The sequence below is a fragment of the Xenopus tropicalis genome, chromosome 1 (assembly GCF_000004195.4).
Source record: "Xenopus tropicalis strain Nigerian chromosome 1, UCB_Xtro_10.0, whole genome shotgun sequence".
Classification (NCBI taxonomy): domain Eukaryota; kingdom Metazoa; phylum Chordata; class Amphibia; order Anura; family Pipidae; genus Xenopus; species Xenopus tropicalis.
Window position 1 is genome coordinate 177,098,530 of NC_030677.2, and position 72,089 is coordinate 177,170,618.

The 72,089-nt window shown below is 41.2% G+C and overlaps 3 protein-coding genes across 6 annotated transcripts; 1 reads left to right on the forward strand and 2 right to left on the reverse strand.

Moving 5' to 3' along the window:
- Positions 1–5,404: 5,404 nt before the first annotated feature.
- On the reverse strand, positions 5,405–33,637 carry rhobtb3 (Rho-related BTB domain containing 3). Of its 2 annotated transcripts, none has more exons than XM_031893369.1 (12): positions 33,409–33,637; positions 28,828–29,023; positions 26,627–26,819; positions 25,369–25,523; positions 20,652–20,760; positions 19,462–19,809; positions 16,497–16,609; positions 14,045–14,153; positions 13,596–13,769; positions 9,141–9,307; positions 6,721–6,817; positions 5,405–6,083 (listed from the first exon to the last, which is right to left on the reverse strand). In XM_031893369.1, coding segments are annotated over exons 1-12 (1,776 nt in total). In that variant the 5' UTR covers positions 33,411–33,637; the 3' UTR covers positions 5,405–5,970. The 2 variants fall into 2 exon arrangements, with proteins under 2 accessions (XP_031749229.1, XP_031749224.1); XM_031893364.1 differs by having other exon boundaries at positions 5,405–6,086; positions 33,409–33,635.
- A 21,207-nt stretch (positions 33,638–54,844) lies between these two features.
- Positions 54,845–61,409, reverse strand: rfesd (Rieske (Fe-S) domain containing). 3 transcript variants are annotated; one of them, XM_002933425.5, is made up of 4 exons: positions 61,303–61,409; positions 58,525–58,707; positions 58,406–58,440; positions 54,845–55,378 (listed from the first exon to the last, which is right to left on the reverse strand). In XM_002933425.5, exons 1-4 carry the CDS (start codon positions 61,328–61,330, stop codon positions 55,106–55,108), a joined length of 519 nt encoding a protein of 172 aa, XP_002933471.2. In that variant the 5' UTR covers positions 61,331–61,409; the 3' UTR covers positions 54,845–55,105. The 3 variants fall into 3 exon arrangements, with proteins under 3 accessions (XP_002933471.2, XP_004910533.2, XP_002933472.1); XM_004910476.4 differs by having other exon boundaries at positions 61,288–61,374; XM_002933426.5 differs by lacking the exon at positions 61,303–61,409 and adding an exon at positions 58,829–58,863.
- Positions 61,410–64,594: 3,185 nt separating this feature from the next.
- gpr150 (G protein-coupled receptor 150) lies at positions 64,595–69,272 on the forward strand. Its single transcript, XM_004910478.4, has one exon. It carries the CDS (start codon positions 65,808–65,810, stop codon positions 67,083–67,085), a length of 1,278 nt encoding a protein of 425 aa, XP_004910535.2. The 5' UTR covers positions 64,595–65,807; the 3' UTR covers positions 67,086–69,272.
- Positions 69,273–72,089: the final 2,817 nt, after the last annotated feature.

A 72,089-nucleotide genomic window follows, 5' to 3' on the forward strand; every position in this document is an offset into this window, starting at 1 on the left:
TAGGTCCGTTCAATTTGCAGGTTCTGATGACGATGTCAGGGGGGTGGGATTGATCTCACCACCCTCACCTCCCTCCTCTTCCTCTTCTTTTTTGGTGTCGGATCCGGACCGCACAGGGAGCGATCTAGAGGACGGCCAAGGACCAGGGATGGCGCCGGATGCCAGAAGGAGGACCTTACGGCAGCGGAGGGATCCCGTAGGGTCCTACAGTACTCGAGAAATACGAGACGGCGGAGACGGAGGAATAAAACATCTTGGCCCGTCACGCGGGAGAGGGAGGAGGAGAGGTGGGTCAAGGAACCCCCAGAAGTGGTGAGTACATATGATCTTAAAAATGAAAGGCCCGGTACTGTATGGACTGATGAGCCCAGGAGTGGGCCTAAGGAGGGCTCTAATGTGATTAATCTTTCGACTTACTCCTTGACGGAAGATGAGACAAAGCTGCTTGCACGGGGCCTAAACTTTGTCCCAGACAGGCGATGTGATACTTTCTCGGCGATATTAGATCTAAATAGATTTGTAAGATCGATTACGCTACATAGACATTTTTCAGAAAAGAGTATGGATACATTGGAATTGGATCCTGTTATGACTGAGGCTTCGTCCACATCAGACTGTCTGGGTGATGATGTTCATACTCTCACTGCTGACCCCTCCACTACCCCCTGTACATTGGATTTCCAAGATCAGTGTGCTATTGTGACTTTGAATGATTTACAAAAGGAGAATAGTCCTATAGATTCACATGATTTGCCGGTTATTCACACTGATCTTAAAAGAAAATCTGACTTTTACCCCATTCATTCTAGATCCTACCATATTAATTTGTTCCAAAAATTGGTCCAACAGGACATTGAGAAATTAGCAATTAGATGGGATCAAGAGTATGGTGGGTCTATTATTAAGAATCTAACAGGGGGAGAAATTAAGGCACTCAAGTCATTGAGCGCCAATAAGGATATTGTGATCAAAGCTGCAGACAAAGGTGGGTCGGTGGTAATTTTGGATGCTGGTATGTATGAGGCCGAGGTGATGCGTCAGTTATTAGATTTGGACACCTATGTCCCATTGGATAAGGATCCAACGATCCGGTTCCAGAAATCATTGAATGAGCTATTACTAGAAGGGATGTCTATAGGTGTCTTAACTAAGAAAGAATATGAGTCTCTCAACTGTATCTCTCCCACCATACCCATTTTTCATGTTCTCCCGAAGGTCCATAAGTCTCTGCAAGATGTTAAAGGTCGACCTATAGTGGCCGGCATTGGGTCCTTGAATGAAGGTCTATCTGGCTATGTGGATAAGCTACTAATGCCTTTGGTGCTACAATTGCCAACCTTTTTAAAGGACACCACTATGTGTATCAATAAGCTAGTTGACCTGAAATGGAAGCCAACCTACAGGTGGTTTTCCATGGACGTTACAGCTTTATATTCGTCTATCGATCATGGGGCTGGCTTGCATGCTATCCAATTTTGGCTGGATCAGGAAGGGGGTTTTCCCCCAGAACAGAGGGATTTTATTTTACAATCAGTACATTTCCTTCTATACACCAACTATTTTCTTTTTGATGGGAAGTTCTTTCTCCAGAGACGTGGGGCCGCGATGGGAGCTTCATTTGCCCCCACTTATGCCAACCTATTCATGGGTTGGTGGGAGAGGCTCCACGTCTTTGGGGATCGAAACCCATTCCGCAGCCAGATCATGTGCTTTTATCGCTATATTGATGATTGTATAGGAATATGGGATGGAGATGCATTTTCATTGCTATCCTTCATTGATTATTGTAATAAAGCTGTACAGGGTATTACTTTTACTTATGAAACAGATCTGACAAGGATACCTTTTTTGGATGTGACTTTCTCCATTAAGGATGATGTAGTAACCACTGATCTGTATCGTAAGCCTATAACACGTAACACACTTTTACATGCTGATAGTGGCCACCCTAGGACATGTATAGAGGGCATCCCAGTGGGACAGTTCTTGCGCATTCGCCGAATTTGCTCCACATGGGATGCCTTCCAGGAACAGGCCATGTTGCTATGGGACAGATTTGTCCAGAGGGGCTATAAAACAATGGTTATTAAAAGGGCTTACGAGAGGGCTGTAGCCACTAACAGATCAGACCTTTTGAATCCCAGTAAAATAGGTAGAGATCCTAAACGGCATCCCAGAAATAATCTAAGATTTTGCACTACCTATGGACGGGGAGTGTATGACATCCAGAGGAGTGTCAATAAGCATTGGGGTATACTTTTACAGGATCCAGTGCTGCATGATATCCTGGCACATAAGCCCTTTTTCTCCTTTCGGAGAGCCAGGAACATCGCTTCGTGGGTATCCAAAAGTCTATACACCACAAGAGGGAGCGTACAAGGGACTGCATGGTTGTGCAATAAAGGCATGTATAGATGCGGTAGGAATAGGTGTAAGGCCTGCAGTAACATACAAGTGTCCAAAACCTTTACCTGCACTTATACGAGTAAAATATATCATATCCCACAGTATTTTAATTGTCGTTCAAAGGGCATCATATATCTGGCGACATGTGAGTGCGGTGCCCAATACGTGGGGAAGACGATTAGGAGTGCTGGTAAAAGGTTTTTGGAACACCTGTCAGCGATTGACAGATGTGATTTCAAGTCGGCGATAGCCAAACATGTGGTGGAAGAACATGACAAATGTGGTCGGATATTTTTCCAGATCATAGACAAACCTAGGAGTAGTGCTAGGATGGGTGATCTGGATAGAAAGTTATCGGAGAGGGAGGTGTTCTGGATCTACTCCCTTAAAACCACTGAACAATATGGGGGCCTAAATCGGGAATGGGAGGTCTCATGCTACTTCTAATCTCTGGCAGATACCATTACATATACCACTATCATGAGCATGGTAGCTTGATTGTTCCATGATGTTTACCACTAATGTACCATGATTAGGGCGAATTGTCTTTGCCCTGAAACAATTAAATTTTGTTTGTTTGACTTTCTCATTCCACTTTCATCTCTTTTATATGGCTAAGGTGCTTGGTGTGGGCTGTGGGTATAGCCTTCGCTGGGTGAGGCCTGGTTAAAGAGATTTTTTGTATTTATAAAGTATTTATTATATATTTTTTGTACTTTTTGTACTATTTACCTGCTGACCTATATATATGGTTTTATTACTGGGGGACCATGAAGGGGTTAACCCCTAATTGGATTAGTGGGTGTGATGCATGGTTCTATTTAAATATGGGTGCTTTAGATCATGTGTATGGCTTCTGAGGAAGTGACATGTAGTCACGAAACGCGTTAAGCTAGACCTCTTGTTCTGCTTTTAATCATGGAATCAATAAAGAATCATTTTTAATCTGAGAAGGCACAGTGCTCCGTCTTATATATTTTTTTCTGCTAACTAGAGGCATTAAGCCTAGGTATTATCCCGTTTTTGGGGTTCATTAAAGGTAATTGCTAATTGTGGAAGCCTGATGGATTGATCACAGGCAACGCTGTAACTGTTGGACCCTTGGTGACGGGTAGCTGGGGCCGAGCTATAGAACTTAAGGTAGTAGGCATAGGTATAATCCTGGCCCCGGAGTTTTGCTTTGGGTAATTATTAACTGCTCATACCTAGTGCCGGGATAGTGAGTACACCCTTTCCCGAACGATACCATAAGACATAATTGTTGGGTTAATGAGGTAATTGAGTTTCCCCGATGTAGAGGGAATATCAAGATAACGAACATAGGGTCCAGGTTGAAAGTATTGTTTACGTACACAGTACAATATACTTTATACTTACCTGGAGTTCCAGTACGAAGGATCTAATTAAGTGAATAAAGATCTTTGTTAAGTATTTCACGAACAAACCTTGAGATACAGCATTTAATTGATCTATTTGGAGAGTAACAGGGCCTAGTGAAATTTGTAATTACATTGGTAACACTAGGTAGATAAGTAAGGACTGCATGAATGGTGCTAGGTTAATTGTGATTGAAGCAAAATGATATCTAAACAAACAAATAAATGAGACACATGGAGGTTTATATTTTTATTGATATCATAAAAATCAGATTTAAACGATCTATAATAATACGTACCTTAAGATTGCTCCCCGTGCTAATAAAAGCCCTCTGCGAGCCATAGGTGAGAGGAGCAAGGATTTCCAACAATTGCTACATATGTTACTGAAAATATATTTGAGAGACGAGAGTAACATGTACATTTAAGCAACAAAGTTGCTAATCACTGGATAAGTATTGAAGTCCAGCATATGTTACAGATCTAGGGTGTGTTCTTTTATTTTAAATCTTTCCTTTTTCTTCTGCTCTATCTATTTTAATATAAAAAAAGTTTTATTTAAGTAACTGAATTAAAGGTTATATTTTAATTTTGTACAGGTGTGCCAAAAAATTGTGTCTCTTTTTTCTTTGTTGTATACTATATATATTACACAAGGTGCACCCTGTATTCTAAATTAAGGTAGTGCGAGGTTTTCTTTATTTATAGATAGATTAAATCACTGGTGATTTTATGCTTTTAGACAATGCTTGACTTCTAAAAAAACTCCCCAATGATGGCTGCAGGCCAGTGAGTTTTTCATTTACTATTACAGTTTAATTCCTGCTTTATTCCTTTCCATAGTACCCGGGAAATGCCAGGAATCCCGCTCCCCCCCAGTAGTTCCACCACTGACCTTATTTCACCATTTCGAGAGATAAAGAATTAGGTTTAGAAAAATCCAGGACTGGATCATTATTACTAAAACATCCTTTCCCCTGGTGTTTATATGGGAATCCGTCGTGGCTATATGCTGTGCAATATATAGATATTTTCTTTGGGTGGCAGGGGTAGGGCATGTGCTGTGAATCTTCCCCCCATCACAAACCCAGGAGCGTATGAAATACTGAGGCAAGCACATTCCCCCCCCATAACCAGCATTCTCCAGCAGATGGCACTGTAACTGTTTTATTCCAATTCCATCTCTCTGCACCAAAATGTTTCAGAACTTTCACATTCAAGTGCCCACTCTCTGGTACAATATTTAATTGCGACCCTGTTCCAGGACAGGCAATAAGTGTAAGCAAATAACTGGCCTACAATGTGTGCCTTTATGTATACACTACTTGAGTACAACGGCAGATTTTAGAGATATTTTTACCTATGTATTAAAAATGGATTATAAAGGTCACATTTATGATACTGAGGTGAATTGGATCAGCAATTGATCAAAAGTTCACCTGCTCCTCTCTTGTGCGTTCACCCCTGCAGTAAAGGGAATGTTAGTCAGGGAGCATTGCCTCAACCCAATCCCATGATCCCTGTCCCTAAATGTTTATTGTTATATATATGTTTTATATAACCCACGTCTGTTTCATAAAAGAAAGATCCATGAACCCAAATGACAACAGTCTTTGATGGTATTTGTTTTTATACATTAGCAAAGTTTAATTTTTTTTTCAATTTATTTTTTTCAGTAATAAAACCATAAAAATGTTAGGGCATTGAATATATTCAGCAATGCTGACATTTTTCTTACAATAGTAAATATAAGTTCTACATTACCCCCCTCCTGCCTGCCTCGGGAATCAGGACAGCTTGGGATTGAGTTTGGATCAGAAGGGAATGCCTCTGTATAGATTAAAGCAGGGCTGTCTAACTGGGGGTCCACAGGCTGTATGTGACCCTCCAAAGAATTATTATGGCCCTCAGTCTGCCTACAGGCTCCATGACATAACATCATCATTTAAATTCAATCTGGCCCTCCAGCATGCTGTATGACATATAACTGGCCCACTACATGTAATTAGTTGCAGAGCACTGGATAAAAGCATTCCACATGCATGTGGGAGTTACGGTACCCGTGCCATGCCCCTGTGCCTCTATCATACTTGTTATCTGCTTTGTAATTTCAAGTTTAATACTGCTTTCTACTATCATCAGTGCATTCTTATGCTATAGCATACGACTGGTTTAGTCAAATCCATTGTTACATCAAGGCACATCTGTACTTTTGGGAGTGGATGTATTGTCTGTATTCGGCAAGCTGCTTCAGATAAATGCTGGAGGGCCAACGATGCATCTCTATGAAATCCCGTTCCTCTGCTAGAAAAGAAATGCATATATTTAAGTCTAGGAAGGGTGTAACTATAATGTAATTATAAAGGTACCTACCTACTGCCAAGCAAGGCTATGCTTAGTTGCCATGGGGCCTCCTTGGGAGTTACTAACAGGTGCTAAATTGCCCCAATGCAATTGCTCATACCAACCAATCAGCAACCATCTGTATATACAAATAGTTCCCTTTCTTTTCCAGACAATCTACTGCTTGCTTATTATGTATTATTCTGGCAGACTAATTTGTTCCATTCCATTTCACAGGTTTAAATAGTCATGTTATTTTTTGTCCCATTAGGGGTCCTTATATATAGTTGTAAAAGTTGGTGCAGTGAGGGTAATTGACCCTAGATCGTGTCTTATGAGACCACTGGTAGATATCTAGAATCCCTGCCATGAAGGAGAAAACTATCACTGGCCTGTTGACTGCCCTGTACATGCAATATCCTATTCCCCACGTCCTCCCCGAAGGGCCAACACTGCCAACACTCTGACCTTCTTAAAAGCTCAATAACTCCTGTACCCTTCCAGCATGCCTGATAAAGCTTCTTTCTCTGAAATGCCACAATTACACAATCAATTCTCAATCTTCCAAAATGTAATATCCATAAATGAAGTATACCTGAAAGGTCCTGGAAGTCTGATTTCTGGCTGAAGATAAGGTAGTTTACAGCCATAAAATGAAGCAACCAGGTGGCAAGATGTTCCGAGTTATGAAACTATAGAACAGGAGAAAGAAAATGTTTGAACAGGGGTAAAACAGCTGCATAATAAGCTACTCAGGAAAAATTATGTAGGGTCTTGTAAGTCAGCTAGGATTCCATGGATTGCCCCAATGGGTCTAAATGCCAGTGGAAGTCTTTACAACTCTACTTCTGGCTGCCATGAACATAATTTGATTTACATGTGGATGGTTATTGGGCACTCAACTTGCAAACTGCAGGAGGTATCAACCTGAACCTAGGGGCACATTTACAAAAGCACGAACGCTCGAGTGTTCATGCGAACGCTCCGAGCGTGTTTTCGCCGACTTTTTCGTACGGCGCACAACTTTTTCGGACGTTTGCACGACTTTTTCGGACGTTTGCACAAAAAAATTGGAAAGGTTTTACCGCTGTTTACAATTGTTCGGTACAAAAATTTTGGGACTTTCGGATCGCCAAGACGATATTATTGTGATTTTTTCGTAAGCATTTTCATGATATTTGCAATCTTTCGAAATTTTCGTTTCCAATACGATTTTTTCCCATTCGTGATTCGGATTCGTGGATTAGTAAATGTGCCCCTAGTGTGCTATACAGCCTCAACCCACATTTTCCCCTTGATAACATGACCTGTAAAATGTGGGCCCCCCTGCACCTAACTTGGAGCATATCTTAATAGATTGTATCTCATCTGGGTATCTCTGTGTTGTGTCTGTTTGTCACAGGCTGTGTGTGCCATTGGCAAGAGCATGTAACATGCATTGCTATTGAAGGCTGTGATAGGTCATTACATTTCATTGACTCCAACTGTTCTCCACAACAGAGCAAAGGCATTGAAATCCCACCATGTGTCACTGATCAAAGATATAGTAGCCCAATGACCCGTAGGGAAACGTAGGAAAGCAGGGGCATGACGTAGCCATAGGGCAGACATAGCCACTCCCAGTTTTTATCTGATTGGTTGTTTTGTACAAGGGGTATAAATAATTGAAAACGTTCCCGCTCCTCATCCATTTTAGGCAGCATAGGAAAACACCCACCCTCCCTATAGAGGTGGAGGCAACGAGTGGTGTTGGCTGGGTTATTGAGTTGGGGGAAAACAATGGTTGGGTTAGGAAGGGAGTTTGATAATTGTTTGGGGATGGCATGCCTGGAACCTCAGGGGTAAGTAAGTGGATCAGGAGGTGAGTTTTGTTGGGTAGGGGGTTCCGGGCTGGAAGGGCAGCTGGCAGCGCCAGTTGCGCTGCGCAGTTATTGGCTTGTTATGGTGTATGTTATGGTGTATGTTTATTCAAAGTTGGTTGTTTGTTATACAAACATTTGTATTGTGTTCATGAGTTGTTTTGTATCTTATTTGTTCTTATGATATGATTTAAATTAAAACTTTGATTGTTATTAATAAATGTTCTGCGGCCATTTTTATCCCAAGAATTGGTGTCCGTGTGTTTATTGGGGTTGGTAAGTAAAAGTGGCAAAGGGGTTAAGGTTGGGAAAAAGGTGGGTCAAGATCCGACGTTGCTCACGTCAAGGGTTCCACTCAGTACAGGCCTTTAGTAGACCACTGTCTACACTATTGTGTGCAATCAGATAATGCAAAGCCAACACAGTGTGCACAAATGTTACCCCGTGCTGTATGTAGCTGTGGCATAAACAGTATCTCAGCAGTGACTACAATCCCTTTATTCACAATAGAGGGTATATAATTTCCAAGTCCTCTGTGGGTATGCCTCTGGATCACTGCATGGGTTCTAGAGCTGCTGATCACTCCACTGGAGAAACAGGTCAAGCACTATATTATTAGAAATGGGGCTGCAGGGTATATATAAATAATATAGTGCTTGACCTGTTTCTCCAGTGGAGTGATCAGCCGCTCTAGTACCCATGCAGTGATCCAGAGGCATACCCACAGAGGACTTGGAAATTATATTGTGAATATAGGGGTTGTAGTCACTGCTGAGATACTGTTTATGCCACAGCTGAACCAGGCCTGTGTTTGTGCAAAGCCTTTATATTACAGTATGCAAATAGGTATGGGAATCTGATTTACACAGCATTACTGTGTTGCCCAATGCCATTAGTAATCTGTACAGACATTATTAATAATACTACATACAGCACATTTGTGCACACTGTGTTGGCTTTGCAAGAACATCTAGTGGGTCAGCCTGACACTATACTTGAATGATCTTCAGGAGATGGCTAAAGTCCTGGGACTAAAATTCAGAGCACATTGTTCTTTATCTCCTCCCAAAAATTTGAATCATGGGGACTAAAAAAGGAGATTTCTGAAGGAGTCAGTTTTGTGTTCTGGTCATAGCAACAAACAGATTTATATTACCTTGGCTTTTCTAATGAGACTGACAAGACTCAAGCTTGTGGTGGCCAGCTCTCGGCTAGGCATGCTCTGGAGCTGACTGATAATGTAATGCTCACACAGACGCTGGAGCCTGTAGACCTGGTACATCTCAGAGCAAACAAGTAATGACATGGCTTGCAGGATACTTGCTGTGGGAACAAACAAGAACAATTCTTAATGCAATGGTATGAACAGAATTTGCAGGAAAAAAATGCCAGTTTCAAAGACACAGTACTTTACTAGAATAATTTAAAAAAGCACAATGTAGCATTCCTTGTTATTATAAACATCCCCATTACAGTAACCAGTCTCTTGCTAAATTAAATACAGAAGATACATACCAAATAGGTGCACCCCACAAGTTACATTTGTGCCAGTTTCCACAATTTTATATAAGCTTGAATTAGCTTTTTTAGATGTTAATTTAATGAAAGCTCAGCTTGGCAGATTCTGTATGTAACTGCCTGTGGCACTGCAGGACTAGCTCTATCTATATAAGTGGACTACTAACAGTTTCAAAGCTCATGTCCTAGGGTACATTAAGGCACGGAGCACTGCATTTTCAGTACAATAAATAAAGTTGTTTTGGAATTCTGATGGCCCAAACAAGCTGATCAATACCTCTATGCCCATCATGTGAATGAACAAGTCATACAATATCCAACTGTGGGCTGACTGAACCTATAAACTAATGTCAGACTTTCTCTGAAGCAAGAAACAAAGTACATAAGAGATAATTTTCTGTGGTACTCTGATCATTTCCATGTCAGTCAACCTATTATACCCAAGCTTTAAGTAAGCTATGATAATACAAATCCAAGAAAACAGAACAAATGTGCTATGCATGAAACACTCAACCTAGTGAGCAACACACATTACATAGTAGCTACCCACAGGTAACTACACAGGTAACAACTCTATATACAGGCATCTATTACTTCATAAGAATCAAAAAAGGAACATCCCATGAACAAGCTACTGTAGACAAAGCAAGACCCTAAAAACTTTTAACACAAGTTACACACTGACTGAGGCAGCATTTCTTCCCCTGGCCCGGCTGTGCTCTGCCCCTTACACCTCGCACAAAATACAGATTGCAGAGGTAGGGGGTGCCACCAGCCAGGGCTGTAACTAGGGGAAGACAGAAGAGGCACGTGCCTAGGATGCAACAGAGAGGGGGCACTGGGAACGTAACTTTTCTCCCTGGCTACTTCTAGGTCCAGTCCAGCTGTAAGTCCATTAGCAAGTGGTGGCCTCCAGTGCCAATGTATTTGGTCCACCATTGATGCCAGCCCTGTCCTTAAAGGACTATGCTGAAATTTGCATCTTCTGCCACTTCCTAACTTGCAGGTCTGAATGACCTATGAGCAGAGCCACACAGCAATTTAGGACCAGAGAAAACCAGTGTGCTATGCGCCATTACTCTAAGGAAAACATATGCACTTTCCTTGTGTATTAATGTAACACAGCTTTTGAGCACCCAGATAAGTATTTAGTGACCCACCTGCCTGTGAAACACAACATTAAAACTTCTCACTGAAAAAGTTATTATTTTTGCACCCAAAATAAACACCACATTTCAGCAGGTCTTGAAAAATGTGACATGTACAATTAACATTTGCATTTTTACAAGTGTTTGAAAATGAAAAAACTGACTGTACTACTGTGAAATGCACATTTTTTGTTCTTGTTTATGCAATTTTTGCCATTTCCAACTTTTATGACATTTTACCACAATCGTTCTAAAATCCACCCCTGGAACACACAAGAGTACAGTATAACTAACATACAGTACAGATGATTTCACTCTATTAAGGCACAAAGGGAATGTGAATCATTAAAATAAATGACTATGCGCTATACACATACAGTACTAAATTATACCTAATGGCAAGAAATATATTATTCATTGATGCAGTGTAGAATTACACATAATATGTCCAGATTAAATTGTAGTAGGATGTAGAACGGTAATGCTGTGCAATTATACTCCTTTCAGAGCTCATAATATGGAATCTGAGGCACAGAGCAACAAAACTGGACTATGATAAATCTAGGACCTTATTTATGTATGTGTAAATGGCAACCTTAAAGGCAAAACTGCTCTAGTATTAAAGATTAGCTTTCACCAACAATAAAATACATCCTGAAAACTATGAAACATGTCAGAAACATAGTTATATATACATTTATTGAACCTATACCTATGAACTTTATTCATTTTGATGTTACAATTTGTAATTGCTGCAAGTGAGAATTTCAGTGTTTATTTTAAAAATCACTCTGTCTTGTTCTGAAAGTGGCAATAATATATATATAGCAAACAAAATCACCATGCCACCAATTTAATGTTACTGCTGGATTACTGCAGCATCCATAGGTCCCTATGTGCCACAGCTTCCCATTGGAGCTCTCATTTTGCAACTGAAGTGGAGACAGTGGGGCAGGGCTGCCATCAGAAATCACGGGGCCCCTCACAACAAAATTTTCTGGGCCCCACCCACCCAAGCCCCCAAAGGGCCCTCCCACACCCCCAATGGCCCCTCCCATCAATACAAGGGACACACAGGCATTGGTAGTGAGGGCCCACTAAAACCTTGGTAGCCAGGGCCCCCCTAAAACATTTGTGGCCAAGGATTACGTTTTGCATTAGTGCCAGTGCCACTAAAACATTGCTAGCCTGCCCAGGGCCCCCTAAAACATTGGTGGTCCTCCCCCAGTGTCCCCATACAATGGCCCGCTCTCCGCTGCTTCTTGCCGCTCCCCCCCACCACCACCCCCCCCCCCACCCCACAGAATCCTCCTGCTTCTTCCAGGGTCCCCCAAGCATCCTGCTGCTTCCTTCAGGGGCACCCCCAAGCATCCTCCACCTTCCCCCAGGGCCCCCCCAAGCATCCTCCACCTTCCCCCAGGGCTCCCCCAAGCATCTTCCACCTTCCCCCAGGCCCCCCCAAACATCCTCCACCTTCCCCCCAGGCCCCCCCCAAACATCCTCCGCCTTCCCCCAGGGCCCCCCCAAGCATCTTCCGCCTTCCCCCAGGGCCCCCCCAAGCATCTTCCACATTCCCCCAGGCCCCCCAAAACATCCTCCACCTTCCCCCCAGGCCCCCCCCAAACATCCTCCGCCTTCCCCCAGGGCCCCCCCAAGCATCTTCCGCCTTCCCCCAGGGCCCCCCCAAGCATCTTCCGCCTTCCCCCAGGGCCCCCCCAAACATCCTCCACCTTCCCCCAGGCCCCCCCCAAACATCCTACACCTTCCCCCAGGCCCCCCCCAAACATCCTACACCTTCCCCCAGGCCCCCCCCAAGAATCCACAACTGTAGTGTTTTTTTTTTCCCAAACTCTTCTCATACACAAAGTGTATATAATGCTGGTCTTTGTGTTCCATCAATAATTCTAACATCAATATATTGCAAATAAGAAGGAATATTGTGCACAAAGTAGGTATTTTGGTCATGTCAATATGAACATTTGTCTGAAAAGTTTTTCAAAGCAGCTGGTGGCCAAAGAAACAGGTTCCCCCCCCGCTGCCAGCATCTTTTTGCATCCTCCGGCTCCTACTCCCCTGCGACAGTTGTCCCGGGCCCGGGCGTTTAAAGGGGGCCCGGCCGGGCTCTGTTACTGTTATTGCTGGTATCCGCTGTGATGTCCCGAACTCGCTGCTACATGTGCGCTTTTATAGGGTTGCGCCCCGTGCATGTGACGTCAGTACGCACAGGGCGCAACCTTATAAAAGCGCACACGCAGCAGGGAGTTCGGGACATCACAGCGGATACCAGCAATAACAGTAACGGAGCCCGGCCGGGCCCCCTTTAAACGCCCGGGCCCGGGACAACTGTCCCCCCTATGCCCCCCTGATGGCGGCCCTGCAGTGGGGCGTACCTCCCTCTCCCATTCAATCAGATCTGCTTGCTTCTTTCATTTCAGAATGCAATGTAAGGGCAAAGACACACAGAGCTACTTAGTAGCAGCTACTTGTCTGAAACACACGTAGAGACAGTTATCAGTAAATTATTAGCATTGTCTATTTTTGTAGTCGTGACAAGTAGCAGCAACTAGTAGCTTCATGTGTCTTATGGAGGCCAAATACATACAGTATCTAGTACACATTTAGTCCAAGGACCCACAGAGTGGTTTAGTCATCTGCAATAGATCTCTGGTATTGTAGGCTACTAACCACTCCGAAATGCCTTTCCACCAGCAGCAATAGGAGTCACCGTTGGAAAGGCCATTGCATTGCTTCTGTATTCTAAAGTCGCGTACGGTTTCCTCCTGCATTGTGAAGGGCATTCCACTGGCGACCCCTCTTGTTAGTTGCCTGTGTTAGCAGAGATTTATCTTGGGTGACTCAACCTCTCCGTGGGTCCTTAGCCTTAGTAGGCTTGATATAATTAAATATATGCTAATCTTCTGTGGACAAATATATTAAGTTCTTACCAGGACAACAGCAGTCAGTATAAAGATATTCAAGAAAACACAGAAAAGTGTCCTTAGATATGCCATAAATTGGTATCAAAAAGCTTTTTGCTTCCACATAGCTACCACTAAACATGGCAGCCATAACGTCACAGCGTGCTACTAACACTGCCCGATGAGCAGGTATGGTAATATCTGAAATTAGGAAAAAATGCAAAATGTTAATGACATATTTACATGTAACCTTACTGTTTCATATAGTTGCTCTGCATTATATCTGAACAGGGTTTTTATTGTTTCACCTTAAACAACTGGAGAAGGTTTTCTCACTGAACTGAATCTGGTCCTATATTGGTAAAACTTGGAATCTTACGCTAAGAATTACAATTTTGAATTAAAATGCTTCAAACTTCTGCACTACCTGACCAAACAAAACCCTCTTTGTGATCACATGTGCATTTAGACATTACCTTGAACTTGAAAAATGACATCTGCTAACAAAGGAGTGTTAAAGAATATGCCAAGTGCTCTGCAGAACTGCCATGGCTCTGGGCAGTGGGAGGGAGAGCAATCTGTTCCCTGCCAAAAAGCAATCAGAAGAGCAAAATAATAAAATAGTAAATTAGGACTGAAACTGAATTAAAGTTGAAAGCAAGAAATAAATTATTACTAATAAATTTGATAATGTGTTAATACTGAGGTGACAGAATGGAGGAAAATGAGGCAGAAACTTCCCATTTAACTACTGCCATACAGAACAGATTCTCAGCCTTACTAAAAGAAAAAGAGAAAATTGCCCCTCCGCTCCTATCCACTCTTAGTTGTGTCAGCACCCAGAGTTACTGCGTTAGCATGAGTGCAGACACATGGCGTGGATAACGGCATGGAAACATGTGAGTATGCATTTTCATGCTTAATTCTGCTCCATGGGGGGAATTCACAAAAGTGGTGATATTGAGGCAAAATAAAAATGGAGATAGATTTGTTGGATTTTCCACCTTATTCACAAACCTCTATCTCCACTTTTGTGAATTTGTCTTTTAAACAGACAGTTTTCAGATTTTGTCATTTTCCTGACAATTTTTTTTGTGAATTTGCCTTTAGCTCTTAGTAAATCTGTCAGTGCCACCAAACCCGGCCCCACATCTACATGGGATAAGGATTTTACCAGCAGGATTTTGCATTTCATGAGCCATTTGTCATTTCAATTTAGGGGCATTTCCTGAGGGGTAATTTTAGTTTGCCTGGGAAAACTTTACATCATTTTTTTCAGGACAAGCTGGGCTTTGTAATGTTTCCTATATTTCTTTGTAATTCCACTAAATACCTTTTTCTCTAGCCCCTACTCATTACTGGTCAGCAGAATTCTGGCCCATACACCAACATGCCCAGTGAAAAGAGGTCCAACAGTACTAGGGTCCATTGGGTTTTTATCCAGTGCCCTGTTGGGCCAGTCCAACCTTGTGCCAGTGTGTATGTGCTGCTTGCTGATCCCCAAGATGGCTGCTGGGAACAGAAGGGACACAGGTAAAGGAGGTGGCCAATGCTATCAAGCAGCTCTGTAGTTCTGGATATGCTATAGGGGCACAGAAAAGTTGGGGCAAGTGTAAGTGAAGTGATTAATAAGGGGGCACTGCCTGGAAGGTTTTACTTTTCCTTTAAATAAAAATGTTACTGATTCATTAAGCTAGCATAACAATGCAAATGTTAGGTAAAAACTTTTTACATAATTTTTATAACTTTTCTACCAGAGGTGTGAAATGAAGACTGGGTGAAACACAACAAAACAGATGAGTTTAGAATTGGTCTGACAGAGTTACACTGAGTTTTACTCCATTTTGAAAATGGTGGGGAAAAATGTCAGGAAAAAAATGTCCTTAAAACATCATATAAATTTTGTTTCAACAACAAATTCACAAAAGTGTCTGTAAACTGTCTTTCTTTCACCAAAAACTGTAAAGTGACGTTTGAGTCGGAATTTAGGCAGATTTCTGTTTGTGAATATGGAGAAAGTGTTTTCCACCACTTTTACTGCATAAAAGGGCTATCCCCACTTTTGTGAATTCCCCCCATGTGTCTGCACCCAGGCCAGTGCAGTGACTCTGGGTGCAGACACAAAAACAGCAGAAAGGGGCAGAGGGGCAGTTTCTTGGCCTGTGTTTATATGAACCCGAGAAGCTTCTCCACGTGGCAGCAGCATTTTAGATGATGATCTGTATTACTTATATATATGCCATATTAATATATGTATCACTTTTATTTAGCCGTTACATTCCATGGTTTCTGGTAAAGATTCTTAGTAGCCTCTCTCATGTTATATTACAAACCACTGGTATGCATTTGTATAATGTTATATTACAAACCAATGGTATGCATTTGTATAATACAGGTATGGGTTCGGTTGTCCAGAAACCTATTATCCAAATCTCCAAATTACGGGATGGCCATTTCCCATAGACTCCAGTTTTAATCAAAATATTCTAATTTTACAACAGTAACTTGTATTAGATGGTAACTAAGCTGTATGAATCAATACTGGTGGCAAAACAATCCTATTGGTTTTAATTAATGCTTACTTTATTTTTAACAGGTCTTTCCATAATTTTTTTCTTCATACCTTATGTTCTATGAATTTTGCATAAAAGGTCCTATACCTCTATTATTAATTGCACTAATTCCCCCGCCATTTGTGTCAGTAAGTTACCCACAGACCCATAATTTTTTATGCTGTACAAGACCCAGGATTCATCTCTAAACAGGGGGCATATACAAATAACTAAAATATTTTCAGACACATCTACTCCCCTACCTGGTTGTCTATTTAAGCAACATACATGGGACATGTACCCTACATCTCCCAATACATCCCCAGATGTGCTCCTGTACAATAATATAATCATTCTGAAGTAGAATATAGCTGACCTTGCCTGATGTTTTCAGGATACACCGAACCGTGTGAATAATACGTGCAACATCTTCAGGATCCTCTATCCTTTTTCTAAGTTGCTGTTTAAGCAAATACCACTGATGAGCACCTGTAACAGAGGGATCAATCAATACTGTGGATCACATGAGCTGTTATATAACATATACACACTTGAAAAAAATGCCAGCAGCAACACATTGAATAATGAAATGGCACATGGTACTGGATTCATAATTTATTTTTACTGTTCCCCAATAATCCAGCTACAATTCAATTAAATGAAACCAGATTTTGTCTGTAAGAGACTTTACTAGCACACTGCTTGTTCTCACATTTTGTCGCATAGGAGTGCAATTAAAGGAACAGTAACACCAAAAAATAAAAGAGCTTTAAAGTAATAAAAATATAATGCACTGGTAAAATTGGTGTGTTTGCTACAGTAACACTACTATAGTTTATATAATAAGCTGCTGTGTAGCCCCGGGGGCAGCCATTCAAGCTGGAAAAAAGGAGAAAAGGCACAGGTTATATAGCAGATAACAGACAGGTTCTGTAGAATACAATAGTGTTTTATCTGTTATCTGCTATGTGCCTGTGCCTTTTCTGCTTTGAATGGCTGCCCCCATGGCTACACAGCAGCTTATTTATATAAATTATAGTAGACTTTCTGAAGTAAACACACAACTTTTACCAGTGCAGGGCAGCAGCACATTATATTTTAGTTAGTTTTATACACTTTCATTTTTTAGTGTTACTGTTCCTTTAAGCTAATGCGAGTAATGAGTAAAGACACCTTGTTCATCTTGACACTGTACCTGTGATTATTGTGAGACCCATTAAAAATGCCTTGCCTATTGACTAGTGCCTGATTATCAAGCTCAAGTCTAGGGGGCAGATTCATCAAAGTACGAGTTAGAATCCCGAAATAGGTAAAATTCGGATTAGATTTTTGATAATATCTTATTGGCGATCCGAAAATCACAAAATTTTCGTATCCGAACGATCATAAACGGTGGGAAAACCTTTCTGACTTTGATCCTTCCGTGCATTTGTTTGGAAGCCTCCCTTGGACTCAATGGCACTCTGCAGCTTCAACCTAGCCCAAGGAAAGTCTCCCATAGGGCTCAATGGCACTCTGCAGCTCCAACCCGGCCCAAGGAAAGTCTCCCATAGGGCTCAATGGCACTCTGCAGCTCCAACCTGGCCCAAGGAAAGTCTCCCATAGGGCTCAATGGCACTCTGCAGCTCCAACCTGGCCCAAGGAAAGTCTCCCATAGGGCTCAATGGCACTCTGCAGCTCCAACCTGGCCCAAGGAAAGTCTCCCATAGGGCTCAATGGCACTCTGCAGCTCCAACCTGGCCCAAGGAAAGCCTCCCATAGGGCTCAATGGCACTCTGCAGCTCCAACCTGGCCCAAGGAAAGTCTCCCATAGGGCTCAATGGCACTCTGCAGCTCCAACCTGGCCCAAGGAAAGTCTCCCATAGGGCTCAATGGCACTCTGCAGCTCCAACCCGGCCCAAGGAAAGTCTCCCATAGGGCTCAATGGCACTCTGCAGCTCCAACCCGGCCCAAGGAAAGTCTCCCATAGGGCTCAATGGCACTCTGCAGCTCCAACCTGGCACAAGGAAAGTCTCCCATAGGGCTCAATGGCACTCTGCAGCTCCAACCTGGCCCAAGGAAAGTCTCCCATAGGGCTCAATGGCACTCTGCAGCTCCAACCTGGCCCAAGGAAAGTCCCAATAACGAAGCTTGAATGAATCCAAAACTTTCGTACTTGGCGTGACAAATATGATTTTGTTGCGCAAATTGTCGCAAAGTACGAAAAAGTTGTGCAATTTAATGAAAAAGACGCACAAAATACGCACAGTACAAAAAAAATATGTTTTTTTTTTTTGGATTCAGATTCAATCGTACTTTAATGAATGTGCCCCTAGATCTCATGTTGCAAGAATCTGCTACTTCTATCTTGGGCCAAAACCTGCCATATTTCTGTACTGCCATGCCTTTCATAGCACATCCACGTGTTTACTATGTCTAATCTACCAACTAGCGACCACACTGACTACACTGGTAGCAGCTGATAAATATGTTAAAAGATGACATATTGTTGTAATATTATTTTGTTGAACTGCAACACAGTCTTACAAATATGTATTTGCTGGGTAAAGTTCACATTGTGCAACCAGGAAATCTATAAAAATGGCCATTGAAAGCCCAGCTTCAATGGATTTTGACTGGGCGATCCAGTTCCTCTGAGCCCAAAGACACTTTACACTGAGACAGCTTAAGGGGTCAGGAACACCAAAAAATAAAAGGGTTTCAGATACATTGAAATATACTGTGAAATTAACCTTAAATTAAAAACAATTGTATCATATGCTCTTATATAATGTGTATTTGCTTCATATGCTTTAATATAATGTATATAAATCTTTGTGACGGTTGAAGCAGTCATGTTAGGTCCAGTAGGGCTGTTTGCCCCACTTTACGGAGCGGATGATAGATAAGCTGTTTAGAATAAAAATGTTTTAGTACTTAAAGGCTGATATTCAAAGATAATGACATTTTAAGGGCCTCTACAAACCCACAGGATAAAAATCTTTCTAATAGTTAGCACTACTGCCCTACAGTGCTTGGGCCCGGGGTTCAATTCTGGGGCACTATCGCAATGAGTTTTTATGTTCTCTTTACCTTTGTATGGGTTTCCTCCCACAATCTAAAAATACACAGTCAGGTTAACTGGCTTCTGATAAAATTTCCTATAGTGTGCGTGAATGCCATAGGGACCTGACATTGTAGCACTGCGTCAATGTGTTGGTGCTTTATAGATAGCAGGTAATATATTAAAATAATGACTTAAGATAAAACATAGCATGCTTGCCTTGCACAAGCATTAATGTTCATGCATGGAAAAACAGCAAATGAAATTGGCAAACAGATGGAGGTGTTTAACAGGGTACCTGAGTAAATGAAGTGAAGAATGTCTGATAAACATGAACAGAGGAGAGAGTCTTTGACAATGACCCTTACGGGAGAATACTGTGCAGTAACCGACAGTTCTCTGTAAATGGCAAAGAGGTCGCTGGCAGTCTTGGAAACACAAGAGTCACGGACATGATGGGCAGACTTCCCTCCAAACAGCACCATGAACACATCACTTACACTGCACAACACGATTCTGTGAGCTTCCAACAAATGTTCCAGGCTTGGGCTACAGAATATTACATCCGCACATTGTCTGTGTACCAGCAAGCCTTGGAAATCAGATTCATATCGTGAGGGATCCTCTTGCAAAACTGGCATTCTTTCTACAATTCCAAAAGTATAGGTTAAATGTAATAAACAGAATGCAGCACTGAAAAAGAGAAACATAGTAAATGTTAATGTAGTTGTCCCGGGCTTGTTTGATTTTGGATCTAAGAGGGGACCGACCATGCTGTACTTACACAGATAGCTAGGCATTGTTGGTTTTCCTTTAAACTTTGATGAGAGGACAAGTAGTAGAAAGCTGTGCAGGGGAAAGAAGATGCATGAAATATGTGTGAGCAGGGAAAAATGGCACATGTGTGGCAGGGCAAACTTAACTAGTTTCCTGTGCCCCCATGTAGCTTTTGTGACTTGAGGTAGCCCCAAGTACCAATAGTGGTCAGAGGCCACCTACAATATACTCACATAACCCTGTGAAGAAAGCAGCCAGGACCCATTTGGTGACATCATTGGCGATTGCTATGTGACTGTCATGTATCTGCCATGTCCGTTCCCCTACAGTGACTCTTTCATAAATTCTACTGCAAGGGGACTGCATCAGTTAACAGATGTGTTACTTATGGTGGAATGCATGAAAGAGTCACTGTAGGGGAGAGCATGTGCGAGCCCTTTTCCCCTACCCACACATATTCCATTATGTTCCTACCCCACATACTCCCTAACTCCACATATGCTGTTCCTACAGTTACTTGTCACTTCCACAGGGCTGGGGCAGCATGTTCTTTCGGAGTACAATATGTCAGTAATGCTACTACTTTGTGTTTTGGTTTCTAGCTCTTGGGAGGGGGTCCGAATCATTATCTTGTACACAGCCCTGTGATTTCTCATGGCAGTCTTGTTCACATATAGGGAGAAATAGGATAACCTGATGGAGTGAACTTACCTGGCTGTTCAAGATTAGGGGGTTTAACTTTAAGGACCTGATTATTCTTCTTTTTTTTGCATTTTGCAGAAGTCTTTGTGTTCAGAGTTTGAATTATGAAGTATTCTAACTAGAAAATAAAATAGATAAAGGCTATGCGTTAGATAAGGATATGTGTTTAACCAAGCTAAGTAACAAACGTTTTTGCAGGTAACGTTTCTATCACTCCAGCAGCTGACGGATAGTACAGCTGGCATAAAAGAGCATCGCAAGGGCTGGCCTGTTATTTGCAATGTTGCTAATAACTTAAAAACTTGCCAAAAATTACTAATTACTCTCTCTAGTCAGGTACTCAATTGCTAATGAATAGGTACATTAAAAAAAACTCCATTAACAGAAAAACAGTCAGAGTTTGCTCTGTTGAAGCCAAGCTGTGAACTCTGCTAGGGGGCTAGAGCATTAGGAGCCACTTAGGCCTCATTCAATAAGTACTTGTGTCTAGGGTATTCTTATATAACTGCTTAGATCTTCTTTGTAATTGTAATCCATAAACTGCAGTGTAACCTACAAGGGAACACACAAATGTCTGAATAACACATTAGTTAGGGCAGTGCTGTCCAACTGGCGGCCCGCGGGCCGCATGCGCCCCCCCCCCTGTGTGGCCCCCCACCTGTCTGGCTGCTTTGATGTTTTACCTTGAGTAAGCATTAAATGGTATCAGTACTGAGATTAACTGGCCCCCTGCATGGTTCTCACCTCAGATTCAGGCTGTAATCCCTCTGTATTGTTTAAAAATGTAATCCCCTGTGTTTTTCACACCTTTTAATACCTGCATTGTTCACCCCCTGCAGTGTTCACACCTCAGGCTCAGACTGTAATCACTCCCATTGTTCACTTCTTCACACCTCAGACATAGGTAATGTAGGCAGAGTATGGCACATACAGCCAGCATAGGGCAGGTAGAGAATGGCACACACAGGCAGCATAGGTCAGGGAGGGTATGGCACACACAGGAAGGGTAGGGCAGGCAGAGTATGGCACACACAGTCAGGGTAGGGCAGGCAGAGTATGGCACACACAGGCAGGGTAGGGCAGGCAAAGTATGGCACACAGAAGCAGCATAGGGAAGGCAGAGTATGGCACACACAGGCAGGGTAGGACAGGCAGAGTATGGCACACACAGACAGCATAGGGCAGGCAGAATGCTGCCTTTGTGTGCCATACTCTGCTTGCCCTATGCTGCTTGTGGGAGGTGAACCTGGCAGGGGTTTGTTGTGGGAGTTTGTTAGCAGTTGGAAATAGCCATTAAATGGTCCCTAAGGTGTGTAATTATGTACTGGGGGTTGCTGTGCTATCCACAGGGGAGGAGGAGGCATATGGAATTTAAGGGTATATCTTAATATGACATAATTCTTTCACATATGAATGATGGTTGATATCCCCACAGTAAGGACCAAGCATTTGGGATTTTGCTGTGCTACCACCATTGTGATAAAATAGGTGTGGTTTGAAGTGGGTGTGGTTTCAAAAAGGGGAGTGGTCAAAACTGGCTTCCATTAGTGGCCCTCCACCATGTATGCTAGAGAAATTCCGGCCCTCGGCACCGTAGAAGTTGGACAGCACTGAGTTAGGGGATGGGCAGGTTGGGGTTAAGGATGGGTTACTTGTCCAGTTTGAACCTTTGTTGTAAATTAAGCAAGGTCTGCGTGCTCTTTTTTATATGGTTGGGTTTTGTTTCCTTTCTTTAAGATACTAAGACCAGGCATAGATTTTTTGTAAAATTGGAGAATATATACAGTACGGGAATAGTATATAAGCATATACATTTACAGAGGTAGCACATAGGTAAAGATCATAGTCAAATGCCAGATACAGTACTATAGAAACTAGTTAGGTATGATAAAATTATAAAATGGCTTTGCTGCAAACATCTGGAGAGTTGTGAATTAATGAGGAGATCAACAGAGCAGAAAGCTAAAGAAGGATAAAGACACATTTTGGGGGAAAAATGCTCTTAAAATTTCAAGATTATACAAAAACTGGAGACGGCGATGAATCCTTAATATGAAAAATTATAAACAAGAATGATCACTTTTTAAGAATCTACTGTAGTAAAGAGGAAATGATACAAGAGAGATTGAAAGAAGGTTGTGGACTAGGAGTCTGAGCAAGATAGGAATGGATGCAGGGAAGTGGGCAAGTAGGCAATAGAAAGAGGTTTAGTAGCTCCTGCGTAAAACCACACATAAAGAGGGCTTTAATATAAATGAAGCAAAACAGGATCTAAAGACAGTTGAGCTTTGAACCACAAATTAAATTTTTACATGCATTGCATTTTTCAGGATGCAGTTGGCCCTACTAAAGTAGAGGAAGAGCGGCCATAGAAAATGAGCCACAGTCCCTATCACCAAAGTGCCCACCACCCAGCCACCTCTTTTCTCTATCCCCACTCTCCCCCACCACTTCAGCACTACTTACTTTGCTGTTACAAATTAAAGATGGCCATGCTTTTCACGGTGGAATGCGCAGTCATTTTTTATATTTCACAGCAAAGCAAGCAGCATAGCAGAGCAGGGAGTGGCAGTGACAGGCTTGTGGGCAGCTGGAAGGGCCCAACAGGTTGGTGCCCACTGGGATTTTCCCAATACTCTAGTGGGCCAGTCCAACAATGCCAGTGGATGGAGAGAGGCTGGTAAAGTCTAGAATAGTACTAGGTACTAGTACCAGGCCAAACGTCAGGGCAGGCAGAACAGGATTGAGGGTAGAAAATCAGGCAGAAGCTCAAGCAGCAAACAGAGTCAAAACAGGCAGGAGTAAAAACCAGAAAGGATCATAAAAATAACAGCCAGTATAAAAGAAGGAAACCAACTCAATAACCAAGCAAGGATGGAATGTCTAGAAACCTAAAATAGGCGTGACACCCATGACACCCATGCATGATGGCAGAGTGGCTGGAGCGCTGGGGTATCTAGGACACAAAGTAAGTCTTACAGGAACACTAACCCCTCCACATGCTTCTGATGACGGCCAGACTGACAAAAAATGGGAGACCTACGTAAACACGTTTATACAAAATACAGCTCAGTCAGTAAGTGATAGATTAATACTGAGTAATTCCCTATATCACCAATTTGCAGGAACTCTTCGGAGCATATTCTAAAATTTACAGGTTGCCACTCAAAATTCAAAACACAGCAATCAATGAAGGGTTTTACTGACCACTCTCAGGACCTGAACAGCAGAATATTACGCTCAAAATGTTTTACAGTGACTGTAAAAGCTGAGTGCATAAACAGAACACACATTTATAAATCTAATTGAGATTATCATCTCCTAAATTGTTTTGCAGTAAGACAGAGTGTTACAATAATAAATGATGAATACCGGACTAATGCATGCCTGTTTGTGGTCTGTGAGCAAAGCCAGTAAGTGCTATTAATGCAGGGGTTATGTCAGTCAATCAGCAGGTGAATAAAAGTTCATTTTATTAGTGTTTGTATTGAGGCATGCAAGCAAGCAAACACGAGCAGAAATACAACACTGACAAAGAAACTGCACACTAGATAAAAATAGGTTATCTGAGAGCTCATTGTTTGTACAAAACCATGAATTTTCAGAGCCGTGTGCTAAAAGGTCACATCTGAAAGCCTCATTTGTGCTGCCTTCCCTTCCATCAACGATCGCGCAAACAAGACTGCATTGTTCATTTAAACATGTACTTCTCACTTAGCTGAGGATCATCTCAAACTTCAGGATAGGCCTTCTGGAAAACCCTTATAAAGTGGCCGTACACGTTCAGATTTCTCTCTTCTTCGGAAGAACGTTCGGATATTGGTTGTAAGTGTAAATGCAATGATCTAAAACTAACATTCAGACTGAAATTGTAGGATGAAGCCCTGAAAATAACAAATCGGAGGATGTTCTGAACATGAAATAGTTGGCAGACACCAAACTTAACAGGCCCTGGCATTTCAAGCACAGAGGCCTAACCAGCCCCCATCCCCCCCCAAAGCCCAATGAATAGTGACTCTCTATGGCATGAGCGTCAGACTGGGGGTTCAGGGGCCTCCACACCCCCCAGGCCCCTGACGCCCACCTAACCCCCTCCTCCGAGCGCATACTTTATTCGTACCTTCGGCACATCGGGCTAGGGAGAATTACACCCGGGAGGGAGTGCCAGCAAGTATCGGGTCCGGGCCAGGGGGCCCACTGAGTTTTTTCCCAGTGCCCCACTTGCCCAGTCCACCTGGATATCAATCACCTTAGGTGGGAATATCAGGGAAATATTTGCTCATTTGGCATCTTCACCAAATGAGTGGATCTTGTAATGGAGGGCCAGCTGTACTGTAAAACCTTTCGACAGATGCAGAACAGGCATACAGTTCTAAAGGAGTTTTTTGTGGACTTTGCCACTAAGTACAATTGATACTGCATTTGGCAGCTTACCAACAGTTTGGGTAGATTAAATCAGATCCATTTGTGTGTACAGTAGTTTGAGTCCTTGCACATAGAAACATGTTGTTGCCTCTGTAAATAGTCTGACAATCATATCTATTAATTCTTATTTGTTTAATGGCTCGGGAAAATCATACTTTTATATTTTATATCTGGTACTGCAAGAATAATGAATAACCACAAAATAGGTTCTGTTGCGTTTATGTTGTACCTGTAAACACCTGCACAGACAAGGGCGGATATCATAAGTGTAGGCATAGCAAGGCAAAGTTCTTGAACTTACCACTCCTCCAAAGTAGCTTCCAACGTAAAAGTCATTGAGAGCATGCAGTTCCATATAGGTTGCTGCTAAATCTTTGGCAAGCTGTATTCCTTCTGAGGCAGTAACAGAAATCCCTCTATCAGAGGTGCACAGTGGGCAAGAACAGGGTGGGCCATCTAAGGTACAAGATATAGGGTTAGTATAAGTTCCTTATATCTGAAGACAACAATTAAGGTGAAGACACATGGAGCTACTAGTATCAGCTACTTGTCGCTGCTACAGAAATAGACAATGCTGATTATTTACTGATAACTCTCTTTATGTGTGTTTTACCAGAGGCAGTCCTCAGTATTGTCTATGGCAGGGAATTTTCTGGCATTTAGTAGCTGTGACAAGTAGCTGCTACTAAGTAGCTCTGTGTGTCATCACCCTTATGCTTTGACTAGTTTGGTCATTTTTAAGGCTGAAATTTGAGCTAAAATTCAAGCTGTGGGTTACCCTTAAACCTTACCAAAATAGGGGCAAGGTTGTAGTGAGTTTTCTTAAAGGGACAGTAACACCAAAAAATGAAAGTGTATAAAAGTAATTACTATATAATGTAATGCTGCCCTGCACTGGTACAACTGGTGTGTTTTCCTTAGAAAGACTACTATAGTTTATATAATAAAGCTTCTGTGTAGCCACGGGGGCAGCCATTTACAGGAGAAAAGGCACAGGTTACTTAGCAGATAACAGATAAAACCCCATTATATTCTGTAAAGCTTATTTGTTATCTGCTATGTGCCTGTGCCTTTTCTCCTTTTTCCCAGCTTCAATGGCTGCCCCCGTGTTGACATAGCAGCTCATTTATATAAACTATAGTAGCGTTTCTGTTGCAAACTTACCAGTTTTACCAGCGCAGGGCAACTGTACATTATATTTTAATTACTTTAAAACACTTTCATTTTTTGGTGTTACTGTTCCTTTAAGGCAATGGTACATGGGGCAGATTGTCAGCCTGCAGATATGCACAGGCTGACAATCTGCCCCTACGCTTAAAAAATCTTCTAGTTGGTCCTTTGAATCTGCCCGGGAATGACAACAAGCACAAGACTTGGTGTTTGATGATAAGGGCTTTTTCAGATATGCCCAATTTGACTAAACTGGACAAAAGATCCAACAGATGATCTACCCATACATATCAATCAATGCTTAGAACTTCAATTCAGTTCACCAATATCATTCAATTATACAACTGCAATAAGGCAATGCACTGCAATGGAGACAACCTCATACTTACCATTTACTCTTGATCCAACTGCTGCAACTATCACTGGTACAGTACAATGGCTAAATATTTGTCTTATCAATGGAACAAAGTTGTCCTTTACATCTAGGTATGAAGTCTTTGCATTGACAGAATATTTCACAATGATGATATCAGCTTCACTCACTGTATGCTGAGAACTTTGCAGATTCACTCTCAATATATCCTTAAAACGTTAAAAAAGAGGGTTAATACATTTCTGCCACCATGCTTTCCTGTTCTGCTGTCACGCTCTGGAGTATGGTGAGTTATCATAGAAAAACCATTACATACAGAATAACCTTAAACATGTTCTTAGCATTATACAAAGGTTATATCTTACTCAGAAATTGAAAGATACAAATCCAGTTTAAGAGAGTGGGGCTTATATATAAACACTGGGCAGTAACCTATGGCAACCAATCAAATTTTTGTTTTTGTTGTTCAACCTGCAGCTGCCTGAAAACAAATAATCAGTGATTGGTTGCTATGGGTTACTGGCCATGTGCAAACTTGTCTAGAGTTAAAAATATAAATGAGCCCCAGCGACTTTAGACGCAGGGCCCTTTTATCCAGCTGCTTCATTGTTGGACACTTGTTAGTTAACTCTGAGACCCTGTTATTGTAAAGCTTTTTATAACTTGTAAGTGCAGCATATAAATAAATGATGATGATAATGAAAGGTACATAGTCCCTGCTGTACACAAATAGATGCGTGTTTCCTTTCAGCAATGTATGCCCTCTGTATGAGACTTTGGGACAAAGAACAAACCTTATTTTCATGTTATTTTATTAACAAGAACAATAGGAAAAGAAGGCAAGGACAATAAAAGTTACATACGTTTAGGGTGACAGTAACAGAATAAATTAAGATTTGTTTGTTGAACACAAGAGATGCTCTCTGCCAGTGTGCGGTAGGAAGATGCAAGCAGTTACTTATTTCAGGCAAATTTTGAATGGGATGGCCTAAATGAACTCGACTTGAGGGCCAAGCAGCTACATCATATTAAAAACAGAAAGGAACTATGGCCTTCGTGACTTTCCGTTGGTTAATGATCACCCTGATTCTGGTGGCTGGTATTGACCAATTGATTTTTCTATCTAGAGTAACTGAATGCAAACCAGTCGGATCAGGTGACAACTACTGCAAGTAGCTACAATACACAGAAATGGCTTGCAAATTCAGCTACAACAGACCAAACATAAAACTTATTTGCCACTGATCATTTTCCTAATATGTTTCATATAATTTGTCTAACTTATGTGCTAAATATATTAAATTCCTTAAGCTGGCCATACATGTGTAGATTTTTAAAACATCTTTTTGTTATCATAGGGGCCAAGCTTATTGTGATTGTTTAAAGGAGAAGGAAAGCCAAAGTCACTTGGGGGTGCCAAAACGTTAGGCACCCCCAAGTGACTTCAATAGCTTACCTTTTACCTCGGGCTGGTGCCCCTGTTCAGAGAGAACAGCACCAGCCCGGGGTACCTGCAGCGCTTCCTACTTTCTGTATCTCGCGTGCATGCGCAGTAGAGTGAATAGTGGAACTTTAACAGAGAAGTCGGCTTTTCACTCTATTGCGCATGCGCCTGTCCCGGACAAACAGCAGCAGCGCGAGTAGGAAGGAGAAAGCGATGCGCTACAGGTACCCCGGGCTGGTGCTGTTCTCTCCTAACAGGGGCACGAGCCCGGGGTACAAGGTAAGCGATTAAAGTCACTTGGGGGTGCCTAACATTTTGGCACCCCCAAGTGACTTTGCCTTTCCTTCTCCTTTAAAAACATGATTTAACCATTTTAAGTGGTATCCTCTAGTTGAAGCTAAGAAAACCTGTGGCAGCTGCCTGCATGGTCCTCCAAACAGTTGGACAATGGGCACATTTCATTGTAAAAGACCAAAATTTTCAAACCTGACCAATCAAAATTCTGACAGATCTTGGATGAAAGATCGTTAGATGTACGATTGTTCGGTGCATACTAACCTTACAATAATTTGACGGTTGTGTTAGATTGCACTTCATTGGTCATTAAGTAAAGAGAAATTGTTACGTTTATGGCCAGCTTAAATAGATCACTTCTTCAAAGAATAGTTTACCAGACAGACCAATTGCCGTTTAAAACTAGAGGATCCTTTAAATTTTTGAACTTCTTTACACAGTAACAAAAATTTAGAAAAGCAATGAGCATTGTCTCATACCCAGCTGGGGAACTCATGGAGAACAACTTGAATATTCCCAAAAACGTTGGCTTGGTAAACCTTGAACCCCGGTTGGCTCTCCTGTATAAGTGATCTATTAGCTCTTCCATGGAGATAGACAGATGCCAAGCTTTGGTGTTCGTTATCATCAGAGATTTGATCCCGTTCATTTCCCAGCAGTAAAATATTAACTGACCTGGAGAAGATAAGAATGATTTGATTGCCATATCCAACACAACAATACTGAAACATGCAAATATCATAATTGCTCTGTACAATATCCTGCATACATTTATTTGTTTTCTATTCATATTGTTCAAGGACAGATAAATTGTGAAGGTTAAATGATATATTCATTTAAATGCAGATTTATAACTAATGTGAAAAAAAATAAAGCAGAATTGTTACATTGCTCAAGAGCTGAGAGCTCGAATTTCCTAGCAATCTAAGTGAACCAAAAACAGTCTACCTGCAGTTATGCTACTAAGAGCAAGTTGTGGTTTATTCCCCTCCACAGCCCTACATCATTCCAACCCTGCTTATTGTAGTTCATTTATCCATTACTCCTTTGTAAATGGTAGGTATCTGCACAGTGATTCATTTATGGACTTCTTTCGCTTCCTTTGACCTACTTGTGGTCTGTCATAGAGGAGTTGGTTGGCATAAAGACACCAATGGTTGATCCCCACCCACTAAGTATCTATAGTAAATTCATATATAAAACCCCAGGCAGCTGCCTGAAAGCTACTGCAAATTAAGGTTCCCTAGCAAAACTTCTTCTATACTAATCTATCACAAAGCATTATTAGAAAGGTGCTCAACGCTAATACAGGAAAGGCTATAATAAGTCCCTAACCCCAGGCCATGTCATGTACAATGTCAAACTTACATTTGCTTAGTACCCGGGTACAAGGTAATACTATCAATAAAACAGCAAAGTAAATATATTCAAGAAAATGGAATTTAAATAAGATATGGAATAATGTACACTCTAATGTGAAATACTGTATAATGGTACAGGAAGTCACCGAGGAGTTCCACTACTATGGAAAGGTGCAAGATGCAGACTGAGCCCTTTCATACAGATGATAGGAGATTTCTATTACCCTTAGCAGGGGTAAAACCATCTGTGCATTATATAATATTCTTCCATCCCCTATCCATCCATCCCCTTTTCTGTAATATGGCAACATATAAACATAAGGGGTGTTTTTTTTCCAATAAAAACAATCAGTACCAGATTTCTCCCTTTAGATTAGAGGAACGGAGCTTCCATTAGAAGCAGCGTAGGGGGTTTTTCACAGTGAGGGCAGTGAGGTTGGGGAATGCCCTTCCTAGTGAGGTGGTAATGGCAGATTCTGTTAATGCCTGTAAGAGGGGCTGGATTTCTTGAACAAGCATAGTATCCAAGGCTATTGTGATATTAAAATCTACAATTAGTACTGATGTTGGCATATATGGTTTATGTATGTGAGTTTATAGATAGGTCAGTATAGGGTTATTTGTCTTTTTTTTAAGCCAGCTTAACTATGTAACATTCAGAGAACCGAGAAGTCTCACACGTTTGCAAACAGTTAACAGGCCTCTTCTGTAAGATCCATCTATGTCAGCGTTTTTCAACCACTGTTCCGCGGCACACATGTTGCCTGGTGTGCCGTAGGCAGGGCCGCAATTTTTACTTTCAAAGTTTCAAAGTACTTTAATAAAATCCGGGCCCTGTCATTGGTTGCGCCCCGTGTGTACGGGTGACGTCAGTACGCACGGGGCGCAACGTTATAAAAGGGCCTGTGTGCGGTCGCGTGTAGGCAGAAGTGCAGAGGCGGCGCGCGTGAGGGGAAGATGCTGCTGAAGCCGCCGAAGAGCAGAAGTAAAATGCTGCTGGGCACCAATGTATTAGGGGGGGCCACGGGGCACACTGACTTATGGGGGCACTGCTGCTGGGCACCAATGTACAAGGGGGGCTGGCTCTTGGCACCAATGTACTGGGGGGCACTGCTGCTGGGCACCAATGTACTAGGGGGGCACTGCTCTTGGCACCAATGTACTAGGGGGGCACTGCTGCTGGGCACCAGTGTACTAGGGGGGCACTGCTGCTGGGCACAGAGTTAAATTTTTTAACATTTTCTAATGGTGGTGTGCCTCGTGATTTTTTTCATGAAACAAGTGTGCCTTTGCCCAAAAAAGGTTGAAAAACACTGATCTATATGTGGCCCATACCTCTGAGTCAGGCCCAGACTGGCAATCTGTGGATTCAGGCAAATGCCAGAGGGGCTGCTGATGCCACAGACAGTCACTATTTAGTGGGCTGGTTGGGCCTCTGTGTACTTGAAATGCCAGGGCCTACTTTGAATTCCAGTCCAGACCTGCTCTGAGCTGACTAGTAATCAAAAAATACACACACACACAAAATATTGCAATATTTTTAACTGAATGTAGAATGTAAAAGAGCAGCTGAAACACACAAATGATTGCACAGCAGAGTGACAGAATCTAAGCTAAAGCCAAAAGCTCCAAATGGAAGCTGGGAGACAATGCTGCTGGGAGAGACCAGGGGTTGGAGCAGAATAGCTAATGCTTCTACTGGCAGGAGACTAAATTGTCCCATTACAAGAGTGAGTGTCTGTGGAAACGAAAGTACATTTATGAAAGTGAAAGGATTTAATCCTATATTTTCCAATACAGGAAAATATGTTACAAAGAGGTTTAAAAAGAGTGGTGTGACTGCACAGAATTAGTGCACATACGTAATAGAACATATCTATTATTAATCATACTAAATTCCAGTCAAACAGGAGCAGTTAAGGTAAGGGTAAGGCCCCACGAGGCAGATTATCAGCCTGCGTATAAGCCCGTACGCTTGAAAAATCTTCTAATTGTGCCTGCACCCATAAGCATTAAATCTGCACGGGTGCAGGCAAACGCAGCCGATATCCGTCAACTAATGTGAGACTTTGCATTTTGTTGGCAGATACTGGCTGAGTGTGCCTGTACCAGGGTGGTAGAAGATTTTTTAAGCGTAATTGGGGACAGTCAGCCTGTGCTTATAAGCAGGCTAACAATCCACCTTGTCAGGCCATACCTTTATAATCTGATATACTGAAGCCTGGAGGAGCCGTGCTGCAGACTGGGTAACCTGCACAACACTTTTAGGCCCTTATGGAGTCCTTCCTCTAAATAAAGTTCTGTGTATTGTTAACACAATGTTCTGTTACAAGATTCCAAGCACCTATGGACAGAATATGGCTGTTAAAGTATAGTTAGCAAGCAGCTAAGGTCAAACTATACTTGCCATAAACTTGTAATCCCATATCTGGAAGTTAATACTACAGCAATGCACAAAGTTATATAACAGATGTGTTGGCTGGTATCTATAAACTGAGCTGCAATTTTGGCAGTCATTTATGGGTGAGGTCTGGGAACTGACCGATAAACATAAAAGGCCAGGGTGAAAAAAAGCTGAGAATCTCTGACATGTGGTACAACTGAGAATCTGCCGATACACAGCTGCCAAGCAGTACATTTGAAAGTAATCTATACATTTAATTATGGGCCACAATTGCAGGGCCACCATAGGCAAAACATTTGGGTAGTGAGTTCCAGAAAGTGCACGTAGATAAGCCATGTTCTTCCATACATGCTGGAACACATATTAGGAACCAGGATTCACCCATCACCATATTGAGCCAGTGACTAACCTCTCTCTTGTTTATTAAGTGTACAACAAAATCTTGTCACATGTATGAAGTAGTAAACAATCAGGAATGCAGCAAAGTTATCCATATAAAGGGGTAAAAAATAATAACAGACATTTGTTGGACATACTTTAGCTGTCATTGCTACTGCTTGCATGTAAAACCAGACTCAAATGCTTAGAATATAGGTCACAATCTTAATGCAAGTCAATAGATGCAAGCAATAGTGAATGCTAGTAATAGTAATAAGGTCTTCATCCTCCTAGGGGAAATATTAGGGCAAAGCTTTTTTATGCATTGTTGGTGTTGAGCAAATCAAATGCAAGCTCCCATACTCATATGTGCTCAAAAGACATTGCAGGAACAATAATGTAGGGTTAAACTGTGTCATAATCAGTTCTACACTAAAGTGTTCCCTGGGCTGCAGTCTCAAAGGTCAGCAGACAGTATGCAAGTGCTACAAGTGCAGCCTGAGTATAGTAACAGCAGAGGCATGCAGCCGGGCAGCTCTCACTCATGCACAGTAAAATGAAGCGATTTCTCTTCAAGCAATTACCCATAACTAACGTATCAGTGATTTTAGCCAGACACATGGGTGTCTCCCTGTGGGCACCACACAAAGTTCCCCAAGAGTGACTGTTCGGACGGCACTGGCACTTCCCATACAGTGTGTATTGGCACTTCCCATACAGCATGTATTAGCAGGGTCCCGACCTGGTACCACACCTGTACAGCAGAGTCGGCTCCCATCTATAGACATACTGCTGCAAATGCGGATTAGCAAATCCAATCTGAGCTAATCTAGGGATCATCTCTGGGAATCTAGAGAGAACACAAGCTATACCCCTGTCCGCTGCCCCCACAGCTCCCCCCCAATATTCCCACTTACATTGCTCCGTAGCTCAGGGCTCCACTAGTGGCCCCAGACCGTTACATCTCCCCAGGAATAGAATGTGGCACTTGCTGCTGGTTAGTAGTAAGGCACATGCAGACACAGCTCCGATACAACTGCAGCTCGCACAGCCCAGAGTCTAACTGCTGCCCAGCCCCCACCTCATGATGTAGCAGCCCAGCCTGCCACAGCCTGCAATGATACAATGCCCCCCCTTGTTACATGGAACACTCCTGTACATATCTACACATACCTATATAACAGCCTGCAATGATACAGTGCCCCCCCCCTTGTTACATGGAACACTCCTGTAATCTACACACACCTATATAACAGCCTGCAATGATACAGTGCCCCCCCCCTTGTTAGATGGAACACTCCTCTACATCTACAGACACCTATATAACAGCCTGCAATGATACAGTGCCCCCCCTTGTTACATGGAACACTCCTGTACATCTACACACACCTATATAACAGCCTGCAATGATACAGTGCCCCCCCCTTGTTACATGGAACACTCCTCTACATCTACAGACACCTATATAACAGCCTGCAATGATACAGTGCCCCCCCCCCCTTGTTACATGGAACACTCCTCTACATCTACAGACACCTATATAACAGCCTGCAATGATACAGTGCCCCCCCCCCCTTGTTACATGGAACACTCCTGTAATCTACACACACCTATATAACAGCCTGCAATGATACAGTGCCCCCCCCCCCTTGTTACATGGAACACTCCTCTACATCTACAGACACCTATATAACAGCCTGCAATGATACAGTGCCCCCCCCCCCCTTGTTACATGGAACACTCCTGTACATCTACACACACCTATATAACAGCCTCCAATGATACAGTGCCCCCCCCTTGTTAGATGGAACACTCCTCTACATCTACAGACACCTATATAACAGCCTGCAATGATACAGTGCCCCCCCTTGTTACATGGAACACTCCTGTACATCTACACACACCTATATAACAGCCTGCAATGATACAGTGCCCCCCCCCTTGTTACATGGAACACTCCTCTACATCTACAGACACCTATATAACAGCCTGCAATGATACAGTGCCCCCCCCCCCCCCTTGTTACATGGAACACTCCTCTACATCTACAGACACCTATATAACAGCCTGCAATGATACAGTGCCCCCCCCCCTTGTTACATGGAACACTCCTGTAATCTACACACACCTATATAACAGCCTGCAATGATACAGTGCCCCCCCCCCTTGTTACATGGAACACTCCTCTACATCTACAGACACCTATATAACAGCCTGCAATGATACAGTGCCCCCCCCCCCCTTGTTACATGGAACACTCCTGTACATCTACACACACCTATATAACAGCCTCCAATGATACAGTGCCCCCCCCCCTTGTTACATGGAACACTCCTGTACATCTACACACACCTATATAACAGCCTGCAATGATACAGTGCCCCCCCCCCCTTGTTACATGGAACACTCCCGTACATCTACAGACACCTATATAACAGCCTGCAATGATACAGTGCCCCCCCCCCTTGTTACATGGAACACTCCTGTACATCTACACATACCTATATAACAGCCTGCAATGATACAGTGCCCCCCCTTGTTACATGGAACACTCCTGTACATCTACACATACCTATATAACAGCCTGCAATGATACAGTGCCCCCCCCCCTTGTTACATGGAACACTCCTGTACATCTACAGACACCTATATAACAGCCTGCAATGATACAGTGCCCCCCTTGTTACATGGAACACTCCTGTACATCTACACACACCTATATAACAGCCTCCAATGATACAGTGCCCCCCCCCTTGTTACATGGAACACTCCTGTACATCTACACACACCTATATAACAGCCTCCAATGATACAGTGCCCCCCCCCCCCTTGTTACATGGAACACTCCTGTACATATACACACACCTATATAACAGCCTGCAATGATACAGTGCCCCCCCCCCCGTTACATGGAACACTCCTGTACATCTACAAACACCTATATAACAGCCTGCAATGATACAATGCCCCCCCTTGTTACATGGAACACTCCTGTACATATACACACACCTATATAAAAGCCTGCAATGATACAGCCCCCCCCCCTTGTTACATGGAACACCCCTGTACATCTACACACACCTCTATAACAGCCTCCAATGATACAGTGCCCCCCCCCCCCTTGTTACATGGAACACTTCTGTACATCTACACACACCTATATAACAGCCTGCAATGATACAGTGCCCCCCCCCCCCCCCCTTGTTACATGGAACACTTCTGTACATCTACACACACCTCTATTACAGCCTCCAATGATACAGTGCCCCCCCCTTGTTACATGGAACACTCCTGTACATCTACACACACCTATATTACAGCCTCCAATGATACAGTGCCCCCCCTTGTTACATGGAACACTCCTGTACATTTACACACACCTATATAACAGCCTCCAATGATACAGTGCCCTCCCCCCTGTTCCATGGAACACTCCTGTACATCTACACACACCTTATAACAACCTGCAATGATACAGTGCCTTCCCTTGTTACATGGAACACTCCTGTACATCTACACACACCTATATAACAGCCTGCAATGATACAGTGCCCCCCCCCTTGTTACATGGAACACTCCTGTACATCTACACACACCTATATAACAGCCTCCAATGATACAGTGCCCCCCCGCCTTGTTACATGGAACACTCCTGTACATCTACATACACCTATATAACAGCCTTCAATGATACAGTGCCCCCCCCCCCTTGTTACATGGAACACTCCTGTACATCTACACACACCTATATAACAGCCTCCAATGATACAGTGCCCCCCCGCCTTGTTACATGGAACACTCCTGTACATCTACACACACCTATATAAGAGCCTCCAATGATACAGTGTCCCCCCTTGTTACATGGAACACTCCTGTACATCTACACACACCTATATTACAGCCTCCAATGATACAGTGCCCCCCTTGTTACATGGAACACTTCTGTACACACACCTATATATGTCTCAACCAAACAGCCATATCCATATTGATAGCCCTATGAGCCGAACAGTTTTTCCCTTTTCTTATTCCTATAGCTCAGGAATTAAGGTCTTGTTGCTATGGTTACTTTTCTATTGTCAGTTCATGCCGATGTTTAAGTGACCCATATTCTAAATTTAGGTTTCGTAGATTATATAAATAGGTTTTTGTGCAGGTTTTTGGTGCCATTATGCAAGGGGCAAATGGATGGGAGCATGCCTCTATACATACTTGAGATACCTTTAATGAGACAGACTTTTGTGGGCTCCAATATCTGGTCTGACTCTGCGTGCCTTTAGCCTTCTGTCTAGTAGCCTACCTGCCTTTATTTGCTGTCCAGGTGGGTAGTAACCCAGCAATACATATAGCAGCAAATAAGAACTCCCCCCCAAATATGAACTTGCCCCAAACATGACTCTTACCGACCTGCAAACCAGACCCAGTTATCCATACCTTTGGGCCCCTTCGCAGGGCAAGCCTGATATGGTTTGGAAGTCTATTGCTTGGAATAATGTTGCATTCTACAGATATGGGGATATTTTTTGAGTATTACCTGAATCTTTCAACATTGTGACGTTACTCCTAGGCATGACCACCATCTACTCAAACCCTAACACTCCACCCAGAGTGTTACACAAATCCTGACATTCAGTAAGGACAAGGCAGGACATATTGCTTTCTGTTCTAACACCACTTGTTTGGCTACAGACCACTTTTATAGTGGGCTGGGTCCTGTAAAAGTAGTAGGTATGGGGTCCAGCCACCCCATTTGTTTAGACATCAGTACTGCATAAGTGTTCATAAAGTTTTGGAACCATGAGCAGCAAAGAGCTAAAGCATAGGTCATACACAGAAGTCCAGCATTTGCTGGCAAAATGTAAAATTTTTAGGGAAATTTTCAAAAGCTGATGATAACAAGCTTAAAATGGTGGATATATGACTATAAAAATATTGCATGGACCACTTGTCTACATGGATTCTACAGTCATGGGATTGCCCAACGCACAGGAGAACAAATTAAGCAATGACATTACATAGCAACACAAAACGGGTGGGTGAGTAGCTTTTTGTATGAGTCTAAACACGTGTCAAATGAGATGTCTTAGGGCTCTGGCACACGGGGAGATTAGTTGCCCGCGACAAAACTCCCTGTTCGCGGGCGACTAATCTCCCCGAGTTGCCATCCCACACGTGGCGGCGCGATTTCACGCAAATCGCCGAAAAAGCCTCGTGAGGCAACTTCGCCGATATGCGCGAAATCGCGCCGCCACGTGTGCCATCCCACCGGCGACTTACATTTTCGCCGGTGGGATGGCAGGGGAAGGCAACTCGGGGAGATTAGTCACCCGCGAACAGGGAGTTTTGTCGCGGGCGACTAATCTCCCCGTGTGCCAGAGCCCTTAAGGTGGCCATATACGTTCAGATTTTAGTTTTCTTCTAAAGAAACGTTCAAATATTAATTGTACATTTAAATGCAACAATTTCAGATTGAAATTGTAGAATAAAGTTCTAAAAATAACAAATCAGAGGATGTTCTGAACATAAAATAATTGGCAGACACCAATGGTATGAAAGTGACGTCCCGGAAAGGCATTGTAGGTCCCCCAAGGATATACATTCATATTTTCATCGGATTTTATCGTTATCCAGCCAAAATTTTCTATTGTTATTGTTATTGGAACAATAATTCTGAGCCCACACACGGTCCGAAAATTGTATAAAACTACATTACGGAAGATGTGCATTTATGGCCAGCTTAAACTAGTGATTATAGTGCCTTGTTTATCTGTGTACATACTGGGCCACTTGTCTGGGGGACTGCAAAGCTAATCAGTGATAGAAATTCCTTAAATTAGTAAACAGAAAGTGCTGTATTTGGACTTTTGTTCCAGCTCTGAAGGGTGTGAGTGGACATAAGATATAGCCTAATTCTATCTGCCTCACAAAGGTTAGTGTAAAGTGACAGCACTTTGTAAAACTCAGTTTATTTGAAACTGTGGCACAGGATATTGGCCTCCAGTGGCACAAACCCTTTAGATTTTATTGTGGTGCCAGTCCCCTAGACATATGTCCCTCCTGTGGGGGGGAAAGGAAAGAGGTGGTTCCCACAAAATTGAATTTACGCAGTAGTTTTTGCCCAGATGTACAAAACACATCATTAGAAACATTCTGTAATTGGGTCAATGTAGAAGTTAAAAAATGTCTACAAAAATTATCTGCAATTGAGAGGAAATCATTTTGCCAGTTACCAAATAATCCTAGATTTAATTATTAAAAAGGCAAACAAGGGAAGTAATATTGTGGTAATGAATAAGTGTGATTATTTATCTGAAGCAGAGAGACAGTTGGGTAATAGAACACATAATAAAAAAAATACCTTCTGACCCTACAATGTCTTTGAAGAATGATTTAAGAATTTCTGCGGTGATTACTCCAGAATTACAGGGAATACTTCTGAAAGATAATTCAAGGGCCCCTATGTTCTACTTCCAAAAGTGCACAAAACTTTGGTTAATCCACCCGGTCAACCTATAGTGCCAGGCGTTGAATCTTTACTACAACCCTTAGCTTTTTACCTTAGCAATTACACTTATTTACAATTTACTTATTTACATTTTTTGACGAAGTAGAAGTCATAAGAAAAAAGGCTATACTATGCATGATTGGTGTAAGTGATTTATATGCATCAGTTCCATGATGAAGGCATCAAATGCACAAGGGAATCTAACTAAGGCCAGGCACCGACCTATGAAGTTACCTTTCTAGGTAATTGTCTGGATTTTGTGCTAAAGAGGAATTTTTTCAGGCTTGGTACGGATCACTATTTACAAGTACAAGGCACAAGTATGGGCACCTGCTCATGCAAAGATATTGATGCACAGATTTAAACTTGAGTTTATCTTGAACCATCCAGTCCACAGTAAATCTATTTTAGCCTGGTATGTTGGCGATGTGCTTTTTGTCTGGATATGATCCCCGGAATCACTTACACTAAAATAGCATGGTCTGTGTTTAATTCCTGTGTATCCAAGGTCAAAATCCAAAAAGCTTCCCGAAAATAAAGGGGGTGCATAATATCTCCCTTCCTTAATGGTATTTGTACTTGCTGTGTGTTTTTCACACTCAAGTCACCTATTCCTTTTAGGACATATTCTAAAATATGTCCCTATGGGGGACCTGTCATCACCTTTTTCTATTACATTAATGTAGTCTCTCACTCTGCTGAGCAATGGGTGGCACATCCTACATATTGTTTTGAACACCAATTACAGTGGCTTACAAAAGTATTCGGCCCCCTTGAACTTTTCCACATTTTGTCATATTACAGCCACAAACATGAATCAATTTTATTGGAATTCCACGTGAAAGACCAATACAAAGTGGTGTACACGTGAGAAGTGGAACGAAAATCATACATGATTCCAAACATTTTTTACAAATAAATAACTGCAAAGTGGGGTGTGCGTAATTATTCAGCCCCCTTTGGTCTGAGTGCAGTCAGTTGCCCATAGACATTGCCTGATGAGTGCTAATGACTAAATAGAGTGCCCCTGTGTGTAATCTAATGTCAGTACAAATACAGCTGCTCTGTGACAGCCTCAGAGGTTGTCTAAGAGAATATTGGGAGCAACAACACCATGAAGTCCAAAGAACACACCAGACAGGTCAGGGATAAAGTTATTGAGAAATTTAAAGCAGGCTTAGGCTAAAAAAAGATTTCCAAAGCCTTGAACATCCCACGGAGCACTGTTCAAGCGATCATTCAGAAACGGAAGGAGTATGGCACAACTGTAAACCTACCAAGACAAGGCCGTCCACCTAAACTCACAGACCGAACAAGGAGAGCGCTGATCAGAAATGCAGCCAAGAGGCCCATGGTGACTCTGGGGGAGCTGCAGAGATCTACAGCTCAGGTGGGGGAATCTGTCCATAGGACAACTATTAGTCGTGCACTGCACAAAGTTGGCCTTTATGGAAGAGTGGCAAGAAGAAAGCCATTGTTAACAGAAAACCATAAGAAGTCCCGTTTGCAGTTTGCCACAAGCCATGTGGGGGACACAGCAAACATGTGGAAGAAGGTGCTCTGGTCAGATGAGACCAAAATGGAACTTTTTGGCCAAAATGCAAAACGCTATGTGTGGCGGAAAACTAACACTGCACATCACTCTGAACACACCATCCCCACTGTCAAACATGGTGGTGGCAGCATCATGCTCTAGGGGTGCTTCTCTTCAGCAGGGACAGGGAAGCTGGTCAGAGTTGATGGGAAGATGGATGGAGCCAAATACAGGGCAATCTTGGAAGAAAACCTCTTGGAGTCTGCAAAAGACTTGAGACTGGGGCGGAGGTTCACCTTCCAACAGGACAACGACCCTAAACACAAAGCCAGGGCAACAATGGAATGGTTTAAAACAAAACATATCCATGTGTTAGAATGGCCCAGTCAAAGTCCAGATCTAAATCCAATGGAGAATCTGTGGCAAGATCTGAAAACTGCTGTTCACAAATGCTGTCCATCTAATCTGACTGAGCTGGAGCTGTTTTGCAAAGAAGAATGGGCAAGGATTTCAGTCTGTAGATGGGCAAAGCTGGTAGAGACATACCCTAAAAGACTGGCAGCTGTAATTGCAGCAAAAGGTGGTTCTACAAAGTATTGACTCAGGGGGCTGAATAATTACGCACACCCCACTTTGCAGTTATTTATTTGTAAAAAATGTTTGGAATCATGTATGATTTTCCTTCCACTTCTCACGTGTACACCACTTTGTATTGGTCTTTCACGTGGAATTGCAATAAAATTGATTCATGTTTGTGGCTGTAATGTGACAAAATGTGGAAAAGTTCAAGAGGGCCGAATACTTTTGCAAGCCACTGTACATTCTAAAAAATAAATCACACATTTGGTGATGAAACATGTTTTGGTTTGGTAAGTCAAACCTGTAACAGGTTTCCCACAGAAATGACAGGTTTTACATTATAAAGTACCTATAAGTACCTTTAAAAGATAACCAAGTTTGGCCATAACCAGTGCTCACTGTAGAGACCAAACTTTGTGCCAAGATATTACCTAGTGTGGGTGCCGGTAATCCAAAGTTGTGTGAAGTTTCCTCCTGGCTGACTTTGGAAAACTAGCGATGCGAAGGGCTTTCCACCAGTTGTCAGTGGAAAGCCATTTCAAGCAAGTAGTCACCCACGATAGCAGAGCTCTGCCACAAGCAACTGAACCGCTTTATGGGTTCTTACCCTTATGCATAAAACCATGCTGGCACAAACTTGTAATAAATTCAAATATCTTATACCTTATTACCCCTTCCAAATGCTTTCCTACCATTGATGTCAGACTAACAGGTCTATAGTTTTCAGTCTGAGAACGGGATCCCTTTTTGAATAACGGTGACCCATCAGCACCATGCCAGACCTCAATAAATCCTGAAAAATTAAGTGAAGAGGTTTGGCAATCACAGCGCTAAGCTCGTTTAATTCCCTGGGATGAACACCATCCAGTCTTGGACCTTTGTTTACCTTTACATGTTCAAGTCTCTTTTGAATTTCCTCCGGAGTGAGCCATGCATCAGTAGTTATATTACTAGAATCGGGTCTATTAAAAATGAAATCTTCATTAGCTGGCTTCTCAGTTGTGTAGACCACATGTGTCAAACACAAGGCCTGCAGGCCGAATATGGCTCTTCTGGCTGTTTTATGTGGCCCCTGGTGACTGTGCCTGACTGTACAGTAAATTAATAAAAAATGTGGCCATTGACTTAGCCTGTGTTTTAGATTTCAGCCCCCTTTTGTGATTGAGTTTGACACTCCTGGTGTAGACAGATGAAAAATAAATTCAGAATTTCTGATTTTTCCCTGTTCTCATCAACCAACTGACCCCCCTGTGATAATAAGGGTTCCACTCCTTTTTGCTTAATTTTTTTTACTATTTACATATTTAAAAAATAATTTTGTATTCCTTTTTACTCCTTGCTGCAATAACCTTTCCCATCCCCATATTTTCCATGTATTAGCTTGCATGATAGCTTCTTTACATGCTTTATTGGCTTCCTTGTACCCGATGAAGGTATCAGCTGTCCCAGGTAACTTGAATGCGTTAAAACATGTTGTTTCTTAACAAACTCAACACTAACACTTTTATCCAACCATAAAGGTTTGGCTTTGCAATGTCTTTCAATGTTGCTTAACATGTATACTTGTTAAGCAACATTTTAAAGATATTCCATTTTCCTTATGTGAAAATCCTTTCCCAGTTGATACATTGCAGAGATGCCCTTATACTGGCAAAGTTTACACATCTAAAATGTAGTGTTTTAGTTACTCCCTTATAGAGCTGTCTCAGCAACATAATCTCAAAGTAGACCATGTTATGATCATTGTTCCCTAAATGCTCACCCACACAAATGTTAGAGATGAGTTCAGTATTATTAGTTATTACCAGATCTAAAAGAGAATTATTCATAGTAGGTTCCTGAACTGCCTGAAATAAAAATTTATAATTTATCATATTTACAAACCTGCAAGCTTTTTCTGACTTGGCCACCCCATTACTCCAGTCAATGTCCGGATAATTGAAGTCCCTCATAATAAACACTTAATTTTGAGGCCTCCTCCATTTGCAATAGTAGCCGGCCCTCATCCTCCTCACTTATACAGGAAATGCCCCTGAAAGGAAAAAGCATAAATGTAGTTAAAAAAACATTTGCCGTTTATGTAAATATAGTGGCAAAATCAGTTGGCTCTCAAATGTTATGTTTCTATTGTATTATATATGGCCTTCTCCATGGCTGGTATCTAATATCACAGGGAGACTTTCTGACACGGTGCTTTATATGCTAGAAGTCACTGTATAATTTTATAGTGCAGATATGACAAAGCGTCTAAAATTTTAGGGTGCAGACAGGACAGAAAATTAGAAATAAAACTAAATAAGGGTAGAATTAAATTTTAAAAATGACAGGTAAAGTAAAAATGAGGCTGGGGTCACACAAGCAATGCTGACAATTCATAATATTAGTAATAGTCTAACTGCATCTTCTAAAGCTTTGGTCATTTTAATTAGTTTTACTTGTACTTGACAACTATTATAGTTTAAAGTATCTATCAAATCAGTATCTATCAAATCTATACATCATTATGTTGGGTTGAAAAACCCAACATACTTTTCTTCAACTTCAGCTTATTCTTCCGCTTCTTCTTATTCTTAGCGCCCCCCATTTTCTAAACGCTACTCCTCCTACAGTTTTAGGGGTACAACACCCAAACTCCCCACACATCTTCGCCCTATAGCGGAGCAGGTTGCTTGTGCTTTTTCTAAGTGATCTTGCCCCCTGTTTTTTTGTGGCGCTGCTCCGAACACCCTAATTTTCCCATTGACTTTTACAGGGAAGATTTTCAAACTGCTGCCACTCTTACAGCTTTGAAGCTACACCCCCAAACTTGAATAACATAATCATGGGGTCACTCCAAATGAAACAGCGACATTTGTTGGATGACCCAAAGTGGGAGGGGGCAACAACAGCCAATCAAATTTCACCCATTGACCATGGAAATGGAGTATGACATGGTGCATTACCTAGATGTTAAAGTCACACTTACAGATGGCATTTTTATTATAGATCTATATAACAAACCCGCAGATGGGAATAATATCCTGTTACAAGATAGTTTTCATCTTTCGGGCACCAAGAAAAGGTTACCAAAAAGTCAGTTCATCAGACTAAGGAGGATAATGTCTAAGGTTTATGGTAAACTATTTGTGGATAAGCTGTGTTCTTTCAGAAGGGGCAGGTCAATTGGACACTTCCAATAAGGGAACATTCCCTTGCCTTGACTGTGGGAACTGTACAGACATAATTAAAGGGGATTTGTGTATACACCCTTTTAAGGGATTCCCTCAAACGTAATAATTATGCCACATTTAAGGCCGAGGGCGTGCTTTATTTGATAATGTGCCCTTGCACATTGGGGTACATGGGACAGACAACTAGGATGGTAAGAGTATGCTTGAATGAACATAAGAGGTTTGTTACAAATTTTAAACTTGATGATGAGAACAAATGAAAAGAGAAGCAGAAAGAAAAAAGGAAAATACAAAAAGGAAACAATGTTAGCAAAACCCTTTTTTGAACAGAAACATTCTGTATGACAAATCAGATGGCAGGTGTTGGATAAAATCTCTGTGACTACTGGTACTGAATGAACAAAAGGTTACTGTGCTGAGAGGCATATTGGATTTGGAAATGAGAAACACTATAGCCAAAAGGATTAAATGAAAATTGGAGTTTATCATATTTTTTGTGAGCATGTTAATAGAGTTTTTCCTCACAGATAACTCACCAGCAGTTGGGGATAAGTGAAGTAAGGATTAAAGGTAACAACCCCACTGGTGTGTAAGTAATATCATTTGTTTATAGTGTTGATATATCATTGTACCAGTATAAATGAGCAAGTTATTACTATTACAATCTGTTGATCACCAACATGCATGCATTAGAATTTTATATTGAGTTTCATGTTGAGGAAGTCCACCATTATAATACATTTTCCATGCCACTGAGAAAAACAGCTGATGGCAAATACCCCGAGTACTCAGGTGGCTACATGCCTTATCAGCAGGGTACTGCCTGGGGCAACATGCTGACTGTGTCTCATCACAGAAACATCCCTATCCTAAAAGGACATGTCAACCCAAAAGAAAATGTTTTGCCTAATAAAGGAAAACATATTTCTAAGCAACTTTCCAATATGAATTTATTGATTTTATTAAAATGTATTATTACATTTATTAAAATTAGTAGTGCTTAAAGGGGGATGTTCACCTTTGAGTTAACTTTTAGTATGATGTAGAGAGTAATATTCTGAGACAATTTGCAATTAGTCTTAATTTTTTATTATTTGTTGTTTTTATTTATTTCACTTTTTGTTCAGAAGCTCTTCAGTTTGGTGTTATAGCAGCTATCTGGTTGCTATGGTCCAAATTACCTTAGCAACCAGGGAGTGGCTTAAATGAGAGAAAGTTGCATTTGCTTAACTCCCAGTTATGATTATTTAAACAGAGTTGCAAAAGCCCGTCTTCTCCAGTATCTGTGTTGGGAATGGGATATTTAGTATCAATGAAGATGCAGGAAAAGGTGATGTACCGTGTTAGCCAGTCAAAAAATGTTTACAGGGTAACCCTTTTGAAATAAAACATAACAAAAGTGGTATAAAGGTGATACCTTTATTGGCTAACTAAGATAACCATAGCAAGCTTTCAGAACATTCTTGAAAAAGGAACTAGAATGTTCTGAAAGCTTGCTATGGTTATCTTAGTTAGCCAATAAAGGTATCACCTTTATACCACTTTTGTTATTTTTTATTTCAAAAGGGTTACCCTGTAAACATTAGTATCAATGAACAAAGGTAAAGCACTTTACTATGGATTCTTTATTCTTCTCTGAGACAGCCACTAGAGGTCACTACTCCATAATTAATTTGTCAGAAGCACCCAAAATGCATACGCAGAGCCCTGTCCACAAACAGCTCCTTTAAATAACACTCAATGGATTAAGATATGAATTTTGTTCATTTAAATATCTATTTTAATGGTCACCCATGATATAATCTCAAATAATCTCAGATATAAATCTAACTTAAAGAAAAGAAGACAATCCCTGTACAAGTAACAATGTGCTTACCTGGTTTTATAATAGAATTAATTAGTATTACAGCAATATGATCTCCATGGGGCACTTCATTATGAATGAATATTAATGCACCTGCAACAGATTCTTCTTTTCTTGCTGCACTCATCTGATGAGAGAGACTGCTCTAAGTTACTGAAAATACTGCAATGTTTCTGTTAATACCTAATAACTATAGTGTACAATATACAGCTGTGCTAAGGCCCCATGCAGAATATGCTGTGCAGTTTTGGTCTCCAGTGCTCAAACGGGATATTATTGAGTTAGAGAGGGTCCAGAGAAGGGCAACTAAGTTGGTAAAGGGTATGGAAAGTCTCAGTTATGAAGAAAGACTGGCCAAGTTGGGTCTGTTTACACTGGAGAAGAGGCACTTAAAGGAGAAGGAAAGGCTAAGTCACTTCATAGACAAATAACCCTATACTGACCTATCTATAAACTCACATACATAAACCATATATGCCAACATCAGTACTAATTGTAGATTTTAATATCACAATAGCCTTGGATACTATGCTTGTTCAAGAAATCCAGCCCCTCTTACAGGCATTAACAGAATCTGCCATTACCACCTCACTAGGAAGGGCATTCCACAACCTCACTGCCCTCACTGTGAAAAACCCCCTACGCTGCTTCTAATGGAAGCTCCGTTCCTCTAATCTAAAGGGAGAAATCTGGTACTGATTGTTTTTATTGGAAAAAAAACACCCCTTATGTTTATATGTTGCCATATTACAGAAAAGGGGATGGATGGATAGGGGATGGAAGAATATTATATAATGCACAGATGGTTTTACCCCTGCTAAGGGTAATAGAAATCTCCTATCATCTGTATGAAAGGGCTCAGTCTGCATCTTGCACCTTTCCATAGTAGTGGAACTCCTCGGTGACTTCCTGTACCATTATACAGTATTTCACATTAGAGTGTACATTATTCCATATCTTATTTAAATTCCATTTTCTTGAATATATTTACTTTGCTGTTTTATTGATAGTATTACCTTGTACCCGGGTACTAAGCAAATGTAAGTTTGACATTGTACATGACATGGCCTGGGGTTAGGGACTTATTATAGCCTTTCCTGTATTAGCGTTGAGCACCTTTCTAATAATGCTTTGTGATAGATTAGTATAGAAGAAGTTTTGCTAGGGAACCTTAATTTGCAGTAGCTTTCAGGCAGCTGCCTGGGGTTTTATATATGAATTTACTATAGATACTTAGTGGGTGGGGATCAACCATTGGTGTCTTTATGCCAACCAACTCCTCTATGACAGACCACAAGTAGGTCAAAGGAAGCGAAAGAAGTCCATAAATGAATCACTGTGCAGATACCTACCATTTACAAAGGAGTAATGGATAAATGAACTACAATAAGCAGGGTTGGAATGATGTAGGGCTGTGGAGGGGAATAAACCACAACTTGCTCTTAGTAGCATAACTGCAGGTAGACTGTTTTTGGTTCACTTAGATTGCTAGGAAATTCGAGCTCTCAGCTCTTGAGCAATGTAACAATTCTGCTTTATTTTTTTTCACATTAGTTATAAATCTGCATTTAAATGAATATATCATTTAACCTTCACAATTTATCTGTCCTTGAACAATATGAATAGAAAACAAATAAATGTATGCAGGATATTGTACAGAGCAATTATGATATTTGCATGTTTCAGTATTGTTGTGTTGGATATGGCAATCAAATCATTCTTATCTTCTCCAGGTCAGTTAATATTTTACTGCTGGGAAATGAACGGGATCAAATCTCTGATGATAACGAACACCAAAGCTTGGCATCTGTCTATCTCCATGGAAGAGCTAATAGATCACTTATACAGGAGAGCCAACCGGGGTTCAAGGTTTACCAAGCCAACGTTTTTGGGAATATTCAAGTTGTTCTCCATGAGTTCCCCAGCTGGGTATGAGACAATGCTCATTGCTTTTCTAAATTTTTGTTACTGTGTAAAGAAGTTCAAAAATTTAAAGGATCCTCTAGTTTTAAACGGCAATTGGTCTGTCTGGTAAACTATTCTTTGAAGAAGTGATCTATTTAAGCTGGCCATAAACGTAACAATTTCTCTTTACTTAATGACCAATGAAGTGCAATCTAACACAACCGTCAAATTATTGTAAGGTTAGTATGCACCGAACAATCGTACATCTAACGATCTTTCATCCAAGATCTGTCAGAATTTTGATTGGTCAGGTTTGAAAATTTTGGTCTTTTACAATGAAATGTGCCCATTGTCCAACTGTTTGGAGGACCATGCAGGCAGCTGCCACAGGTTTTCTTAGCTTCAACTAGAGGATACCACTTAAAATGGTTAAATCATGTTTTTAAAGGAGAAGGAAAGGCAAAGTCACTTGGGGGTGCCAAAATGTTAGGCACCCCCAAGTGACTTTAATCGCTTACCTTGTACCCCGGGCTGGTGCCCCTGTTAGGAGAGAACAGCACCAGCCCGGGGTAGCTGTAGTGAGTGCTTGCTTCTTCTGTGTTTCTTCTGCCGGCAAAATCCCTGGGCCAGCACATGCGTATTAGAGTGAAAAGCTGACTTTGTTGTTAAAGTTCCACTATTCATTCTACTGTGCATGCACAAGCGCGCCAACAAGGAAGGAGGAAGCACTCACTGCTACCCCCGGCTGATGCTGTTCTCGTTTAACAGGGGCACCAGCCCGAGGTACGCGGTATGCGATTAAATCACTTGGGGGTGCCTAACATTTTGGCACCCCCAAGTGACTTAACCTTTCCTTCTCCTTTAAGGGGTGACATGATAGCTATGAATAAATATATAAGGGGATCATATAACAATCTCTCTAATGCTTTATTTACCAGTAGGTCCTTCCAACGGACACAAGGGCATCCATTCCGATTAGAAGAAAGGAGGTTCCCTTTAATTATTCAGAAAGGATTTTTTACAGTGAGAGCTGTGAAGTTGTGGAATTCCCTCCCCGAATCAGTCGTACTGGCTGATACATTATATAACTTCAAGAAGGGTTGTGGATGGCTTTTTAGCAAGTGAGGGAATACAGGGTTATGGGAGATAGCTCTTAGTACAAGTTGATCCAGGGACTGGTCCGATTGCCATCTTGGAGTCAGGAAGGAATTTTTTCCCCTTTGCGGCAAATTAGAGAGGCTTCAGATGGGCATTTTTGCCTTCCTCTGGACCAACTACAGCTAGGCAGGTTATATGTAGACATTAAGGTTGAACTTGATGGATGTGTGTCTTTTTTCAACCTAACTTACTATGTTACTATGTTGACCTACAAAGATTGTCTTTGTTACCATTTTCACTCGATTGTGTAGAGTGAAAGTCCCAGCATAACTGGTGGCTCCACACAGCTAGATAGAGATGATGTGCTGTCACAGCTCAGAGAGCCCAAATACATGTTACTGAAGTACCATCAGGATGTAACACAAACAATAATCTTGCATGTAATACACACAAAACTGCAATAAAAATGTTTACTTACTTAGTAGTTTCTAACCCAGTCCATGCTGGGGGCAGCAAAGAGCATGAGGGTCATTTACCATTGCCATGGGCAAAAGTGCTAGAGTGCTATGGTGCCACCCCTAGTGCCCCTGCATGGAGCACTTGCTCCTGTTGCAACTTTGGTGCTTGCTGGGTTCTGCACTTTGAATTCTGCTGCTGGGCACAAGCCAGCTCTGTGGCCATAGGCAGGACCCATACGGGTACCCTGCTGCCCCCCAGTGCTCCCTAGGTTCTGTATCTGAATGACAGAAACCTGCATATTTGGACAGTCTGTTCTCTATGCAGCACTGTCAAACAGAAGGAGTGCTTTATAAAGAGTAATGCACAGCACAATTCATAAAGCAAAGTGTAAAAAGCAGGTCTCTTTGCAGCTTGGCTGTGCTTTAATAAAGGAAACCACAGGTCAGGCAGGGGTTCATTTATTTGGAAACAAACATCTGAGAGCATTAGGGTCCCCAGGACTAAGTACCTACAGATGCACAAATAGGACCCAATTATATGTTCTGTAATCTTTCTTAGAAATCAGAATGCATGAAAACACTCCAAACAACATCACATTTACATTTCTATCACTTGTTCCATTTGAAATCACTTCTTGGCAGGAAAGCGGTTGTGCCACCTTATGATCACAATAATAAATAATAACCTGTCAAGATTGTGGAAAAAACAGCTGTAATTAAGAAGCAGAAAGCACAGCAAATGACATTAGCATGCCCTGAGCATGTAAGCTTTTGCCAATAGACACGCTGTTACTGGCTCTGTACTGTAATTAAATACTTTTAAAATATTACACTTATTGATTCAGGTCAGATGCATGCAGAGCCTTACCTCTTATCTGTACAGGTCACATAAGGCCCTATGGGGTTTATATGTAGCAAAAACCTAAAAATGCAACTGGAAGAAAATACATGAGCAAGCACCCATGTGTAACAGTCCTAGGGCATGAAAACCTTTGTGCTGCCCTAAATATCCGTGAAATTATGGCTTGAAATGATGGTTGAATTTCCTTATAACCCAAACTTATTATGGAAAAAGGGTGATCTGAACAAAGGTTGGATCTGCAGGTCTATAGCATATAAACCTACAGTGACCATCAACTTTACAATTAGAGAATTTGTGTTCTTAATTTATCCCTAACTGTAAATGAAATATAGCTGTAGCTGTAGGTACCACAATAACTGGCCATATTTAACTGAATATATAAAAAGAAATGGTTTATTTCACACACACACACATATATTTGCTCGTCTTTATAATTGCTGGAAACTATATATACATAAAAATTATTTTCTTAATGGCTACTTAATGGGCCAAGGGACTAAGTATTTCTCTTTGCATTCTTGAATCAGTTAGGGTTTATGAGCAATTTATTGAGCGAATAAAAAACAAGTTCCAGGCCAAACTGTAAATGCGCCCAAGGCAGGACCCCCTGCTTGTTAAGCTGGGCTTGTGTGGTCAAGTACAGTTTGGACCGGCCTGATATCGCCCACCTTAGATGTAGCAAAGTGGAAGAAAGATCTGCTTGTTTGGTGACCTCAAGAAACAAGCAAATCATATAGTGCATGGCTAGCTTTAAACTATGACTTCATAACTGCTGCCTGGTTGCTAGGGCAAATAAGTTTAAGGGAGAAGGAAATGTAAAACTAAGTAAGCTTTATCAGAAAGGTCTATTTAAATTAGGGATGCACCGAATCCCGGATTCGGTTCGGTATTTAGGCCGAATCCAGCCTTTTTTTGATAGATTCGGTTTCCGGCCGAACCGGATCTTAATTAGCATATGCTAATTAGCATTCAGAAAGGGTTAACATTTAGGGGACTTTTTTTTAACCCTTCCCGATCCTAATTAGCATATGCTAATTAGGATTCGGTTCTGTATTCGGCAGAATCCATCAGGGTGGGTTTGGGGGTTCCGCAGAACGCAAAAAAGTGGGTTCGGTGCATCCCTTATTTAAATACAGTCATAAACACTATTGGCAATAAACTGCCTCAGTAGTCTTTCTTCTCCTATAAACAGCTTTCAAATCTCCTGCCCACCAAGGCCCTAGTGCAGACATGACCCAAAGGAGGCAGGCTGTCCTTAAAGTCTAATTGCCATAAGCCCAGGCCTTTGTTGTCTTCCCACAATCCTGGCCTGGCCTTGGGCACTTCATCCTACCAATGGGCTACTTAGATCAATGTTATTTTGTCCTCTCAATAACTTTGAACTATTTTTTCACTTCAATTTGAGACACTAGAAGTCCTGAGTTGGGTCACTGTGCCCTAATCTATGTTTTACTAAGTCAGAAAGAGCTTCTGCAAGCTCATTTTATGTTGCTTTTGTTGTTTTCTAACAACATCTTTAATCAAAAGTGTTATGTCACTTGGGTCACTGTAACTAAAGCATTCATAACTTCCACAAGATGCACATAATTGGTTGTATTCTGGCAAATGTGAATCCTAGTATACAATTTATGTCCAAAAGTTCATATTAGAGAAATTGTCAGTCTATAACATTGGTGTGCTTCATGCTTATGAGTCACAACATAAAATGGCATTATTAACATTATTATTACTGCATTCATCTAAGGGGTAAATAACTTGACTATGCTATTATTATACAATGAGAATTTTCAAAGAAAAACACATTATCTAGTAATTTTGTGAGTTCAAAATTAGCACAGTAAAACCAGATTGTTCCTAAAGTGACTATTCACGCTTTTTTCCTGGGCTGGTGATCTTTAAAAAAAAACCAAAACAAACCATGAGGGTTGCTACTGGCCAGGGATGTCACTTGGGATAGTGGAGCCAAATGTCCCCCTGTATATGCCCTTTATAATTATATTAATGTTTCCCCCAGTGTTGTAGATCCAGGGCCAATTCCATGTTTGCTATAAAGTGATTTTGTCTCATGATTGGAAGGGTAAGTAGTAATTAATTTTTTCTCATGTAGACTCAGTGACTGGGAGAAAAAAATAATGTTCTGATATTATCATTAAGTTATTAAAATACTGGAGAAGCAGCATTTTAAGTTTAACTTAAAATTATATTACACCTAGCAAGGTGTGTAGGTCATTTCATTTTAAAGTTTTGAACAACAAAGAAGGTTCCATTGTAAAATGACAGTAAAAAAACCTGCTTTTCATAGAATTTTTTGGAGGACATTTTTTATTTTAAAAATGCATAGAGAAAATGACTTACCCTTGACATAAAAATATAATTTGATGCTTACTGATGAAAAAACAGATAAGACAGCATGTGTACCCTTCCTTAGTAAGTCTCTTTCCTGTTCATAATGCCACCAACAAGCCATAATTACAGGCTGTCCCAATGGTTTATTATGACAAGTAACCAGTAACAATACTTATAATAGTTACATAATATTTTTTGGTACTTATTTTATAGTTAAGAGTCTACCAATATATGTAGCCCTTGAATGACAAAAGTAACCCAATGTAGGTTTTTAAAGTAATAAATTAAAAGACATTTTTTAAATGGGCAAAACCAAGTGGTAGAAAAAGGGAACAGTGCAGCCTTTGGAGATGTTGTTTGCATTCAGAAAAAGTACAGCAGAGGCTTTCTAAACAAGCTGTGTAATAGAGATAAGAGCAGTGTTCCAGAGCCAAGAACAAAAATCTAATTTAAATTAATTTAGACCAAAGTACACATTTTTTTTTTCTATCCATGTGAACTTAAAGCAGTTTCCAAGAATAAAATCATATGTACAGCTACTAAGAAGAACAGTATTGCATGAGTCAGCAGATCACTGATGTGCATGACATGTAAACAAACAGCTCATCTCCTCTAATTACAAGAGTACTAATTTAATCCGCATTTTTGCACATTATTACAGATAGGTTTAAAGGAAGGTGGTAGAATGAGCAGAGGTTTGACCCACATGTTTAAATAAACCTACTCATGCATTATATAAATGGACATTCAAACTGCATTGTCCAAATTTCAGTAGGCATGAAGGTGATGTAAACCCAGAAATAGAATTTGGCCTAATAAGAAAATATTATATAATACTGTTCAACTTTCCAATACCCTTTTATTACAAGTGTTTAACCAAGTTATTTGTAAATGTGGTTGTTAAACATCACTTATCAAAAATGGTGCTTAGTGATGTGATTTATGTCACATAGTTCACTGAAACTTATTATAAATATAATAGGGTACCCGCTGCTGTAAAATAAGAGGATATTATAAGTCACTTTACTGATTTACTAAGACACGATTTCGAATCCGAATTGGAAAAATTCCGATTGGAAACGAACATTTTGCGACTTTTTCGTATTTTTTGCGATTTTTTCGGCGTCTTTACGATTTTTGGGAAAAAACGCGAGTTTTTCGTAGCAATTACGAAAGTTGCGCAAAGTCGCGATTTTTTCGTAGCGTTAAAACTTGCGCGCAAAGTCGCGCCTTTTTCGTAGCGTTAAAACTTAAAAGGCGCGACTTTGCGCGCAAGTTTTAACGCTACGAAAAAATCGCGACTTTGCGCAACTTTCGTAATGGCTACGAAAAACTCGCGTTTTTGCGCAAAAATCATAAAGACGCCGAAAAAAACGCAAAATACCGATCATTACGAAAAAAAACAAATCGGACGCATTCGGCCCGTTTGTGGGTTAGTAAATGTGCCCCTTAGACTACAGCCTTGTACCTTTATACAGTCTTCTCTGCGACTTTATTTTATTTCCTGTTATTTATATCGCGCTGACACATTTCCACAGCACTTCAGAGATTATACAATTGTTCACATCAGTCCCTGCTTCAGAGGAGCTTACAATATCAGGTCCCTATCACATTCACACTCTCTATGGTCACTTTAGTCAGAAGCCAATTAACATGTCTCTATGTTTTTGGAGTGTGGGAGGGAACCGGAGTACCCGGAGGAAACCCACACAGACACAGAGAGAACATACAAACTCTTTGCAGATAGAGCCCTGCCTGGGATTGAACTCAGGCTTCTGCAAGGCACTGTGCTACCCATACTTCTAATATCCTTATATTTTACAATAAAGGGTATATTATTCCCTATATACTGTATACATAAACACATATGTATATACACACATCAAGTTATTTTTTGTATGATCACAAAGCCGTGATGAAATGATGTTCCCGAAGTAGATAAATATTGTGTCCAGCAGTTATTCTTTCAGGAAGGTGATTTTGGATAATCCTTTTTAGAAGAACCATAGTGCCAATTACAGAAAGCTGGACATGTGCACAAGACTCCTTTATACAGGTATTTTAGATCCTCTGCAGAAGCTGGGTGTAGTACATAAGCACATTGTCTAAAAGTTATCATTTCAGAAACAAATTACAAGTTCTAACCTCTTTAGGATTTAAAACAGTTAATTAAAACTAAAAGTCTTTGAAAACTGAAATCTGTTTTATGCAATTTACTATACACTTATTATTACACCAGCAGCAAATATTTCTAACAGCCCATTATTAGTTACAAGAGCCAATATGAAAGTCTTTAGGGTTTTATAACAGTGTTTTCAGATTCTTTGAGCTTCTCGCAGGCATAATCATCAGAGTCACAACGAATACTTGTGTCAGACAAAGTTACATAGACACCTCCATTTTTCACATTCACTTTATGGATCCTTTGTTTCACTCCTTTGGAAAACCATTTTTTTGTCCGCAGTGGATCTAGAGGATCTGTTCCCTGATACAGACCTTCACCAGTGGCTAAAGCAATTGTATAATTGTGCCATGGACAAATAACACAAGTCTGTCCAGCGATATCCTGCAAACGAACACAGAGAAGAATTTACGGATAAGCCATCTCCAAATTCCATGCAAAGGGAGGTGATTTAAGGCATTGTTTTTCAAGAAAAGGCTAAATTACTGCGGGGTACCAAAAGCTGGTCATCCCCTAGTGATTGTATGTACTTACCTGATACCCTGGCTGGTGCTCCTGTTAGCGTAAAACATGGCCGGGGGTTCTTCTCAGCAAGCATCATGGAACAATCATTATCCTGCTGAACCCAGTGGTGCTCGCTGAGGAGAACCCCGGGCCGGGGCAGTTTTCCACTAACAGGAGCACCAGCCTGGAATATCAGGTATGTAAATACAGTCAGCAGGGGGTGCATAACTTTTGGTACCCACCCCCCCAGTGATTTCATCTTTTCTTCTCCTTTAAATGGCTTGACACAGCGAACAATATAAAAACCAAAGTATTATCAACTTATGTGCACAGATATATCTTTAAAACTCTGTAACTATTGTCATTACATTGATCTCCTCATTGTATGAAATTACCTTCATTTTCATGATTTTGTACCCCTGTAATAGGAATGAAGCAGAACAGCTAAATTGTCCTAAAAATTGGTTCAATCGAACTAATCTAATACATTACAGAAAATTACAGCTCTAATTTGATTAAGTGATGATGCTCATGTTATAACCCACGCATGGAGCCCATATCATACTCAACTGGTTTCCTAGCAACCATTTTAATAGAAATATAGAGATACACAATAGGTTCCCAAATCACATGGTTATAGTGGACAGTTAGGGAGGAGAAATATTTTACAGATAAAATAAATAGATACAATGGTAGCAAAAACATATATAAAACACATGAACACAGTACTAGAACTGCTTGAGTGCCAAAAACTTGTCTATATCTGCCTTAGATCTTTAGACTCCTGACAAGAATGATTAAAGCAACACAGGGACAAGACATGTGGAACACAGCAACTGCAACAAACCTCATAAAACTCACTGCTGATTAGCTGATATGGATTACTGAACCAGGGAGCAAACTTTGCATGTGTTATTATACAACCCCCATTAGATTCTAGAGCTTTACATCCAAATTATATATAGTTAGCTGCCGTTGTGGCTGAAGTGCATTTGTTGTTTAAATGCATTTAGCTAAATGAAAATCACTGGTAAATAAAACACGCTCTTCCTAATTTTGTGTTTAGGATTATCATTAAAGAATGAAATAGTCATTGAGCCAAAAGCCGGTGTACAAGCATGTACTCAGCATTCAGCTCTATGTTTTTGGCTTGTGACCATAGATAATGTACATGGGCATTCCCCCAGCATATGGACAGAAAGATAAGAACACTTACGTAATTTCCCTCTACATGCACCACAATATCACCTTTACCATCACCCTCTCTAGGCACTCTCTAATCTCCTCTTCTAGACTGCTTGTTACAGGTTATAATGTAAGTCAACCACAAATGCATCAAACTGCCCTTAGTCATTAAAATATCCTTCATGAGCAAATAAAGTGTATAAAAGCAATAATCAGAAGTTTTATGATAAAACATTGACTTCACTCCAGGTATTCTCACTTAACATAAAACTTTACACACTTTACCGTTTGTTATAAATTAATAAAAACATTAAAGGGGCGGTTTACCCCTTTTCATACGTTATAGAATGTCCTATTCCTAGCAACTTTGCATCTGGTCCTCATTTATTTAGTTTTTTAGTTAATATTTGCCTTCCTCTTCTACTCTTATCAGCTTTTATTAGTGGAGGTCCCTGACCCCAGGAACCAAAAACACTATTTCTCTGCAAACTTAAAATGTTATTGTCATCAAAGCTTTGTATTCCTTATCTTTCTATGCAGGTCCCCTCCAATTCATATTCCGGTCTCTCTCATGCAAACCACTGCCCGGTTGCTAGGGTAAACAAGACCCTAGCAACCAGATAGCTGCTGAAATTCTAAACAGAAGGGTTGCTGAACAAAAAGCTAAATAATTGAGAAACCACAAATAAAGAATGAAAACCAATGGCAAATTGTCTCAGAATATGATTGCCTCCATCATGCTTAAAGTGAATTTAAAGGTGAACAACCCGTTTAAAGAGAAGCATGCTCATGTTCTGGTCTCTACAGGCTTTAGAATGCACTCTCTCTTTAGTCCACTCAGAAAATAGATGGAAAAAAGTGCCAAAGAACTGCTCCCTGCATGATAGTTATGTAACAAATGCAATGTGTGGTAGAAAATGTGATTTTACTGGCCTTTAGAGCACCCAGTAGCATATACAGAATGTGATGTGCATCTGCCTGGGCAGCATTTTAGTTGGGCTACAGCCCTGAGTAAGGTTGGGGTTACTTGCAGAAAAATGAATTTAATTTTAATTCCAATGATCGCTAACTTAGCCCATTTCTTGAATTGCATACAAGAGGAGAATGGAAGTTACTACAGCTACCTTTTAGCATAGATTCTGCTCTTCTAGGTAGGCATTGGCAGCAGTTATGAAGCTTCATTTTTAAAACCTAATTTCTTTTTTTTAAATCGTAAATAATAAAATAGAAAGCAACATTTTTGATGTACTACAGGTACGGGAGCTGTTATCCAGAATGCTGAGGACCTGGGGTTTTCCAGATAAGCAATCCATAAGTTGGATCTCCATAGCTTAAGCTTACTAAAAAATAATTTATATATTAAATAAACCCAATAGTATTGTTTGGCCTCCTGTAAGGATCTACTACATCTTAACTATATCTTAAAATGTGAAAATCTTTTTAAAATGAAGTCTATGGGAGATGGCCTTTCAGCAATTTGGAGCATTCTGGATAACAGGTTTCCAGATAATGGATCCCATCACTGTATTTGAAATCAATAAGCTTTATAAAGATGAACTAATCCTGAATCTGTACATACTTGCCTCTGTAACTGAGGTAACAAATAACATTGCTAAATAATCCAAATGAAGGCCCCCCCAACTGCATTAGGAAATAACTAGTAAGACTGTAATAGCCTATTTCTTCCAGAAAACATTTTATTATTGTGTAAAACTCACAGACCTCAATGTCTCCAAGATGTAATGGTCCTCCTGCATCTGTAAAAAATGAACAAAATAAGTTTTTTTTATTTGCTAACATTAACCAAGGGTGATTCAAGATGTAGTACACAATGTGCTTACGGTAACATCGAAGGTCCAAGGCATGGTATTGTCCTTCATGGTGAAATATGACAACTTCCCTGTCTTTCACTGTACCTCTGATTCTCTGAGAATCCTTAAAGTCTTCCTCCTTTGCCACAAAAACAGAGCCATCATCTTCTTCTACTGGGGCTGAACTAAGCCCAAGCCATTGGCCCATTCTCTCTAGATGAAAATAAAAAATAAAAATGTATATATCACATAAAATATACCAACAATATAGTAACAGCACACTAGCTTGTAGTTTACGGTAAAAAACAACATCTTGTTGTACAAGTGACCTTACCTTGCCACTGTTAGCAGGAAGCAGCAGTTCTAAGAAGGAAAGAGTGATATAGGCAGAGGGTATAACACAAGGCAGTTTTATAGGCAGAAACTTACCACTCCCAACTGATAAGAGGGGAAGGACTCCTAAATCTGCTTTCTCGCTTATCTGTTATCTCAGAGGCTAAACTGCTTTAACAATTCATTATGCTCGCTTTGAATAACAGTTGCATCACATACTCTTCAAAGAATAAAACTACAAAACTTGGACAGCATTTCATCTATATCTTAACAAAAGAGACCTGAACTGCAGTATGAGTTTAGAATAACAATCTGCAACTATCACTGCGCTAATGAAATACAGTGTTTTCCTGCAGGCAGAGAAACTTATTTTACTGGCCATGCTGCATGTTATGGCCGTCACCAGCCATTTAAGGCAATGGCATACAGCAAATGCGCTGACAGACATTTCTTATGCCTGGTGTGCCGTGACCTTAGACTATTTTTCATGAAGATACTGATTAATACAAGCCACAGAGAATCTCAGTGGTCTCCTTACTGGAGATCGGATGTAAAGATCTCAAGCCATGTTCTGGTATCTGGGTTATTTTAATATAAAATTGTGCTCTTGTTAATGGGAAATATACCAAATTTTCCATGGTCTATTAATCATCTTATCCAACATCCTATCACACAAAAAACATAATATTAAACTGATTACAACTGCCTAATAATCTTATAGAATCTATAGCAGTTTTCATGTGCCCTGCACTACTCTGAATTCTGTGATCTCTAAAATTGAGTTTAGGCACGTTTATCCTTAGGTCAGGTGGGTTAGGGTTGCAATTTGGCCAACCATTGAAGGTTCGAGTAGGGAAATACACTCTTCCTCTGCTCCCGAATGTGTGTGCAGAAGCAGCCTACAGAGCAGAAATACACGGGTGCAGATCCTACAATGGCAGGTTCGGATTATGGTTTTGAAGGTTAGGGTCGGGTGCGGGTTATGGTTTTGTAGGTTAGGGTCGGGTGAGGGTTATGGTTTTGCAGGTTAGGGTCAGGTGTGGGTTATGGTTTTGCAGGTTAGGGTCGGGTGTGGGTTATGGTTTTGTAGGTTAGGGTCGGGTGCCGGTTATGGTTTTGCAGGTTAGGGTCAGGTGTTGGTTATGGTTTTACAGGTTAGGGTTAGTTGTGGGTTATGGTTTTGCAGGTTAGGGTCGGGTGCGGGTTATGGTTTTGCAGGTTAGGGTCGGGTGCAGGTTATGGTTTTGCAGGTTAGGGTCGGGTTATGGTTTTGCAGGTTAGGGTCGGGTGCGGGTTATGGTTTTGCAGGTTATGGTCGGGTGCAGGTTATGGTTTTGCAGGTTAGGGTCGGGTGCGGGTTATGGTTTTGCAGTTTAGGGTCGGGTTATGGTTTTGCAGGTTAGGGTCGGGTGCGGGTTATGGTTTTGCAGGTTAGGGTCGGGTGCGGGTTATGGTTTTGCAGGTTAGGGTCAGGTGCGGGTTATGGTTTTGCAGGTTAGGGTTGGGTGCGGGTTATGGTTTTGCAGGTTAGGGTCAGGTGCGGGTTATGGTTTTGCAGGTTAGGGTCAGGTGCGGGTTATGGTTTTGCAGGTTAGGGTTGGGTGCGGGTTATGGTTTTGCAGGTTATGGTTTTGCAGGTAACTTGTAAGGGCATGGGCATCTGCAATACACTTGATACAATTGCACCAGTTGCAGTGCAATTGCAGATTTGCCAAAGATAACCCAACTGTGCATGAGCTTCATTGCAAATTGGATGCAGTTGCACTGAATATTTTCTCCTGGTGACATGTTTGTTGGTGTTCGGTGTGTGAGTGATGTGTGCACTTTGGTCCGGAGGAGCTGGCAGCTCCAGGGTTTCACTTAAGTCAATAGTTGCAGTAGGAATTGATTCGGGAAGGAAGACAGGAAGGATTGAGTAGTGCTGAGCCAAACTATATGGAAGTACAAGGAGCACATTTTGATGCAAGTACCTTTAATAAAAGTGGCGTAGAAAAAACTTTTTCTCTTGGGCACTAAACAAGGGGAAGGGGGGGGGGGCAGTATTTGAGGCCCTTTCTGACTCACTGAATATTGCCAAATATCCAGGTTTTAAGAGTCTTGGCAATCTGCCCTACTGGGACGCTGTTTGACATTACAGCACAGTTAACACTTTTGAAAATAAACATAACAATGGTGGTATAATGTTGTAGGGGTCATTAACTTAATCATAAGACAGGCAGTAAAATGCAGTTGTAAACCTGCTGGTAAATGTATAAGTACAGTAGTGTCCCCTGCAGAGGAATCAACCCTGCAAGTCAGCTGGCGGAAAAGAACCAGTAATGATTTGGGCGTGGGGGAAGGGCACGATACAGGGGTAGGCAGACGTAAGAGCTACATGTCTAGCTTGTTTCCTGTAAGCATAGGAATCTATTTATTATGGTAGAACAAAATGCTCTGTGGAACAGTAGGGGATAATACCACCTGCAACCTGCTCACTTTTCATTCCAGAGCTCCTCATCCTCATGTTCTCACTTCCTACTTCCTGTCTGGGAGGAGTCCTGTTCCACAGCCCCGACTGGAGGCAGCACAATGATGACCTCACAGTGCAGGGCTACCAGGTTGGTGTTTTTTTTTTGCCAAATTGGGCTACTAATTTAAAACCCGGGTGAGTTTCAAAAATACAACCCAGCCAAGGTACAGGTTTGGGCTACTTTTGGAGACTTGGCAGGTTTGTACATGGAAAACTAGCCAACTTTTTTTTACCTAATGAACCTGGCATGCATTTCCCAGTGCATGTTGGGTAATGTAATTTGTATTTAACAATAAGCCTACACGAAAGGTTAATGTAAAACTACATTACCCAGCATACAATGGGCCTGGCATAGAAAGAAGCTCCCTTTTCTACTCTGCTTTGCTGCTGTTTCTAAATCTCTCAGTCACCATGTGTCTGCATTACAACCCCCTTCCTGCTCTTTCTGGTATGAGATTGTACCACTATACATACATTTACATACATACATACACTATTTTGGACTGTGATGTGGGGGCTATTTGTTACTTTCTGCAGGTGATCCTGTAACTCCTGATCTCTTAGCGTTTATAAGAGTTATAGTTAAACACACCCATGTGTATACCATGTCTGGGGTTAGTGAAATACTCCAAATTAACTTCTCTTGAGACATACCTCCCAACATGTGACTTCTATTATTTAGATTTTTTCACTGTGGTTATTGTGCTATTTATGGGCTACTTTTGAAGTGGTGTTTGGCTGGTTTTGGGACTGGCTTTGTCTGGGTTTGGCAATTAGACATGGCAACCCTTGTATGTAGGGCAGTTGTGGGAGCAGTGAGTCTACTTTTGGTTTCATAGTAATTATGCTTGTTGGTCACTACATAATTTATTTTTATAGAGATTCCTGCCCGCCCCCACTCTTCTACAGCATGTATTATTAGCAGTCCCCTTGCAGTTTTTATACATACGTAAGAGTTTGTGTATTACAGGTATTCACGAACAAACTAAAAGGAGGTAGAAAGCGTTTGTGATTTGGCTTTTCTAAAGTACTGGCTTTGCCCTGTTTAAGCATTTCTTAGCCGATATTGAGCATAGTTAGTACCATGGGATCCTTCTAACAAGGGATGTACGTTATTGTTATGCAGCTTTGGCTATTCTGCTTTGTAGAGTAAATGTGTGCAGAAAACACTAAGCAGGATTGTGTATATACACACACTCTGTACTGTGGTTGAACCAGAAGTTATAGGACCCTGGGTTTACTCGGATGGGTTGAACTTGATGGACAATGGTCTTTTTTCAACCCTATGTAACTATGTAACTCTATGTTGGTTTCCTGTGGGTACTCCAGTGTCTTCCCACACATCAAAAAAATACAGGCAGGTTAATTGACTGCTGTAGTGTGTGTGTGAATGTCATAGCACCTTTACATTGTAAACTCCACTGGGACAGGGACCAGTGTAAATGATGTATAGATTTGATAGATACTGATTTGATAGATTTAAACTATAATGTTCTCAAATACAAGTAAAACTAATAAAGAGGAACAAAGCTTTAAAATATGCAGTTGGACTATTACTAATATTGTGAATTGTCAGCACTGCTTGTGTGACCCCAGCCTCATTTTTACTTTACCTGTCATTTTTTACATTTAATTCTACATTTATTCTGTTTTATTCCTTATTTTCTGTCCTGTCTCCACCCTAAAATTTGAGACGCTTTGTCATATCTACACCATAAAATTATACAGTTACTCCAAGCATAAAGGGGCACAGTGTTAGAAAGTCTCCCCGTGATATTAGATACCAGCCATGGAGAAGGCCATATATAATACAATAAATGTAACATTTGAGAGCCAACTGATTTTGCCTCTATATTTACATAAACTGCTAGTGTTTTTTTAAGCACATTTATGCTTTTTCATTTCAGGGGCATTTCCTAGGGGAATTTCTTATATTACTTGGAAAACCATAACAAATAACATTTTTTAAGGGGCTGACCTAAGGTTGCTAAATCAGCATTGGGAGTTTTGTGTAATTCTACTTTTGTAAAAAGATACATAACTCTAAATACTTAAAACTGTTTAAATACCAAACCTTTTAAATTATTATTGGTGTTTGCTATGTATAAGTGAGGAGGATGAGGCCCAGCTATTATAGCATTGGTTCTCAACTTTCCTAATGCTGCAACCCTTTAATACAGTTCCTCATGTTGTGGTGACCCCCAACCATAAAATTATTCCTAAGACCATCGGAAATGTGTTTTCCGATGGTCTTAGGCGACCCCCAAAGGGGTCCTGACCCACAGGTTGAGAACCACTGTATTATAGCAAATGGAAATGGAATATCTTTAAAATGTTGCTTAACAAGTATACATATCGGTATATTCCCCTTGTAAACAAGGAACAACATTGCAAGCCAAACCTTCATGGTTGGTTAAAAGTGTTAGGGGCTGATTTACTAATCCACGAATCCGAATCCCGAATGGGAAAAAATCTGATTGGAAATGAACATTTTGCGATTTTTTTTCGTCACCGTTGCGACTTTTTCATAGCCATTATGACTTTCGTGAATTGTCGCAACTTTTTCATAGCCATTATGACTTTCGTGAATTGTCGCGACTTTTGCATAGCCATTACGACTTTTGCGAATTGTCGCAAAATACTGATCATTACGAAAAAAACGCATTCGGACGCTTTTCGGACGTTCGTGGATTAGTAAATGTGCCCCTTAGTGTTGAGTTTGTTAAGAAACAACATGCTTTTAAAGTATTCAAGTTAGATGGGACAGCTGAAACCTTCATCAGGTACAAGGAAGCCAATAAAGCATGTAAAGAGGCTATCATGCAAGCTAAAATATGGAAATGGAAAAGGTTATATCAGCAGGGAGTAAAAGGAGTCCAAAAGGGAGCGGGACCCTTATTTTCACAGTGGGATCAGCTGGCATGGGTCTTTCCAGAGGGAATTCAAGAGAGACTTGAACATGTAAAGGTAAACAAAGGTTCAGGGCCGGATGGTGTTCATTCCAGGGTATTAAACAAGCTTAGTTTTGTGATTGCCAAACCTCTTCATTTAATTTTTCAGGATCCATTGAGGTCGGGTATGGTGCTGACAGACTGGCCTATTGTTAATGGGTTGCTGTTATTCAAAAAGGATCCCGTTCTCAGACTGAAAACTATATATAAAATCAATGGTAGGAAAGCTTTTTGAAGGTGTAATAAGGGATAAGATATTTAATACATTACAAATCACAATAATGTGAGTTTGTGCCAGCATGGTTTTATGCATAAGGGTAAGAACCCACGGAGCAGTTCAGTCTCCTGCGATAGATCTCTGCTGTCTTTCCACCGGCGATGCTTATTGTTGCCAGTATAAAGCCATTTTGAAGTGATTAGTTGCTCTTTTTCTTGTTTTCCGAAGTCGCACAAAGCTGCCTGCTGGAGGAAACTTTGCACGACTTTGGATTACCGGCACCCCACTAGGTAATATCTTGCCACCAGGTTTGGTCTCTACAGTGAGCACTGGTTATGGCCAAACTTGGTTATCTTTTAAAGGTACTTATAGGTGTGGGGCTTTATCGTGTCAAACCTTAATGTGGGAACTGAATTTAGCTCTAATGTTACAGGTTTGACTTACCAGAACATGTTGTGACTGCAAAACCAAATGTGTGATTTATTTTTTAGAATGTAAATGGTGTTCAAAACAATATGTAGGATATGCCACCCATTGCTCATGTGTCAGAGTGAAAGACTACATTGATGTAATAGAAAAAGGTGATGGCAGGTCCCCCATAGGGAGATATTTTAAAATATGTTCTACAAAAGGAATAGGTGACTTTAGTTTGAAAACCATCACAAGTACTAATTCCATTAAGAAAGGGAGATTTTATGCACCCCCTTAATTTATGGGAAGTTTATTTAATCCCTTAAAAGGTTAAAATCCAATACAAGATATGATATTAATTATCTTTATTGATATCAGTGTCTTAATAGCAATTTAAGATTATACTTAACAAGATTTTTTATATTTATATGGAAAGGTCAGTCTAGAAATAATGCACATGAAAATGTATATTTCTTAATCCTTGTTTTTATCCTGAAGTGAGGTTTTTAACAAATAAAAAAAAAACTTTTATTTTATTGATTGTTGGAAGAGAAATTGTACTGATTTGTAACCACCAGAGGTCTCTGTAGTGTTGGCTATTTAAACTTCATTGTTATAAGCCTATGGTTAAGGGTTAACAAAGCCAAATAGCGCCAGGCTTGTGTTCTGGTGTGAAAGCTCTGAATAAAGAAGCTGTTCCTTAAGATCCGGAATGCAGTCCTCTCCCCTTTAGGATGATTGATTGCTGCTGGGGGGAGAGCTTCTGATTGAAAACCAGTGAGACTGAGAAGAGCAGTGCTGCATCTGAGGAACAGGAGTATTAAGCTGCTTTGGGTGAGTTTGAGTGACTTTTTCAGTTGTTGAGTACCGGAGCAACAGGCACTGGCTGGAGATGGATGAGCTTTTGCTTTATGGAATGAGTTCCACCGAGCTCAACACCTCAGTGACTGAGAGCGGTCTGCCGCCAAAACGTGCTCCCAGCAGCAGCTCCTCAGTACAGCAGAGCCAGGCTGCGGAGTCCCCTCTCTACAACAGGCAGCTGCGATTAATCACAATGAGTGTTATCTTTGCTGTGGCACTGGTGGGCAATGTAGTTGTCCTGTACAAAATCTGCAGTGGCAAGGACAAGAAAAGGAAGATTAACTTCCTCATCACACAGCTGGCTCTGGCAGACCTCTATGTGTCAGTAATGTCTCTGCTGTCTCAAATAGTCTGGGAGCTGCTGGAGGATGAGTGGCTGGTGGGCGATTTAGGCTGCAGGATCTTTAAAGTATTCCAAGTTTCAGGGTTGATGGCATCTTCAAATATAATTGCTATAGTGGCCCTGGAGCGGCACCATGTTATTATGAACCCCCTAAGCACTCCTCTGCCAACTCGATCAATGGCAGCTTTTGGATGGATGTTTGCATTTCTCTTGTCTGTGCCCCAGGCTTTTGTGTTCAAAGCTGCTTACACTGGGCAGGGCAACAGGTGTCTCAACATCTTCGGACAGTTGCCCAAGTGGCACCTGCAGGTGTACATAATCTACTGTTCGCTCATAGTTTTCATCTTGCCTTTCTGCATCCTGTGTGTTGCATACACTCGCATTCTTTGGGTCATTTGGAAAAGGGGCAAAGCCTGCAAGACCTCCAGGCACCACAACGGAATGTGCAAAGTCCAAGAAAATCATACAGAATTTAAGCGGCGATCGCTGAGGCTGACAGCTACAAACAGCTGCATTCCCAGAGCCAAGCTGAAGACCCTTAAGATGACTTTGGTCATCATCATTCTGTTCATAGTGTGCGGACTCCCTTACTTCATTGTGGAATTAAAGGTGGCATTTGCAACCATTACTGGGCTAGATGAGAAGGTCATGGCAGTGTTGGGCATCTTTGTAGTCACTAACAGTGCAGTTAACCCTTATGTCTATCTGTTCTTCAAAACCAACAACATGTTTCTGAGAAGGTTAGAAAAAAAAGTGTGCTTCTCCTGCTGCCTAAAGGAGCACAGAGAGATCACCTTCTGCAGGGAGCTCTCACCTCCCCACTCACCGCCCCCAAAGAAAGAGCCCCCCAGCACCAGCACATCGGAGATGGATGTATCTTCTGCCCAGCGACGATCCTTGTCCCATGAGCATCCTGAGGCACAGGGAGAAAAGGGCACTGATTCCATATGTGAGAGCCGTATGTAAGGGACTGGCAATTGCCCAAACCTGCACTGCACTTCTATGCACAAATGTGATCTAGTTCCCTCGGCTTTACTCTGCAGGCTGCCCTGAGAATTTCTTTGCTACATATTCAGCCTTATCACTTTGCTTTCCCACCAATCCCTGCACCTTTCCTTTATTACAATCTACTCAAATACACATACCACCTGTCTACTCACCCACAAGTCCCTGCACCCTACTCTCCCTATACATTCGTCTGTTCTCTCACATATCACTGAAATCGTCTGTCCCTATACATCCTATTTTCTCCTCTCTCAGATCGCTGAAACTTTCTCTCTACAGACTACTACTGATCTACACATCTTACTCTATCACACAGAACCTGAACCTATTTTCTCTACAGACTGCTGGAATTCACATTCCCTTGCTCTGCCCTTTCACAGATCTTTGCACTATTCTCTCCCTACAGGCTACGGACCTGCACATTTCACTTGTTTCCTCTCCCTCAAGCCCCTTCATTCTTCCTTACATACACAATTCTCTTTTTTGCTCTCACTCAGGTCCATGAACTCTTCATTTAGGCTACTACTGATCTACACTTCCCCATCTCTTTTGTCTCACAGATCTATGCACTCTTCTTTCCCTGTCACACTTTCTCTCACTTTCTAAAATGCCCTTAGAGCCATCCTTCCCTCCACATTCTTATTCTTTGCCCTCACAGATCCCCACACCCTTCTCTCTCCCTATGGTTTACACATTCCCTTTCTATCCCCCCCCCCCCCAGATTAAGTTGATGATAATGCTCATACTACACAACTACTTTACTTTGCCATTTATAGTATACATGACTCATGCAATAAACTGTACCTTGTAGTATACTGCTAGAGAAACTATACATAAAAGCAACAGATTGTCAGTCTATAATGTATTTTATGTATGTATTTCCTCAAGGGTCATTTACTTAACTCACCTGATATTTTTGAAGAAGAAAAGCCCCGTTTTTTTAATTTACAGTGTGTATGCCACCTGCTACTACTCAAGAGATACATTTGGTGGTGGTACTGGCTCTATGATCTTGAGCCCCCAGTATACTATTTAATTAGATGCTATGTTAGCAGATAGCATTACCCCTGTAATTTGGTGTGCAAACAATAACAGAACAGGATACTGACAAGTGACAGCTTATGTGACATTGATAGCTTTTTGAGTGGAAGTTTTTGTGTAGTACAATCTGTTGTTGCTTTGCACTCTTTATTGTATTGTGTGTTTCACTGATAGATGTTGCAAAGGGACACACAGCAAGAGGCTACCATTGATGTATATTGTACTTTTTTGTGACAGTGACATTTCTTAGTAATGTAGATTATAGAGTACAGTAGAGAGATGAACGCTGTGACTCCCCACCTGCTGCTAGAATGATTATAGAAGGATGCAACAGTGAGATGGAGCTTTGAGATTTATTATCTTTTACATGACCAAATCAATAGACTCACAAAGGATCATGAAGTCACTAAGGCAAGTAAAGCTAGTAGTCACAGTATTTTCAAAGTTTGTACAATCATTATATAATAGAAAAAGACTTAATGGGTCATTTACAACTTTGCAGGGTATAACATGCAAAAACGTGCAATCTGTAATTTTTAGCACTTTGTATTTTGCTTTTTTCCCTTGGGGATGTTCCACAGGTCTCTGTGGTCTTTTGTAGTGCAGAAACCTGTGGCCAGCCTCATGAACAAAGTGCTGCCTCTCATTGGCTGCCTTGTATTCAAGGGGGCAGGAGGTGGGATGCACATAGGCAACCCCTGCCTGCCCCCTAGCTTGGATTTCACTCAGATGCACAAGTTATGGAGTGGCTGAGGTTACTATGGGGCCTTGGGCTCTCCTGCACTGTACTCTAAATTCATGTAGGATTTTTTATCCTGTGGAAGATGCAGAGCACAGCCAATTCCCAGGCAGAAGTACTCCATGCATGAGTGCTGAGGGCAAGGGCACACCAAGCAGACTGACCACTTTCCTCCACAGGTGGTTTTTACAGACGCAGAGGAAAGTAGATCCACTCTTAAGCGCACACCTCTGTAGCTCCATTGACAGGCCAGGCGTCGGCCAGTGTGGAGCTACACATAGCACAAATCAGCATAAGAACACAGTATATTTATCAAGCTGTGTAAAAAGTGGAGTGAAACATTACTGGTGATGTTGCCCAGGGCAACCAATGAGCAATTAGATTTCAACAGTTAGAAAATGAAAGCAAAGCATCTGATTGGCTGCTATGAGCAACATCACTGGTGATGTTTTACTCCCCTTTTTACACTGCATGATAAATATACCCCACATAGGCTGAGTCTGGGCCTGTTGATTGAGCTACAAGGGTGTGTGTGCTTAAGAGCAGATCCACTTTCCTCCATGTCTATAAAAACGAATGCAGAGGAAAACAGTTAATCCTTTGCAATTATTTTCCCATTCAAAAGAATATTAAACACACTGCCTGTGGCAGATACTGGTACAACTGGAATTGCAGTAAGTGAAGAGGACGAGCAGCTTCTATTGTATTTGTCATGTGCTGATTTACCATGTAACTGCTGTCAAGATGAACTGTAATGCTATTGGTGAATTGCCTTGCTTACCTGGCCTGCTTTGCTCATTTGATGCTCAGCAGCCCTGTTCTCTCTGTTACAGGTACTAGAAACTAATCAAAGGTATTCAACCCATGCTGACCCGAACCCAACCTGTGCCCAACCTGACCTGCTGAGCCCATTTTCAGTGTGCCAGGCCCAAATATTTTAGGGAGCCTGGTATGCACCTGCAGGCCACTGACCCCAAATGATACCCAGACCTAACCACTCCAGGCCTGTGCCTCCACCCACCTGCCTCAAATGAAACGATGTGGAATGTGTGTAGATTGAAGTGTAGCAGCAATCCGTTTACAGTATAGGTATGGTTAGGGCAGGGTGTGGAAGCTCAGATGCAACTAGTGATGATCTGCACATCATTTTTGAACTAGAGAATGCTAACCTGCAGGGAGGTGCAGCTTCATACAGTGCACCCACATAAGTACTTCACCCCAATTCCTTAAACACACACATTAATACTTTCAGCACAAAATTATCCATTTCTAATTTTAAACACAAAGACATGTTAGCTAATTTTGAGCCCTAGATCAGTACTGTGCAATTGGAAACCTTCCATATTTTGTCAAATAAGATTTTGCCTATTAGATTTTGTTGAGCTACACCTTCAAGAACTCTGGATACTGGGAGCTCTAGTACAACAACAACTGGACAGTTAGAACTTGACAACACATGCCCTAGGATAAGTGTTTTGGTGTTTGCTTTGTTTGTTTGTATAGGACAGTTAGACACTGTCAGGTTGCTTGGTGTTTTGGTACATAATGAAATCCCAAAATTGGGGCCGTTATACTGTCTTTTATATTTGGAGTCAATGTTAAAAATACACAATAACACTCTGTATGTTTGGTATTAATATAACTGGATTGTATGTGTAAGTTTCATTGTTTATGGATTGTTTCATAGAGCTGTGAATTCTTTTTGTGCCAATGTATGTTGCAATTTTTGAGAAATAAAGTATCAAGTTGTTGCTTGATAATTTTGTCAATAAAAATCAAGCTTGGATATCCAGTCTGTTGTCTCACAGCATTTTCATTTGCTGAACTGCATCACCAGCTGGATGGGCTACAGGATTAGGTAAATTCAGGGTAAACTTGAGGTAAATTGAACTCACACTATTATATAGAAGTCAGTTAAAGTGTTGTAACTATAGAGGCAGCACAAGTGTTGTGGGTAAACTGCAATTTGCCCCGGGGGTTTGAGATCAGGAATATTTTTTGGAGGGAGGTGGTTAAACTACTGTCGTTTTTATACAATATGATATGCTCTTTAACCAAGAGGCCACTAATCAGGCTAGGGTATACAAGGAAAACTCTTTTTCCAGCCCACCTCCAAAATTGGCTGGGCAAGTTTAAAACTATTATTTGCACAAGGACTGCATCAATGAGCTGATGCAGTGCTCATGCTACTGGGCTGCATTTATATTATTTTTAGCCAACAAGTTGGGCATATTGGGGAAAGATCTCCTGCCCCCAGGTAAAGCCGACCATATATGGCCCCTACAGATGAGTTGGCAGTTTGTTTGTTTTTTATGTATAGACATTCATCAAATTCCTACCTGACAGGTAAGGCTGGAAATTGGGCAGAAATATATCAGGCATATTTGAAAATCACAATTTATCCACAGGAAAATGCAACAAGTACTCAAAATGCAAATGTAGAGCAATTTGCAGAGCATGCACCCCTCTGGAGATTACCCTGAGTAGTAACAAAGTCCTAAGGGTTTCTTCCTTTAGTTGTTCTGGATCCCATACAGCAGACCAGGATCAGGGAGAATAAACTATACCTAATACCCTTGTCATTACAGCAGTCCCTTCACTAAGGCAGCAGAGCCTGTAAAGGAGAATACTCCCAGCTACAGTATCTCTCCTGGTTGAAGTCAGAAAGCTTTTTCTAGCTGACATTCCTAGAAAGTGCTATTACATACATCTATCCTGCACTGGCTAATCCTCATTCATGGTGCCCGACTTTTTATAGGGCAATGGTTTCCCTTAGGGCCGAACACTTCTGGTCTGTGTGGATCCCAGGATTCCTGGAGCACATCCAGCCAGATCAACTGCTGAAGGCCAAGAAAAAATTCAGCCCTCTACTTAACACTATATTATAGTGTGCAGAAAGTGGTCATAAGGCATATGGCCAATAACACATAATATGCTAAATACCAAAATAGATACATGGGCATCTGCTTAGTAATAGTGAAATAAGAAAATGTAGCATTTTAAAGCTATAGGGATTATTAACCCTATAGGCCCCTACATATTAAATAGATCTAATGGCAAAAGGGGCATGAATTATTGGGCATGAAGGGAGCCTGGCCTGTACACTAAGGTATGTGGGACGACACCTGTACAAATGGTGGAAAAATTACAAAAGGAATATTATTTTACTCTGGAGTACTAACTTG

What these genes read in the sequence shown, in the direction of transcription:
- rfesd (XM_004910476.4), bottom strand. Translation starts at nt 61,330, where the DNA reads ATGAGGATGAGGAGCTCTGGAATGAAAAGTGAGCAGGTTGCAG. An exon ending in GAAAAGTGAGCAGGTTGCAG is followed by an intron (nt 58,708 to 61,287) that starts GTGGTATTATCC and finishes ATTTTCATCTAG; the next exon opens with AGAGAATGGGCCAATGGCTT. An exon ending in CTTGGACCTTCGATGTTACC is followed by an intron (nt 58,441 to 58,524) that starts GTAAGCACATTG and finishes CATTTTTTACAG; the next exon opens with ATGCAGGAGGACCATTACAT.
- gpr150 (XM_004910478.4), top strand. Translation starts at nt 65,808, where the DNA reads ATGGATGAGCTTTTGCTTTATGGAATGAGTTCCACCGAGCTCAACACC.
- rhobtb3 (XM_031893364.1), bottom strand. An exon ending in TCCATGAGTTCCCCAGCTGG is followed by an intron (nt 26,820 to 28,827) that starts GTATGAGACAAT and finishes TAACGTTTTAAG; the next exon opens with GATATATTGAGAGTGAATCT. An exon ending in TGTCATTTTTCAAGTTCAAG is followed by an intron (nt 13,770 to 14,044) that starts GTAATGTCTAAA and finishes TCCTAATTTCAG; the next exon opens with ATATTACCATACCTGCTCAT.